Here is a 72,089-nt window from a genome sequence, read left to right as displayed (position 1 = left end):
AAGTTTTATTGCTCTGTAGAAACAAGTGGAAGAAACATTCATAGATCGGAAAATTTTCATTACGATGTAGAAACAAGTGGAAAAAACTTTTCATAAGCCGGACAATTTCGGATATTATATATAGTGATGTTAGGTGAAAATTTTTCCACTATATTTAACTGCACATTGAGCTACAAAATTGAATTTCTGTAGAGGAAAGTTAGTCAGCAACAAATTATAATTTTCCAATTAGCTTTTGGAAACCGCAAAATTTTCTAATATTTGAAGTTGGGAAGTAAAATGTACATAGTGTTTCTCTCTCTCTCTCTCTCTCTGTGTGTGTGTGTGTGTCTTTGCGAGCTCCTTCGTTGCTAAGCGGTTGGCATATGTGCCTTTGGCATGGGAGACCTGTTTCAATTCCCGGCGGTAGCTCATGTAGTTAGGATTCCACGTTAATCAGTTGGTTCCGTCTCATATAGCCTCGCTGCTGAAAGGGACTTTAAAATCAAAATCAACTCAATTCAACTCTGTGTGTATATGTGTGTGCGTTGGGGTGTGTAGGTGTGTGTGTGTGTTTCTCTCTCTCTCTCTCTCTGTGTGTGTGTGTGTGTGTATAACAAGGAATCGAGCGTATACCCAACTAAAAAAGTAGCATTACATCACTGCATTCAGTATACTATGGGGTTATACCGACACGTTCGCTCGTCCAATGGTAGTCAATGTTAATAACTTCGCTGTTTGCTTCTCATCTATCGTTTCCACCAATAAAGTGCAATTCCGTAATTTCTTGATATCTTTAATCTATCCTACGTTATAAGTAATTACTTCATTAATAAGGAAAGGGGACAAAGCCTTAATAGCTCGTAAAAACGATTTTCTTCAGCGTTAGCACTACTAGAATCTTTATTTTTATTTACAAGATATCGGATTAGAGGCATCACAATACTTCTCATTTTCACACTACTGAAAACTTGAGATTTAGTCTGTTTCTCGTTTGATTTGGGGTTTTTAAGAGAGGGTGAGCCCGGACCCTTTTTAAATAGTTTTAGCACATATAAAAAGTTAATGTTAAATATACATTGTTAAATAAAAATTGTATGTGAACGCTGCAACTTAACACCGGAATGCATGTGAGGAGAATTTACGCTATCCCATAAGTACGCCCTCAGTGTAGGATCAGGGTTTGCCAGCGAGGTCAAGGGGAATAGAAAAGAGAACTAAACTGCCAAACCAAATTGGTAGATACCCACAGGATCAAGAAAACAAAGGGTGAGTTTTGTATATTTTCGTGCTTTTATTATTATTTTTATTTTTTGTGTTTTAATACTTTTTTGTGTTTTTTTTATAATTTCAAACACTTGAACTCCGTACAAGACAAACACTGAATGCACACAACAATAGGCCGGGATCAGTGTATGTCCACTTCAGATGAAGGAAGACGTTCAGGAACCTTCCATATCTCAAGATTCCCATTAACAACTTGCAAGTTCAGTAGCGGTATTCGCTGCTTGAAGAGCATGCAAGAACATGCGGATGAGAGGTGATACATGAATGAGAAATACAACCGCTTACTCAGCTCCACCAATGCCCTGCGATGACGATCCCCATATTTGAAGGGTACTAATGTTAATAGTTCTTATATTTGCCATCGCTAAATCCATCAACTAATGGTCAGATATTTACCACGGGCATATACTCGGCAAGAAATAGGAGTACAATAACCAGGAACATCAATAACACTGTTCAACAAATTGTGCTCGAAACTATGTAAATTGTTTAAATTTATGATTTTTGTATTTACACTGGCCGGCAAAATTAAACATTTTTCGCTCCCACGAACGAAAATAGGTGATTCCTATAGGTTTCGAGCTCCTGAGTTCGAATCCGTAATCCGTTTTCTTCCAGGGCGTACCAGTTTTCAGGGAGGAGGGGGTGTTTCAATATTCGCCCAAAGATGCTATTCTTCACCCATAATAATTTACACCTTATAATTTAAATATCAATATAAATTATGCAGATAAAATTGCATAAAAAGTTAAACACTTACTTGTCACTTGGTTTTCCTACTCCCCTTGTAATTACTACAGGGTGTCTCGCGTGCCACATGCCAACAAAAGTCTGCCAACATATTCACAATCGATTTACCGCTGTAGCGCCTCTCCATGGTAGCTATTTGCTGGTGAAACCTTTCCCCGTGTTCGTCAGAGACCTCCCCCAAACTGTACATTTCAGGGAAGAAGTCCAGGTGGTAATGTAGGAAGTGTAACCTTAGAGACATATTACATTCCATGTGTCGAAATGAAGTAATTAACCTGCCCACAATGTCTTTGTAATCAGCTGACTTATGATTCCCTAGAAAGTTACTGCACACTTCTCGAAAGGCCTCTCAAGCCTCACTTTCCATTTCATTAAGCTTAGAAGAAAATGTTGTATCCTTTAAAACGTCTCTGATTTGAGGTTCCGTTAAAACACCTTCTTTCACCTTGGGTTCGCTGAGTCTTGGGAATAGTTTTCTGAGATGACTAAATACTTCACAATTCCGGTTCAGCGCCTGACGAAGACCTTCATGAGCCCTAATTCGACATGAAAGAGTGGTAAGAATATTTTCTCCGTATCCACAAGACGTTCATTAGCCACGTTCATCTCCCTGGGACCAGTTGCTTCCTTGGCGGCCATTTTGTGATGTGTACTGCTCTTTGCCTCGACTATCAAAATGACACAGGAAGCAGCAGTGATTTATGTAACCTCCGTGTAAACCGGTGAGGATGGGAAACTCTCAATAACCTTAAAGTCAGCGCATACAGACCACTGGAACAGTCTGTACTTTATTTTCTGCAATAGGTTTCGCTTGTTCTCGTAAGTTCCTTTCATATGTACAGCATGAGCAATAGGGATGGGTGGATTTTCATTGCTATTGTGTAGTAGCACTGCCTTGAGACTTACCCTAGAGGAATCTACGAATAGCCTCCAATCTTCAGTATTGTAGTTCAACTTCAGTTGTCCCATAAGCAATGGAATGTCACTGCAATACACCAAATCACCAACCTTTGTAAAATTAGGAACTAGCCTCACCTCTCTTTTCTTATACATCGATATATTCACATCTTGGTTAAGTAGATTCCATTGTTGAAGTCGTGATGCAAGCAACAGGGCCTTAGACTTGGGAAGGTTTAAGTCTCTGATCAGATCATTCAGCTATTCCTGACTTATCATATGTGGTTCATTAGTGTCAGGCATTGGAGCGTAATTGGGATATGACTGTGTACTCGAAGATTGTGCAACATCCTCACAAGCAGCAGGTTCTTCATCGGAAGAAGTACTGCACAGAGTTTATGAGTCTGATGATAAGGGCACAGGCAGTCAAACATCATGTTTCACAGGTCTCCTCTTTGCATCCAAGTTAGGATACTGTATTTTATGCATCATGTTTTTTGAGAAACCTTTTATATTAGTCAGGCAGAAGTAACAGTCTGAAACATGATCACGGTGCTCGCGCCAAACCATAGGTACGGCGAACGACATCGATTTATGTGTACCTTTCAACTATCCTGTAACAGCACGCACACACGAGTTACAACTTTGTTTAGGAGCCCAAACGCGATCCTGGTCGCCGATTTTAAACCCGAAGTACATATGGTAGGCTGTCTTCAGGAAGGGGACAATGGCCTACTTTGTCCCTTGAAAATCACTTCTCCACATATGTAGCAGAATGAATCTGTCGAATTGTTGCAAGTTCTCTGTATGTTCATTTAACACAAACATCAATATTTCGCGCAGAAATATTTTTCACCTACGGTATACACAGACACAAAGTAACACCATCTTCTAACACGAAGATCAACTCGAAACTGAAATATTTGTTTCACGCGACAACGTGGTGTATGTCTTGGGGCCTTTTTTCAACAATCTGTCTGTCGTCTAGACAAAAGGGAGCCGGCGAATGATCGCAAGTTGATTTCGAAACCTTTCTCCGTCAATAACTTCTAGGTTTTAGTGTATACAGTGTGGAACGACAATTAATCTTTGCAACCCAAGGGAAGGAGTACGTTTCCTGGGGGGAGGGTCTTGAACTAGAGAAAATAATGTTCCTGGGATGTGGCCTAGTAACAGTTCTTGAATTGAGATAAAAATTCAGAATTATGCATTCCAAACACGGAAAACACATATTCAATACGAAAAATACGATTTTTCTGTCAATCATGGAAACAGCATCCCGCCAAAGAAACCTTACGTACTGGAACTTTCTCGATGAGATATTCGTAATCAGCGTCTCGAAAACTATCCGGTACACCCTCGTGGGAGGCTTTTCATGCCGACCAGTGTTTATTTAAGCATAATATGAGAAAATGTAATAGTACTGCACTATCCTTAGCTCTGGTTATGAAAAAAAAATACCCTTGTACAACAGTATCTGTATATTTCAAATACATTAAAATTTATGAAAATATTTAACCGAAGTAGTTGTAAATGCCGAGATTAAGGTATTTTTACATTCATTTAACCATAATGTGATATTAACACATACACTAAACCATGTCTTTAATACCCTTGTACATCCATACTTTAAAATGCGCAAATCAATGTTATATAACGAGCTTTAAATTGTGGTAGAACAAATTTGTACAAATATGTTTTTGCTACTTCAAGTAAAATCAGCAGGAAGTTGCCCTAATTTCTTTATAGTTCAATAAGAATTCACAATTCGTATAGACAAAATCCTACAGTTCCAAAAAAAGAGCAATGTAAAATAAAATATAAATTTTCACCAACAACTATACCACAATATAGGCAAAAGTTTCGTGAGATCCCTTGTACAAAATAGATTCCTGTTGAATTAATTTTGAGCGTCTTCGCTTGGCCTGCCTTTTATACAGTACATCTGGAGCGTCCCTTGTAATAGTCCAATAGTAGTCTGTTAACATGTTAGAACTCTACTTTCCCTCACATTTTTCTCCATGGCTGGAATATCTTGGTTCGTCACTTACTGGTCCTCAATCCTCAGGAAAAAAGTCAAGAAAGTGAAGTTTCAGAGTCATATTGCAACCAAGTTTCTCGTAGCATAACAACAACTTTGCCACTATTTCTCTGTAATTTGTTACTCGGTGTCTTCCCAAGAACTGTAAACAAATATTTATCAAGTTTTTCCACGCAGCTTTTCTTTCCCCTTGTAGAATTTCATCCAACTGATGATCTCTGACTAATTGTCGAATCTGTGGACCTATAAAGACGCCTCTTTAACTTTGGCGTCACTTAAGGAAAGAATTTTCCTCTTAAGTACTTATAGGTCTCACCCTCTTCGTTCATGTTCTTACCAAAACTTTTCTTGAAGCCTAATTTAATGTGAAGCGTACGAAGTAAAATTCGGTTACGGCTACAAGTGATTCATGTTGCACATATTTCACCTCTGGCTGAAGAATTTCTCTTGTACACCAGTCACTTTTGCCGTAGTGAGATGCACGATCTCTACTGTCCCACTCACAAATAAACCAACAATATTTTGTATATCCTAACCGCATACCTAACAACAGCACTATCACTTTGAGATCACCACAAATGAGACACTGAAAATCATAGTATTTAATGGCTTGAAGTAAACGTTTCAAATTTTCAAAACATTCTTACAAATGAACTCATAACCAACTGGAGTTGAAGGAAGTTCATTTACAATATGTAAAAGCACTGCCTTTTAACTCACCTTGGATGAATCTATGGTCCAGTCCGCAGTATCGTAATTAATTTTGAGAGCCTTCATGAGACCACTTATATCTATACATGCTATAAGTGTGTCTTGCATAGTAGAAAAAATTAGATGAATTCCTTTTCCCTATTCCTATGCACTGAAACATTTACTTCCTTCTGCAATAAATTGCATTGTTTTAACCGTGACGCTAAAATTTCTGCTTTGCCTTTTGGTAGGTTTAAATTCCTGATTAGATCACTTAGATCTTCTTGAGTGACTCTATGTGGTTCACTTGGGGCAGTGCCGTGCTGGTGGAAAATCAGCGCCCGGCGCGAGGGTATACGACGGCGCCCCCGTACATATATTCCAAATAATTTTTCCTCTTTTTTCCTTTGTTTTCTTTCAAATTTTGCTTCCCCTTGCCTCGGCTCGCTCCCCTCACGGCACGGTATTGACTTGGTGGGTCGTTTACTACAAAGTCATGGTCGTTCGCAGTACTTGATTCAAGAGCTACAACTTCTTGATCATCAACAGAAGAAAGGTCGTATTCTTTGGGAGGGTCGGGAACAGATAGTCCTTTTCATGTGGAACTGGGTGCATTACAGAAAGAATATTAGAATATACGAAGGTCTGCTTCTTCTTCCTGGAAATTCCCTTCAGGACAGAAGGAACCATACAAAAGTAACAATCTTTGATGGTGGTCGCTTGGCTCCCTCTAAATCATAGGCACTGTAAAAGGCATTAGGCATTGAACGTCTCTTTCCATTAATCCAGTTACTCAGATTGCTTGCACAAGTGTCATCCTTATCCTGGTCTCAAGTTTTCAATCATAATAAAGTTCATAAAATTGTTTTATTAATGGTGTTATATGCTGCTTTTGTGAAGAAGATTTTACTTTTACACACACGTAGCACAAATTGTCCGCTCTATTCACACAATGTCGCAGCATTTTCGTCTATTCAAAAACTCAAAATGTCATTTCAAGCAACTCAGAGGAACTGTTCAAAAATATGCTTGTAAAACTCTTTTTATATACAGCACTCAAAGAAAATCACATTAACAACTCAGATACTGTGCAATACATTGTGACCACTCAGCAAAAATATTTCGTACTAACTTATGCAGAAAAAACGTACTAGATGTGATGAAAAAGTACTATAATTTTATCTGCTCCTGTTTCATCCTATTTATGACATTTTATGATATTAATATCTTATTAGAAGGTTTCCGGAGCTCCCTTCCTCTGTAAGTGAAGGAGTGACCTCACAAATTCTTGAAAGAGCGGCCAACTTTAAATTTTAACAGTCAAAATTCGACAGATGGTATCTGCCGTGCCGTTTCTTCCTGTTGTTGTTTCCTGGCGACATCTCGCCTATCAAGATTGTGAATAATGCTATATGGTTCATTATCTTCCCTCCATCCTAACACTTGCCCCAAAATCTTTTGCAGCGATTCGTAAAGAAGTACTAGGTCTATCATCCCTTTTCCATGAATTATCAAGAGACGAACAACTAACCACTGCCAGAATTCCTTCTCGTTGGAGGAGCTGATCGGAAGGCACCTATGTTCCACTTCCGATTTTGTAAATACCACCATTTAAAAAAACAGAAAGAGTTACCAGAAACAGGGAAATTTTCTTACATTGTCAAATTTTCATGAGATTCCTTTTTCTCTCGCAAATGTATTTATGAGAGAAGAAGAGGAGGAGAAAAGTACCGGTACTAGATTTGTTGGTAAACGTACTAGAACACTAAAATATTATAAAAGGTACTAGAACTAGTACGAAAGTACTAGCAGTGGTCTCACTGCTGCAATAGCGTTTTTGTTTCGAACAATAGCAGAACACAAGCGTTTGTATGGTTCCTCCAGTATTGCCAAATCAGGGACATTTCTACTCCAAATAAAGCGAATATATTCACTATTATAACATTATTCATAGACATGGATGTAAAACATAAACTAGAGTTAATATTCGGTTTTCGCTTTCACATTCGTGATCAACACCACAAAATCAATAAGAATTAGATGATTTTGCTCAATTTACATTTTTGTTGTTGTTGTTGTTGTTGAAGAGTGTAATTTATTGATTTGAAAAAGGCCTACGACTCGGCTAGGAAGTAAACATTATTGAACATTTTTACAGAATTTGAAATTCCAGAATGGTAGTCAATTAACTAAGATGTGTTTAAATGAGTAAAGTCCTAATAGAGAAATTCTTGTCGACGAGTTTCCATGTCGAGAATGACCTGAAACAAGGAGATGCTATAAGAAAAATCAACCACAGCAACCGGAGCATAGATATGAATAATATTCACCAAGTTTTAGCTTATGCTGATACTGTAAATCTGATAGGGGAAGATGGAACAACAAAATGAAATGCAGGTGTCTTATTTAACACTTGCAGGACATAGGTTTAGAAGTAAATACAGAGAAAACTAAGTAGAATACATGGAAGTTCGCTGGAAACGTAATACTGCAAATTATGGATACATCAAAATATCAAATAATATTTTCGACGAAGTAGATACTATCAAATAATTAAGATAGATATTAGAACATCAGAACTATATTCATGAAGAAATTAAATGTCGATTGAAAGCCGGAAATTGGTGTTGTTATTCCGTTCAAAATCTTTTGCCGTCACGAATTCTGTCGAGCAGTTTGAAGCTTCAAATATTAAAACGATAATCATGAATATTATGCTGCATGGTTGCGAAAGATGGTCGTTTACTCTAAAGGTAGAACACAGACTGAAAGTGTCTGAAAATAAAGTCATGAGACGAATTTTCGGACCCAAGAGTAATGTTAATGGGGAATAGCGGAAACTTAATAACGAGAAACTGCATAATTTATACCGTCTACCAAACATTGTTAGTCAATAGTGCAGGTAATGCAGCGAGAATAGAAGAAAGTAGAAAATCTTTCAAATTTTTAATAGGAAATCCAATCGAAAAATGACCATTAGAAAGACCTAGGCGCGTATGAGATGACAATGTTAGGGTGGATCTTGCAAAAGTAGAAATACAAAATAGAAAACGATCCAATTTGGTAGGGACAGAAGTGAACGTAAAGCCTTTTTTCGAACGGGCCTCCGAGTTCCATAGGTCATAGAGTTAGTTAACATTTTCCACATTGATTTTTGCTTTATTTTTCGAGTCCAGCAAATTACCAGGGAAAACAAGTTAAGATTGTCCACAAAGTCGGGGAGGAAAATATTATTTTATATTGATAAAATGTTCAAGCATAGCGAATAAAAAATGCCATAATTGAAGCATCCGGAAGTGGGCTCGCCCCCTTTAGTTTCAACAGTATAGTGTTAGTTATGATAGAATATCTGTACACAGTTACCTTGAAGCCTTAAGAATCATAAACATCGGTATGATCACCATCCATGTCGTAATACAGCTGAATTCTGCACCAAGTTTTCGCAGATGTTTTGTGGAGATACTCCGGAGTCACGAGGGTAAAGGCGTGTTCAACAGCCACTCATAATTCCTACGTTGTGTGATATCGAGTGTTTCTTACTTGTTGTTTTATGAAACTCCAGAAACCACTGGCTGGTGTCTTCACATCGGGACTTTTTGGAGGCCAGGCAAAGGTAGCTTGTGAAGTTGCACAACATCTTCCAATCCAGCGGCCATGAAACGTCTGATTCACGTAATTGCGCACGTGAATCGCGAAGTGCGCTGGTGTTCCATCCTACTGTATCTTAACAGTGTCTTTGATACCATTTTCTTCCAGATAATGCCAAGCAAGGTTACCAAACAAATGTGAGTAAAAACTAAAACCGCCAGAAAACACCAATTAGGGGTACGCCCACTTTCGGACCACCGTGTAATTGTTGTCGTTGTTTAGACCTAACTGTGGTAGCACCGCCATGCAATGGAATTATGAATTTCTGAACTTCCCACACAAAGTATTTAAAGTGTTATGTTATTGGCAACAAACTACATACTTTTAGCTTATTAAAGGTTAGTATTTTAAAATTATTTTCTTGATAAGTATGCATTAGAATTTACTCTCATTGCTTTTCCACTCACATTTATAATTTGGTTATTTGTATGTGTCAACTTTGAAAAAAAAACTTTTCTGTTAAACATGTCAAATAAACAATGCGAATGGAATCCAAGTATTTTTAAACTATAGGAATATTGTTTAAAGATTTAAAATAATAGTTACCGTTTCCTTAGTAATTCTAAATCCGCAGCCATTGATGAATGAATTACAGTTTATATCCAATCTTCTGCTAAAAGTGAAAATATAATAAGGTATTTTAATCTTATAAGTTTTTTTTTGTACAGTAGTAGTAGTTCTTTTTCTTAACGATCTTAACTTTCTAATAATTATAGTTACTGCTAGCTTATTTATTATTAGATATCTAAAGTCACCAGAATTGTAATGTAGGGTAGAATTATTAATTCTGAAGAAAACTATCCTATATCATCCTACTTTATATTCTCACAATTATTAAAGAGAAAATTCAGTGTTTTGCGTGAATACGTATGTAAAACATTTTTTTTTTAAATTTCTAAATTAAAAATGAAATGAAATGAAATCTTGGTAAGTTTTACGTTTATGGCTGTTAGGCTAAAGGAGACGGTGATGATGAGAAATGAATGAAATGGTGAAATGAAGAAAGTGGGAGGAAGGAGGGAGAACCCCGAGAAAACCCACAAGCACGGAATATATAAATTAAATTTCTTTTATGTATTAAAGTGCAGGAATTGTAACCATGAATTTTTTTAACAACTTTTCATATTTTGTTTCGAAATAATGTTTATGCATTTTACTATGGTTGTATTATGGTATAATGGAAAAGCTCTCTTATTCTATAATTGTTGCTGTTTGCTTTTCTCTACAGTTATAAGATAATATCAATATAATATGTGACTTGAACACTGATGAACATTTTTGTTAACACATTAATTTATTACTATTAATACTCTACTCTTAATTGATGTGATTGTGATGGACTTTTTACAAAGTCAAAATTATTTAGCTACAATATTATGTATGCGAATTTAGCTACCCTATTCGTCTTCAAGTACGATTTTTCTGCTTTGATGTAGTTTCCGCCCCTCCCTCTCTTTCCTCACACCATACCCTCTAGCACGTCCAGGGCTGTCAACTTTTCTCAAGAAAAAATCGGGACGGAACAATCGGTGTTGAACCCCCCCCCCCCCCCGAGACGACTGAAAAGAATGTAAATATTCTGCTGAATAACATGAACCTGAATGAATTCAGCACCTTATTTTTTTTATTCTGCCACCCACTGCATTTTATTTAATATAAACAAAGTTTGGAGAGAACAATATATAGATTTTTTTTATCACAAATAAGTGCATAACATTGTTAAGGAATTACTGGCAAAAAAATATTACTTAAATCAAGTCTTATTCTTTGGCTATTATCCAACAAATTCAAATTAAAACAATTGTAGTTTATTGAACATGAACAACGTTTAAAAACAAAACTATATAGAATGTTTGTTTTGTATCACAAACAAATGAGTTCCTTTAAAGAATGACTGAAACAGACTATCAACTAAACAAGCCTTTTCTTTGGCTATATCCTTTGGTAAACTTATTTAAAAATGCAAAGGAGAAACTTCATGTTCTTCCTGCAGAATTATGCATTTCTTAAAAATGTACTTTCGGGGTCCTAGTAGCCTTGATTAATTTCTCTTTGCTCTTATAAGTTGAGATAAAGTCAGTACAAAAACATGTTCAAGTTTAAAGTCGAGGCCGTACTGCAACCCAGGGGCCCACCGGAAAGGTACTTCCTAGAGGCCACAGGCCCGTATCCAAGGGGGGTCTAGGGGCGGCCCCCTAAAATTTTTATGGTAGGCTTGAAAATGAACTATAATATGGTTTAATCGGGCCCTCCCTAACTTCTACTGCCCCCCTACATTTTTGGGCTGGCTACCGGCCTAAGGCCCACTCACATGTACGTATTGCCCCTTCCACCGAGAATCAAACGGAGTCTGGGAGTATTACTCGGATAAAGTATGCTGAAAAGTCTTAAAATGTAGATTTAAAACTTTTTCTTAGGCAGTAATTTCTCCCCTGACAGTGGTTGGTCTGACGCAATGTCTAACATCCCATTCTTCTTTTACAGCTGTACAATCATCTGCATAAGTTGCATTATTCCACATCTCCCCGTCAAAAAAAAAAAAAAAAAAAAAAAACAATGGCGCACCTGTGCCATAAACTCTCATAGGCGTCCCCTGGTGCATATGCAAACACATATATGAAACATCAGAAGTAGTTTCAAATTTATACAAATTCTACACTTTTACATTGTCTTGTATTAATAGTGGATTTTCAACTTTGTAAAGATGGTAGAACGAATGATATTCTGATGTTCTATCATCCCCAGAAGCAACACAACCCGAAAGTGTGCACACAGTATGAAACCTCGCAGATGACATTTCTTTCCCCCACTTTCACATAACTTTCACATAAGCGAAGTGGAATCGCTGCAACCACAAACCTTGCAAAACAAACCTCCATTAATCTGCTATGTACAAAGTATCAAAATATGAAAATAGCTAATTATTGAAAAAATTCTATATCATCAGTGACTTCAAAATGTATATTTGTCAGTTTTTCTAAAATATGTTCTTCTGTATAATTTACTTTACAGCAGCTGTTTGTACACATCTAGCACTTCTTTCAATGTACTATACTAATATTTGACTTATACATTCACATAATAACGTTAATGAAATACACTTAGGAGCAGTCGTTCTTTCAGAAGAAATGTTCCGGGGGGCACTGCTGGTACTATTTTATTTATTATTATATTATTATTTTAGTCTCGTCCGGGGGGCACTCTCAGAGCTACGGGGGGGACAGTGCCACCCCAAAAACATGTCTGAAGAAACACTGCCTAGGAGAGGCCCATTTAACACAGGCATAAAGAGGACCCACAAAATTCCCATACTGGCAGTACGCACAATTCAAAGCAAATGTTTAGTATATTGTACTTACTTCGCACAAGCCAAGACCATGGACCATAAAGGACTTATTTCACACTGAATCACAATCCTTAGGAAATGTCATACGTAGGTAGATCATTTTAAAGTAAGGTTTGAACGAATGAATTTCGTTTATTTTCTTTAAACGTTTTTGGAGAAACAAGAAAAACAAGCAGGCTTAAATTTGCATCTGCAAAGACCCTTTATGATGCGCTTAACATGCTTTTTTAAAATACAGTGTGTCCGTAAAGGGATGGTGCACTTTTGACCAGTCACAGAAGATTAATTAAACAAGATGAAAATGTGAAATGTTCACCAAATAAAAGGAAAACTCTCCAAGTTTCATACCCATTCTATGCAGTTCGTTGTTCCTTCCATTTGTTGCCCTATACACATGTAAATCATATTCAAGTTCTTTCCTGGGGGCGCGGTGGCTCAGTGGTAGAGCGTTCACCTCTGGTGCTTGGGGTCCCTGGTTCGATCCCAGCTCGCGCCGTGTGGACTTTGTGGTGGACAAACACCGAGCTCATGAGTATCCGTCGGGACACGGGACAAAGAAGTCAGAAATCGGTACAGTCCCGACAGAATCGGGACGGTTGGTAACCCTAAGCACGTCCCTCATAATGCAGTTTTTCTTCTTAGCCAATGTCCAAAACAGTTTCTCTTCCTCTTCTTAATAGTATCTAAAATTATTTTTTCTTCCACCATTTCTCACACCCTCTTATTCGTTTCCCGTTCGACCCAGCTCCATTCGACCCATCTCTATTGTTTTTCACATCCATATTTCGAAAGTTTCCAGTCGTTTTTCATCATTTTCTGTAATGTCCATGTTTCTGACCTATAGAGTATCAAACTCCACACGAAGCATTTTATGAGTCTTTTTCTTAGCTCTTTATTCAAAGTCGCACAAAACACTATCTTCTTTCTCCTAAAGGCTTCTTTCGCAATTTCTGTCCTTAATAATACTACCCATGTACCGAGGTCTAGTCACCTGTTCTATTTTCTCCCCTCCTATATTTGAGACCGACCCCTTTGTTCCAATCAGCATGGTCTTTGTCTTGCTTACATTTATTTTCGTTCCACGGCCCTTCTTCCAGTTTTCTATCTTATTGATTTTCTCTTCAGATTCTGCAACAAGCGCCATACCATCTCAAACCATATACATATAATCATTCTGCCCCCTGTTGAAATTCCGTCTTCATTCTGTAGGTTATTTTTCATTACCTATTCTAGATAGATATTAAATAATGTAGGCGAGATACATCACTCTTGTCGAACTTCCCTTCCAATTGCGCTCTTCTCTGTCCTTTCCACCCATATTCTAAGATTTACTTGTTCGTTCAATTTTAAGTTTATTATGAGTCGTCGCTCTTTTTATTCCAATCCGACCCTCTTTACATCTTCCAACACTTCCAATAATGATTCCCAATTCACGCGGTCGGATTTATAATTAAAGGAATTTAACAATGAAGAAAACAAAACATTTTCTAACTTTACTGTATTTACTTACAACATAATCTAATAATTTTCCTTGTATACTTATTTCAAACAGTTTCACCATTTATACTTAAAATATGTATAGTATATTTTGGTCCCTTATTGACAAAAAGTAGTATAATTCTTTGAGTTATTTTCTTAGTTTTAAATTCTTGCAGTAACTGTGATTATTAGTTATTATGATGGGATTATTGATCGAATACAACATTCAAAGTACACAGTTTCAACCTCAAGTACACTCTACGAAGGATACACAAATTTACTCCGCGTTAAAATATAGAAAAGCAGAAGTTTCTGAAACCCCTATTTTCGGTACAGTCGTGTAGCGTGTGAGGATGGAGTAGTAGGCAGTAGGTATACCACTATGATGTGTAGGTACTGCCACTATGATGTGGCAGTAGGTACTATCGCAAGTAGAAAAATTAGAAAATAGCAAACTGGACTTCGTTTAAATTCATACTTCTCTAAACGTTTTTTTTTATTGTAAAAGAAGATTCAACTACTGCTTAAAAGAGATGGCTATAAATTTGCTTTTAAAATTCCGAATTTGTCAAATTTATAGCTAATAGCTAAACCACGTATTTACTAGCTAATCAACATGTCAAAAGGGTTAGATGTAGCCATACAATGGCTAACTTGGCAATTCTGTCTGTGAAATCAATAAGGTGAAAACATTGGAGTAATGCTTGTCACATGAGTTAACAGTGGCCAAAATATTCGCCGTCTGATGGTGTGCAGTTCTCTGAGTGTACGAAATAACTGAAACCGTTCATAGGATTGTCACTTAAGATGAAAAATTTATCTTGTATGATGATCGAAAACGGTCAAATTGTTGGATCGTGATCAACGTTCAATAAGGTTTCATAAACATGTCAGCGCACAGAATATATTGATAATGGTATGGTGTCTCTAGTGGTAGTGGTTCTGCATGTTTTTCTCAGGGTTAGTACAACTACCAATGTAGACCGTTACAGTTCTGAACTCCATGAAGTGCCCCTCAACCTTGTCTATAGTAATCTAGCAATTGTCAACGGATGTTGTACCGGTGTTGGGCTACAATTCTAGCCATTTGTTGGGCGAATGATGTTCTTGGCTTTCCATGAAATACAGAATGAAACCCTTCCTCACGCACTGTATTTCTCCTGTATTTCCCCAATTGACTACCTTTTCCGTCATTTCTTTCACTTCCAAAACATAATCCTTCTTGGAACATTCTTCAAGGAGTCGTCATGGTTGTATTGACTATGTGCAATATGACTCAATCTTCTGACGAGGACCTTCTGAGTTGTAGCATTAGAAAATTTTCCAGCATGAATACATACCTAGCGGACGTCATATGCATAGTATTTTCATCTTCATCTTGATTGGATTAATTTGGTCCAATAATTCCATTCTAGCAGATACAACAGTACACCGTTACTTTTGGGCTAGGAAGAGGCACCTATGAATCAATCGTGGATCTTCGGGTGCCCGGTAACGACAATTGTGCTTATTGACTCACCCAGTGTTGTAGAAGTGTGCCTCTTCAGAAAGTTAATACAGATTAATTTATACATAAAGTTTGGGTCCTCTTCCATTAGTTCCATTAAATCTGCAGCAAAATTGAATGCGTGTAGGGCAATGTTGAGGATGTAACTGATAAACCAATTAAGTTTTGTATGAATGGAAGTGTAAGTCCTGGTGTAATATCCTCTGCACACTTCTATCAGACATGTCTATAGAACGTCTCACTCTTAGATTGCAGTACAGGAGTAAATGGTAATGCTTTTTCTTATGCCCATTGTTGACAAACTTAATCTGAATTTTAGAAATAGATTTTTGCTAGATATGGATAGATTATTGTAGAACATTGTATTCTCTATCAAGTAATCTGTTTTTTCATATCAAGAAGAATTTTCAAGTATTGAAATAAATTAAAATACTGCTCCACAAAACTTAAGCAACCCGAGAGATCATGGTAAAAGTGACGTGTGGGGCCCATTCAACACTGGTTAGTGGCATATACATACACAGAGACACACAAGCAAGGCGAGCACCCACTCTATCGCATAAGCAGCATCGTTGCAAGCACGGTGAACAACTTATGCCATGAGGCGTATACCACAGCCCAGTAGTGTCCGAGGCTCCAAGCATTGAGTTAGTGGTTCTTGTGTGGGGTACACACCTTGCAATGGCTGGTAGACGACATTCGAGTGACTTTGACCGTGGGCGAATAATTGGGCGGTTGGAATTGGGCCGGTCGCAAGTGGAAGTGGCGCAGGACTTCAACGTAAACAAAAGTGTTATGTCGAGGCTGTGGAATCGCTTCCAAAATGGAGGTGAAGTCAGTAGACGTCATGGAGGAGGCCGTCCGAAGAAGACGTCGGCCGTCGAGGACCGATTTCTCACAATTTCTGTCAAATGTAACCGTCAAGCTTCATGCCCTCAACTGGCCAATGTGTTGTTTCAGGCTACAGGACAATGCGTGAGTCGTGAAACTGTTCGTCGGCGGCTCAATAGAGCAGGACTGTATGCAAGAAGGCCTGCGCTGTGTGTGCCATTGAAACTGGAGCACAAACGTGCGCGTTACACATAGTGTCAGGAACATGTTGCATGAGGAGAATACCAGTGGGCGCGTGTCATGTTCTCCAATGAGTCGAGATTCAGCCTGTCGTCAGATTCTGGTCGGACTTTAGTGTGGAGAGAGCCAGGAGGACGCTATCATCCAAACTTCATTGCTAAACGGCCGTCCTATGGCGGTGGTTCCATTATGGTGTGGGGTGTAATTATGCTGAATGGGAAAACGGCCCTCCATATTGTGCAACATGGCACTTTGACAGCACAACGGTACCGGGATGAAATTCTCAATACACATATGTGCAGTTTCCGCGGAGCATTTGGCCCAGACTTCTTGTTCATGGATGACAATACCCACCCACACCGTGCACATCTTGTGTCCAAGTATCTGGCGAGCGAAGACATTACGCGTATTGCATCGCCTGCATATTCGCCGGACTTGAATCCCATCGAGCATGTGTGGGATGTTCTTGTGCGGCGAATAGAGCAGCACAATCCACCAGCACGCACTCTCCCTGACCTGCAAAGAGCTCTCCTCGAGGAGTGGCGCCATCTGCCGCAAGACTTGATAAACACTCTGATTTGCAGCATGGAGGCCAGATGTCGTGCCTGTATAGCTATTCGTGGTGGTCACACGCCATATTGACTGCCTATGCCTCGCACAATCCAGCTTCACCTGTTGAGGTATAGTTGTGCTGAACGTTTTGGTCACCCTGTACATCCTAACTGTATTGTTCGTCTTCACTTGTTTTGCATTGTGCATCTGGACCGCCTGTTTGTTCATTATACTTGGTCCAGTGATCGTGTCGTTTTATTTTCTGCCACTTTCTTCGAGTTGCTTAAGTTTTGTGGAGCAGTGTAGTGAAACCTTACCCTTCACAAATATTCCACCAACACTGAATGACTTTTAAAGAAATGTAAATGAAGACAAAACCTTGCCTAATTTTCAAGAAGCACCTCGCACAGGTTTCTGCTTGACATCGGATTCCAATATATAATTCAAAGTAATAAATGTGCTTTTATAGAACACAATGATATTATACGCTGGCGTCATCGATACCTGAGGCAAGTCAGTTTCGAGCAATAGGTTTACCTTATTTTTGGTTATTTTTTGTTTTTTCTATATAGATGAATCTTAGTAAAGTTTGGGCTTACAGTGGATAAAGACAGGAAGGACACCAACATTAAAAGTGCTTGACAGGATGCCTTAGAAAGTGTGAACTCTAGCTTGAAGCCTCCACGAGCAAGGGGACCGTGATTCGCGCTAGTTCACACGGGAAATGAAAGGGGAATTGTAAAAAAAATGCCGAATTAACATTTCTTTGTAAGAAAAATACCGCTGACGTCCACGATGAGATGACAGCAGATACCTATGAAAAGTAGTTTGCGGAACAATTGATACCAAATACACCGAAAAAGGCTGTTATTATACTTGATAATGCATCGTAACATAGTAGATTGTGCGAATCAATTCCAACACAAAAATAGCGCATAGGTGAAATCAAAGAATGGTTAAGCGTAAAAAAACTATTGCATTCTAAGATAATATGATAAAACCAGAGTTTTTACACGTAGTGGAAGCAGTAAGAGTAAACTATGAAAAGTATAGACTCGATGAAATTGCAAGCAGTGAGAGGGGGAACAGTGATTTGGCTGCCTCCATACCATTGTGAGTTGAATCCTATAGAATTGATTTGGGCGCAATTAAAATCATTTACTAATTTACACACAACCACATTCAAAATCAGTGATGTGGAGAAATTAAAATCTAAATGTTACTCCCAGATTTATCCAGAAAAATGCAGCGATTTCCATGTAAAAACACTGGAACAAGGATTATAGAAGACCGATGAATTGCAGGACGATGAAGAACCATGCTTTTCAGGTTTTCAGCCACAGACTGAATATATGGAAGGGATTTCACCTTTAAGTGGAAGAAGTGAAAGTGATTAAAACTTATTTAGCAAGCGTTCTTTTGTTTTTCTTTTATTTTAAATTTACAAATTTTTCGCTAATATTCACAAATGCATTTATAATTTCTATTATAGTGCGATGTTTCATTCAGACCTCCTGGTATTGGTTAAAATATTATACTCTAGAAAATCGGATCTAAACCATCGGAAGTGCCTTCACAATATACTTTACGATCTAACTTTTGTTTGATAAACGGAATTGGATTTGCGGATATTTTGCGTACACACACGAATGAGCGTTTTCTTACGTCATATTTTCTCGTCACGTACCACTATCACCCTACTCCAGTTTTCACTCTTATCCACCCTACTCCAGTAGGAGTACCTTACCTATTATTATTCCTTAGTCTGCCGCAAAATCAATACAGGATAGTTCTGTGTAAAACTGTTTAGCCTGTCAATTATTTCAATCATATATTTTGTATTCGTTTCTTATGTTCATTAGATTTCGTATTGTTCTCATCAAAATTTTATTGCAAGGTTTTATAAAACATTATAAAAGGAAACTTCTAACACACAATCATTAGACTGTTGTTTCGTACCCTCCAATTCGCTGTCCCAAATGAATGACAAAGGGGATGAGAATAAATGAATTTAAGGAAGGCTTTATTTACAGACTTAGTCATTCTTTCTGTCTTGTTCATGAATTTAAGGAAGGCTTTATTTACAGACTTAGTCATTCTTTCTGTCTTGCTCTTTCCTCAAAAGAAAACATACAGCGGAAGAAATGTGGCAACAGCGCGTTCCATTTACTCTGTACTGCAATCTAAGGGTGAGACGTTCTATACTGACATTGGATGGCGAAGCACGGAACGACCGAGACTTCTTGCCATTGCCTCTCTCAACCATTTCTATGGAAGACTGTGTACGCACAGAACGTGAGTGACCTGATGATTTCTTTGCTTTGATTGAAACAGTGGCTCGGAAATCCTTCACATATTCACCCTAATAATTTGTCACGGCATTTTTCCATTTGTTCCAATAATAAAGTAACGCCTGAATGAAGGACTGTGTCGTTGTTGCAGAGTATTTGTTCTTGAAAAACACTCAACAGCAAACACATAGTGTTCATTAGACAAAAAGGCCATGGCTACTGATGACATGTGTAAGAATCTTCACGTGACTAAGTGTACACGTTGTTCCAACGACTCTTACTGCATGCCTACTATAAAGGTGACCAAGAAAGTTCTGTCGCTTTCTCATACACCACCTTTGAACATCGACATGTCACCAAAGATGTGCCTGGAAGACTAAAAATAGTCTCCATCACCATCGACGACCTAGAAACCCAAGGATTTCATCGCGGTAGAACTTATTGGGAAGTGAAGCAAAGAAGGTATCACGTGTATTTTGCACCTCTACTAGGCATTTGAACTGGCATCCTGTAAGGTGATTGTCCAAGAAATGGAACAGGTACAATGTCCGGGCAGTATGAAGGATGAAATAGTCTTCAAACGTAGAATGGTGTCCCGGATCATCCTAGTCATGTGAGTCTTAAAGTTGTCCTGTAACAGGAGAAGCCTTTGCGATTCACAACTTCTGGCTCCAGAGTTTTGAGTTTTTCCTGAACACGGGTCAACTGCTGACAGTACACAGTTGCATTGATGCTCTAACGAACTGGTAGCAGTTCCCGATGCACGATGCCGCGAGCAGTCCACGAAACACGCAGAAGGACGTTCTTTTGGTGCAGTACTGGTTTCGGCTGTTTTGTAACAGTCTCATGGTATGCTAACCAATGATGATGCGCCATGGAGCTTCGTACAGGACCCACTTCCCATTACATGTCGACTTCCTGTTCAGAAATGGCTCCTTCGTTAGACAAGATAGCGAAAAAACACATGTGTCTGCTCGCTTTGCCTACTGGCCCGGAGTCAAATCATGTGGGACCCTAGGGTGCAGCGTTTTACCACTTTTTTTTCAGAACGAAATGTAATACCTGCCAAAAGTGGCCCACCCACATGTACATTACAGGTATAGATTTTTTTTTCAAATCAGATAATATCTTCTGTGAGAACTATTGCCTCAAAGTTTCGAAATTTAACTGAAAATTACAAAAAAATACCAAAATTGTTCAGGAATTTTAGTTATGTTAAAGTAAACATTTTTTGGTTAAATACATGTCAGTTACTTAGAAAACTGACATTCAAGTATAAAAATGCCAGTTATGTGCCCTTGGGGGGGATAGGGATGCCTCCTTTGGGGCCAGAAAAGGGGGCAAATTCAGTACATTTAAGTGGTTGTGCAGGTCCTTGCTCACCTGGTCATATAGCCTGTTTAAGGGTCCCAGAGTCTACCCCGTGGAGGTGGCTGCACCTAGGGCTCCTGCGCCAGCCCTACCCAACCAACCAACCATATGTAGGGCCGGATAAACTAATCCAATTCGTCACTGTCAGGAAAAATTGTCACAAATTGGGACTTTGGTTGCAATTTAGATACAGCTTGCCTAGAAAGTAAAGTTGACCTGATCATCCCGTCCCTATCATCACTGCCACATACTCGAGAGGCTGCTTCAGTGACTAATTTCACTGCCTTCGTGTGGCATGGATAGACGGTGGAAGACTATTCTGGCACCGTGTTGTCAGAAAGTGAAAGTTTGTCCATGAGCTATTTGTTTGATACCGTCCTTAGAACTGGTGGTACAGTTATTGAAACATCAGTGCTTTCCCAAAAGATCATTTCAGTGTAATCTTTTGCCTCAAAATTCAGTCTGGGAATGATGTTATATCTAATAGTGTTATGAAGATTCTCTGCTTTGTGTTTTCGAGCACTAAGAATCTTATGTAATGCATTTTGTCGGACAGCAAGTAGACCATCAGTCATCATGGCGAAAAGAACATTCTCTGGGAGTGCGAGAAATGCATTCGTCTGAATGGATGAACGGATTACAGCCTGGTATTCATTTGGTAAGTATCTAGAACTGTGAATGTTCTCAAAGACGTGACAAGGACCATTAGCAATGGAAGACTTGAGATAAGTATCTCAGGTCTTTACTGAGTTTTCTGAGCTCTTCTGACTATGATGAGGTAAGTCACATTTTATTGGTTTGAATGACACCATTGGAAGCTTTTCACAGTCAGATAGTTTTGAACCTATGGGACCTGTGTAAGAATAGGGGCTTGAATTAGCGCCAATATTCGTGAAGAGAGCTCGGAAAGGCAGTCCTGTTAGTTCCTTTAATTTTTTACGAATACCTCCCTTCCAACCAGTGTTAGTGTTTGTTCCATCACATCCAAGAACCTCAACTTCATCAAAGCCACCTTCGATTTGGTTCATGATGTACTCGAAAATAGCCGTGGTCTCGTCATGGCCAGAGTCAGAGGATGGTGTCACGTCACCAACGTATTGAGAGTTAGGTTCAGCCACAAGTGATAAGTGCTCTTCTCTAACGATGCTTGCATGTGTTTTAGTGTCTTCCCTTTGACCATCAAAGTATAGGCTTTTAATGGGATCATCATTTCTAGAACTTTCTTTTAAATTCCGAGCAACTTTAAGTTTCTCATACCTTACTTTGTTCCTGTCCACAATAAAAGCAGAGTTATGTTGCTAGATTGTTGAGAAGTTATAATTCCAGCCTTTAAAGCTGCCTGAAGCACAGTTGATATTATATGTGCCGCAGCCTTTTCGCTTACATTGTATCTCTGAGCAATCATAGCAGTTTCAGTCAAATCTAGCTTCGGTTTAGATGTTCTGTCTATGGGTTTGGTCTCTTCCTCAGAAGAGCTTTCCTCTGCTTTCTCTTCACGGTCTGCTTCATTGTCACTGAAGTTATTTTTGTGATATAATAAATGATATTGACTTTAAAAAAAAAAAAAAGAAATACAGAATTTTCTGTGAAAATAGTGTTTAGCAAACTATTATCTGTAACGGCCAATTCATATAAGCTGAAGGCAACAGTAACCAAATATAGCGCTTGAGAAATAGGGCCCAATTTGAAGCGTATCCGGCTCGTTGCTGATAGTGACGCTGAGTTACGCAGATCGGGACAGAAGGGTGTTGCAGTATTGTGAGGTGGAGGGGTGGGAGTGTCATGGTGAAAAATAACAATGCTCTGTTACCACTATGAACCACCAGTAGAAGGAAAAGGCAAGGACGAAAATAGCTGTAGAAACGCTTAATTGTACTGAATTTTCCCCCTTTGCGGGCCCCAGAGGAGGCACCCCTATTCCACCTCAGGGACATATAACTGGCATTTTGAGACTTGAATGTCAGTTTTCATAGCATCTGGCATATATAAATCCAAAAATATGTTTACTTTAACATAACTAAAAATAATGAACAATTTTGGTATTTTTTTTTGTAATTTTCAGTGAAATTTTGAAACTTTGAGGCAATAGTTTTCACAGAAGATATTATCTGATTTGAAAAAAAATCTATACCTGTAATGTCCATGTGGGTGGGCCACTTTTGGCAGGTATTACATTTCGTTCCGAAAAAAAAGTGGCAAAACGACCCACCCTAGTGGGACCCATCAACCCAACTTGCAGCGCTTCTTAAGTTGATGGAAGTGCTACCAAATAGTTTCTACACTCACACTGAATTGTAGTCCCAGTTCATCACATGTGTGGCTACTGTTCGCCTCAATTGCTGCCTGAAAATCTTCATTATGTACGTGTGTTGGCTTCCGGCACGTTGTGCGTCTTCGAGTGTTTCGTCACTATCTTTAAACTTGTTAAACTACCGCTGCACTGTCCTCGTAGCCACCACACTCTCACCAAAGGACTGGCATATATTCTGCCCCGTTGCAAGGGCGTTTGACCCCAGTTTGAACTCCTAAAGCATACACGCCCTTGCGACGCTCTGTGGAGGTTCCACGTTTACTCTGTCTTTACGCATGTTCTTGGTGTAACTGAATTGCCATAACCAGTAGTATGTTGAATATACCCACACCAACAACCTACCTTCGCCTTATCTCAATTCGCATTCAACTCACGGTTTGAAGGCCAATTGAACACAGACCTTTACAAAAAGCGACAGATCTGTCTTGGTTACCTTTATAAATTGTCTCACTTTCTGCCGCACCCTCTCGCTTTTATTAGTTATCGATACCCAACTGATAGGCGTAATGATCAACCCTCTGTCATTCACTTTCGGTGCTGATCGATTATGTAGTTAATTTCAGCTAAATTAAAAATACGCAGTTAACAATACTTTTCATAAGTTGACCAGCTCATTAATACACACTTCTTTTTAATTTATTTTTCTAATTGTTTCTATCTTTTTCCTGTACAATACTTTATTTCTGTTCCCAAGCGAAACATTTTATCCGTAACCATCTACTAACGAAATCACAAAATTCACACATTAACCATGAAATACAAAGAACGAACCATGAGATTGACCCAACAATTTGCACAATGTGTAGACGATGGAAATGTGATTATCAATGACTGCTTGATGCTGCATTGCAGTTGAGAGCTACACGTCCATCCTATGTATCCTCGTCGCCATAAGTGCCTTTACATCGCAGTGACGGGTATGTGACCGCGCAGTACTCCAAGGAAGGGATGGTTGTATAAGAATTTGTGATTAATTTTGAAGAGTTTTTATTTTGACTAGGGAATTAACATAGGTGAAGGGAGTAAAGACACAGATTTGAAGCATCAGTTCACTGTTATTGAAGCATCAGTGCACGAAAAGATTCGTATTCTCAGTTTTTCTATTTATTGTTTTATATGTTAAGTTAAACACCACAATATGTATCACTGATATCGCAGATCGTATTATTTTTTAAAATCGTGTTTGTAACCTATTGTCAAAACATTCATCTCCAGACATGATGTAGAGAGAAGAGAAAGAGATACGTCATCTGTAATATATGCATATGTGATTCACTAAGTAACTGTAGAAATTAGTTAAAGGTCACTTAAGAGAGCGAAAAGGAGGTCTAGAAGTCTGAACTTTTTAGAGACGTCCTAGATAGGTGAAAATATAGTTAAAAATTGCAAAGGGTATCATGTAATTTACCTTTCTTTTCTTATATTCTAGTATACTTTTTCTTTCACATCCAAACATCTCTATTCAGAATTATGAGATAAAGGTGAAGAGAGAAACATTTCCATTTCAAGAATTATATCAGGAAAAAAATCGTTTGACTTAGACTAGACTCGAACTCGCAAACCTTGAATCCATGGCTCAGCGCTCTACCGATTGAGCTAACAACTTCTGTTGGAAAAGCCTGATTTCTACAACTACCGGTTGCTGAATGGTGTGTATTAACCAAGTTTGCCGAGATAATTGCTTCATATAGCTATTGCAATAATCATAATAATAATAATAATAATAATAATAATAATAATAATAATAATAATAATAATAAAGCAGAAGAAGAAGAAGAAGAACATAATTTAAAAAGTCGCATATGTTAAAAGTTTGACGTGCAGAGTAAGTCCTAATGTGAGATTTTATTATTTATATATAATAAATGTAAGCGTGGTTTGTTCGTGCGTGCTACTCAAACTGCGCAACTCACTACCTAGTCCCATAAGGGTAGGTACAGTAGCCTTGCGTCCTTCAACCGTGAAGAATATTTGGGTTTGAACCTATGCGTGTCCTAAGAGGAAGGAAGAGATTGAAAGAAAGAAAAGTGGTTTAGAAATTATGCAAACGTAGAATATCTCAAAAGGTGAGGTGATATAGAGTTCAGCGTGTCTTTCAGCTACTACTCTATACAAGACGTGCATCTACGACTTAACGTGGAACCAGAACCACACGATTCCTGACGGGAATCGAAACCCGTATCACCTCTAGTTCTATTATGGGAGACACAGGAACATGTAAAAATAATCGAAAATGAACGATATTAATGTTAAATCCATAGCTTTTGAGTACATGAATTATGTATGATACCCTCTATATCGTTCACATCAAAGTTTAGCATTATCGGCATGGAGGTTTAATGGAAGGGGTGAAAATTAAAAATTCCTAATTGAAAGATATGAGTGTCTATTCAATAGCTTTTGGGGTCGCTGAAATGAATAATTACACTCCCGATACTATTAAAGCCCAAAGCTTTACTCTTTCGTTAGCAGGAAGTTTATTCATTTACTTAACTCAGGACACCTTAAAGTTAAGGATATGAAACTCGATGCATATATTTCTAATTCAAAATTATTAGATACGTATTGTAGCTTAGACTTCTAAGGAGGGGAAGGGACAATTTACGCAATGATTTCCTTCACATTCGAATAAAATACTGCCCCATGATATTGCGAAAACTCATTTCAAGTGGTGTCATTGCTAATAGTTTTCCGTATTTGTTTATATCCCTACTCATTTATAACAGTACGGTATCTCATTTTTCCTGTGACGGGAGCAACACCTAAGCGAGCATTCAGTAAAGTAAATGCCATTAAAATCTATATTCATAGCACAGTGGTGCAAATAAAGTTGAGCTCTTTGGCAATCTTTAGCATGGGAAGCGAATAAAGCCACCACTTTGGAAAAGTAGCTAATGAATTTCTCTCCGAAAAATCTCACCCGCACATTTATTTTACAGGTGGTGGTTTATAGCTATGCTTAAGTTTGTTGAAATTGCTCCAGTGAGGCGAGACACTGAAGTCATTCGTAATAAGGGGGGAAGGGACATGTAAAAGTAGTCAAATATGAACAATATTAGTATCGAAATCATAGTTTTCGTGGTCGCAGATGAATAGTGACGCTGTCGATGTTGCTTAGGTACACCTTGTCTCAAAAAGGTTGAGCGCATTCTTTATTGCTGTTTCGAGGCAAAAATTTTCTAAGTCCAACTTCGGGTATCTTCGGGAAAAAGTAAACCAGGTTCGAACCTCGAAGCCAACCTTTGCAATCGGGAAAAATCTTGCAGATGTGTTTTTCTTCTTTTAAATATAATAAGACTTGTTACCAATTATATATAAAAAAGCAACATTGATTGAAATACTTAATGATACAATATTTCGAAACTGTATTAATGCCAGCACATGCTTGTTTGTCATTTTGCTCTCCATACTTAATGGAATATTTAGATACGTAAACGAATCTTTCCATATGTAAAAGAATGGTGAAAGTTAACACATAGAACATTATTCTCTCCTGAGTACTAAAATAAGAGTCAAAGTAGAACAAAAACAGCGTTTGCAGTGGATATGAATGTAATTATTATCTTAAATACCGTTATATATCGCTAGAAGTACTATTCGTGGAGCGTTTGTGTTAGCTCAGTGGTACGCCGTTGGATTTCAAATCGTAAGGTCGAGGGTTCGCTTCCGATCTGAGTCAATGTTTTTTTATGAAATTCTATTTTCCGCAATGCATGAAAAATTATATAAAATAATTACATTAAAATACGTCAGTTGTATATATATAACATATAATCATTGCAGAACATAGTGATTATTATGTTTAAAATATAACAGGTGTTCACAGTACGTTGGTATTCTATGATATATGTGAATGTTAAATACAAATTAAGAAAATAATATCATCTCAATAAATAAATTATGTAGTGTATTTATTTGCAGCTATTTATCATATAGGGGTTACTTCTGAACATTCGTATTACAGCATGTCATTGATATTCTTGAAAAATTATCCGAGGCATAAAAAGAGGGTATAAACAGAGAATCCAAAGTCGGAACGCTCGCAAGAAATTCATGAGCCCCAAAGGTCACGTGAGCAGACTGGAATTGTCCTTATGAAGCATGCCACAGCAGAAGGTCTTTACATAGATTATCAATTCAATACCTGATATATGCTTTTGCAATGTGGAAGTGGTGATGCCTTTGGTCGCTCTCTCTCACTTTCTCGCTCGCTCACTCTGTATTTATATATATGAAAGTGGATGTATGTGTGTGTTTCGACATAATTCTGATATGTCTAGAGCAATTTTAACCATATTTCTTACAATCTGGAAAAGAGTACTGTCGGGATATATACAAAAATGCTAGAAAAGGATCGATATTAGTATCGAATCCATAGTTTCGTGGTCGCTTAGGTAAACAGTTCTACTTTCAATTCAAGTCCAATTAAGCTCCCATTAGCACCCAGGGTGGTTACATAGCGACAAAAAATATCGAAATCAACCAATATTAGAGTCGAAGCGTAAGTTTTCAGTGCCGCATTTCCCATTAGTCCAACTAGGCCCGTAACATATTTGAAGAGCGCAAAGTTTAAAATTTTAATTTTTTCGTATGAAGAAGTTAAAAAAAATCGAGAGCAAATATACTATTTCATGAGCAGTCCTCTTTTACTATTCTAATATATTTAATGATAGCGTAAGAAATCTGAAAATAATTCAGAACATGTTTTCCATTTATTTTTTGTTACGTAATTGTAGCTGTAGCATCTAGTGAGTGGTATTTAACTGCAATAAATTCACTAATTAAGCATATTCGAATTAAGTTTTATTTGTAAGTTAGGGATCAAGGGACGGAGAAATGTGTAGTTATTGGGGGCGCCGAGAGCAAAAGTGCGTAGGGACGCCGAGCTTCTAAATGCAGCACTGTTCGCTGAATTAATTGGTAGAAATTTTAATGCCATTTAAGACCAAATTTAGTCCTAGCAGTGGCAGTATCCGTTTGCTGTCCTACGAGGAATGAAAGGGAATGACATCAAAATTATAAAAAAAGACCTACATTAGTGTCGAATCTATAATTTTGGGGGTCTCTTAGGTAAAGATTGGAACTTCAGATGCCATGTAAGTTAAGCCCTCATTAACACAATGAAGGAGTTTGTGAAATTTGACATGTAGAAATAATTGAAAATAACCAATGTTAGTATACAACCCATATCTTTCGTGGTCGCCAAGTTCATTGGGAGCAGTTCTGATGACCTTTAAGTTTAAGTTCAACTTCCAGTAAGAGTAAGATCCCCCAGCACATCTAATAAGGAGAGCGTAGTTCTGGAATGTCTGGGACAACCTTTACCAAACTTGGGGGACATATTACTTTCAATCAAAGAAGAAAATATTGTAGTAGTATGAAGTTATGGAAATTGGGAGGTGTGACATGTAAAAATAATGTAAAACGACTGATCTTAGTGTTTTATCCATAATTTTCTCGGTCGTTGAGATGGATAGTGATGCTCCAAATGGAGGTTACATCCAAATTCATCCCCATCTTCACAGGATGATGGCCTGGGAGAGCTAAAAATAAAATCTCAAAAATTACTTAAATATTTGTCGAATTCATAGTTTTCGGGGTGAGAAAGCGTTTCTAATAACTTTGGAAGGTAATTTGTACCCAAGTCTAGATGGGCTTTTTAATCGTATCAATTTCTCACCTTAAGAACAAATTACCATTACAATTATGATATTAAACCAACCTTCGCAATCGATGAAAAAAATATGTGGATGTATGTTTCGTCTTTTAAATGAAACAAGACATGTTAAAATCAAAGATGGAGTGGGTCAGTGGGTCGGTTGGTAAGTGGGTGAAATGGGTCAAGATTTGTGAGTGGATCAGTGGATCGTGGGTCAAAAGGACGTGACCTACTGCGAAAAACCACTCACCGTGACTCACACTGGCCCACCCGGTGGCCACCCTTTTAGTCCAAAGATATTTCGTCCAAAGAACATTTCGTCCAGAGACATTTAATCCAAAGACATTTGGTCCAAAGGACAATTCGTCCAAAATTCAATTGGTCCAAAGGACATTTCGTCCAAAGGAGAATTGGTCCGGTAACGCTTGGGGGTCAAGGGTTTGTTTCTATTAGAAGAGTAAAAGTGATTCATATAACATTATGACTCAGTAGCTTCTTATTTCTAAAGGAAATTTGAAATAGAGATTTATTCCGCAATTTTCATTTTGATAGAACAAATAATGCTGAGATATTCAGAAAAACGTTAACGCCTGGAAACAACATGGCCGAACAACAGGAGTGAAGGAAAGGTTGTAGTGTGAAGTATGTTGCTGTAATAACTGCTAACATGACATCTAAAATTTTCATGTTGTGAATGAAAATTTTCATGTGTTTTCATTTTATTAATCATATCTCCAAGCCCCTCATCCTGTAAAGATGGGGATGAATTTGGATATAATGCCATTGAGTGCCTCACTACTCATTTCAACGACCGAGAAAACAATGCATAAGACTCTACAATCAGTCATTTTACACTATTTTTACATTTCACTCTTCCCAACTTCAATCCCTTGAGGTATCTGAATTCCACAATATTTTTTTTCCTTAGATTGAAAGTAATATGTCTCCCATGTTAGGTAAAAGTTGCTCCAGACATTCCAGAGTTTCGCTGGAATATACACGTATACATACATCAAAACATTTAGACCTGTGTGAGCAATGCTTTTGATGTTGCTCCTGTAAATTCAAAATCCAGGAGGCATAGTCGCTCATACCAAAACGTGGCATTAAATGATATTGTGTTTGTAACAGTGTCACGAACTCAAACTATGGATTTCACACTAATCTCAATCACTTGAGACATTTTATTTTTCATCCTTTATCGCCCGCCATAATAATGGGTTTTGAACCAATTGAATTGATTTTGAGTTTAACGTCCCGTCAGCAGTGAGGCTATATGAGACGTAGACCTACTAATTAACGCGAACTACATGAGCTCTCGCTGGGGGCCGAATCTGGGTCCCCCACACCGAAAGCGTGTACGCTATACGCTTAACCACAAAGGAGCTTTACGATGAGAGTTAAATTTGGACTTTAACGCTTTCGGAGTTGTAATTATTAATTTCTGCAACGACGAGAACTATGGATTCGACACTAATATCGATCGCTTTTACTTTATATATATTGGCGGAGAGAAAGGGACCACATCCATATACAAAAGCCTTGCAGATTATTGAACTGAAATCCTTTGGAAAGAAATCCTATTCTGCTTTCTTTCTCGAGTATAAATAAGTCTCTTAGACATGACTTCGTGTTCGTAAATTTCCTGTTTACAAAGTTTTGGGGATCGGGAGTTTTGTGTCTGTAACGAAGATTGGAGTTTGTATAATAATTTATGTTTATACCTGAATGGTCTCTTTACCCTTCAGAAAGCGTAAATCACTTGCTGTAATGAGAAAATTCAGAAGTAACTCCCGATGACAAATAGCTGCAAATAAATACACTACATAATTTATTCATTGCAATGATATTATTTTCTTAATTTGTATTTAACATTCACATATATCATAGAATACCAACGTACTGTGATCACCTGTTATATTTTAAACATAATAATCACTTTGTTCTGCAATGATTGTATGTTATATATATATATACAACTGACGTATTTTAATGTAATTATTTTATATAATTTTTCATGCATTGCGGAAAATAGAATTTCATAAAAAAAAACATTGACTCAGATGGGAAGCGAACCCTCGACCTTATGATTTGAAATCCAACGGCGTACCACTGAGCTAACACAAGTGCTCCACGAACAATACTTCTAGCGATATATAACGGTATTTAAGATAATAATTACATTCATATCCACTGCAAACGCTGTTTTTGTTCTACTTTGACTCTTATTTTAGTACTCAGGAGAGAATAATGTTTTATGTCTTAACTTTCACCATTCTTTTACAAATGGAAAGATTCGTTTACGTATCTAAATATTCCATTAAGTATGGAGAGCAAAATGACAAACAAGCATGTGCTGGCATTAATACAGTTTCGAAATATTGTATCATTAAGTATTTCAATCAATGTTGCTTTTTTATATATAATTGGTAACAAGTCTTATTATATTTGAAAGAAGAAAAACACATCTGCAAGATTTTTCCCGATTGCAAAGGTTGGCTTCGAGGTTCGAACCTGGTTTACTTTTTCCCGAAGATACCCGAAGTTGGACTTAGAAAATTTTTGCCTCGAAACAGCAATAAAGAATGCGCTCAACCTTTTTGAGACAAGGTGTACAAGTTAAGCCTTGGTTGGCATGGAGGTCAGAGTGGGAGGGTGACAGGCAAAAAATAAATAAATAAATAAAATAAAATCGAAAACATCCTATATTTGTGTCGAATATATATTTTTCGGTATTTCTGACATAAATAGTAATAATCTAGAAGTGGTATATGACCAAGGTCGGCCACATTTGCATGCGGTTTCAGAGGAGAGAACCGGTGAAGATTTCAGAACAGTTTCTTTGACTTAAGTTTCAGTACACTGAGAGTGAAGAGTGGTAACACACAAATACTGGTGTCACATCCGGACCTATCAGAGGTATGATTTCTGGGGAACTGTCGTTGCTCCAAGGAGGCATTACCCCCTGATCAGTCCCTAAAATTCTTACTGCTTTACAGGGGCGTAGATAGAAATTTATTTCAGTGATCGAAAGCATTTTTAGGGGTAAATTGTTCAGATGGTAATGTATACGTATACTAAATTCATTTGAAATCCGTCCAGGAGCCCATGTAGAATCTAACGTTCAACTGTACTTTTTCTGAGTCAAAACTCTCTCTCTCTCTCTCTCTCTCTCTCTATATATATATATATATATATATATATATATATATATATATATATATATATATATATATATATATATATAACAGTAACAGGGTCGGTTGTAGACATTTCGTAACTGTAACAAAATTTCTTCAGATAATTGTTACAATTACAAATTTCTTCAATATATAATAATTCAGCCTTCCTGTGAGTATTAAAGGAAAATGGCAAAATTAAACCTAATTAACTGTGGATGAATCATGACCAAAGTTCCAGTTTTAATAATTTATATATTTTTTTATTAAATAAGCACAGGAAACAACTAAAATGTATACCTAAGATGTATTTTGACAAATACAGTTGAAACATAAAAGTCGAAATAGAATAAAACTAATGAGCTTCAAGTCTAACATTATCACAGGTTTGATTTTGACAAAGAGATATGCTCTTACACTTCATTAAAAGCATATTTAAATATTGTTTTCTAGTGATACAAATATGGTAATTAGCTTAATTTCTCGTTTTCTTCGTTACTGTAAAGTTCATGTTATAAAGACACTTTTCTGGCTTTCAATTTGGCAAAATCTCTTATTATTGCATCCATATCAATTTCATTCAGAATGTCATTTTCAATGGCCATCAAAGCTAGTCCATTTAATCGTTCTTGAGATCTACTTGATTTCAAATAATTCTTTATTAATTTTAGTTAAACTAGTTCAATACACAAAAAATGACAAAAGTGTGTGTCTTAATTTATATGTAATTTGTCCCCGATCAGTGGCAGAACTTTAAAATCAGGTTTTCAATTCAAAAATTCTTTTCAGGGCCACTTATGCCTAGAGAACAATTCAATTCTTTCATGTTTCTTTCCAACATAGACGTTCGAAATCAGGCAGTAACAAAATGTAAACACAAGCAATGATGCACCCAAGATTTTTCTTTGGGGTCCGAAGATTTTTTCGAACTAGCCTACAAAATGCAAATAATTTTGTGTATTTGCCCCCTGAAATTGTGCTAATTGGGGGGTCCAGACTCTCAGACTACCGGTTCAGTGTTTCGTCCACACATATTTTAGGGGGCCACTCCCCCCCGGGAGGAGATCAAAATAATACGTCTATAATATAATAATAAATAAAAGAGTACCAGCAGTGGCTCTCTGAATACTAAGTGTGCCCCCCTGAAAGATTTTTCTGAATGGAAAACTGCACCTATTAGGGATGCCCACGATACAAGATTTGTGGCTGTCTCGTCTCGAAAATGTGCTGTAAAAGTGATGGCTCGACTCGAAAAATGTATATTTCTCTATTGAAAGAGCCATGTCTCGACTCGAAGTTTGTCTGGAAAATCCTGTATCGACTCGTCTCGTGCGCATCCGTAGCACCTATGTCGGTACCAAATTTCACAAAATTAAATCCCCACGTTAAGCGGGTTTGCGTATCCAGGCTCCTAACTATGGAAACATTTACGCTCAGTCCAACCTCAATCATTTCACGAATTCAACCGGGTTTACGTATGTTATTAGGACATAATATCGATTGTGATTTATTCTAAAAACACTTTTATACATTGCAAGAGTTGTAACGTCCAAATATTTACTGAGAACTCATAGTCGTATCGGAATAAACAAAAGCGAGTATGGAACAGTAAACTGATATAACAAAAGGCAAAAGAACATGTGCACAGGCATACGAAACGGTCGAGTGGTTTGGGTCGATACACTATCAATCACATGTTTGTGAGTTCAAACCCGGTAGCAAGTTGTTTCTTTTTTAAGTGTCTTCCTATTTTCATCCGGAGGCTGAAAATAGTTCTTTGAGTAACTCATTGAAAACTTCTTTTGTTTCAAATTCGATTAGAACGGAACATTATATGAATTGCGAATATTAAATCCATAGCTAAAAAAAATGAAATATACTCACTACTCTATTATCCTCTGATTTGTAACGAAAAACTATTTATAAACAGTGGTGACTTCAGAAAATTATCCTCGGGGGGAATTTCAATATGCGGGTGGAGGGCAAACATTGGTAGTCCACATTGAGCACGATCGAATATATGGTCCTGAAGGCGGAAATTTCTTAGCTCGAGAGGGGTCTCAAATTCTCCCTCAGATCACGTCCTGAAACCATCTTTGCTTAAAAGCTTTTCGTAACAAATATAATATTACACTTGTTTCTCGTTCTACATTTAGAATTGGTAAAATCATAACTTATAGAGGATTATAATAAAAGCATAAAAATTACAATACCAATCATATATAAATTATCCTGTTAGTTACCAACTTCGGGTCAGATTAAAACTCAAATATTTGTTTTCGGATTGCACTTAGAAGTAAGTCCTCTCTATATAATCCTGATTGGAAAGCCATGTATAACTCTAATTAATTAATCAATACTTATACAAATATTTTTTTATTTTACTATTTTTACTATTCAATATTAAATACACTTCATTTCCAAAATCAAAATTTCGAAAATGTATATTGCACGAGTGCAGACTCGCAAATAAGTGATTATTTATCATATATATTGGTCTCTATTCGAAATTCTATTTAATCGAATCCGACAAGAACACAGACAGAAATATCGAGAACAGGTGAAAAAAGAGAGAGAAAAAGGCGTTGTACCCGGCGGGGACTCGAAGTAAGTTCAAATGGTGCTTTACAAGCCGAACGCCTTAGACCACTCGGCTATGGTAACAACTAGTGATTGTAGCAAAGGCTTCGAGTAGTAGTTCTTATTACAGAATAACATTTTCTATTGCCTAAAATTTAAACCTAATTTACTTTGATATAATATATCTATTAATTTGTTTCATGAACGTTTTCGTTACTTTGATGAATGATGTATGTTGTTGATATAGATTCTATTACACGTTCTTTCGTAAATATTATAGAAAGTATCAGGGTTATTTATGATCTTTCATGGAAATTGACTGGCGCATGCGCAGTACACAGACAGTTCAATTGGAAGGCGAGGAAGGAAACGCTAACACACTGTTAGAATGTTTCATCTCTGTGAAGTATAAAGAACAGTTAAATTTACGCTTGTCATTGCGTAAAGAATCACCAGGTTAATGTTTGTCCAAGTTCTCACTAATCAACTGGACTCATGAAAAATAATTAATATTGTCATTACTGCACAATATGAAGAATAATGAACGTATATTACACCACATTGTTCTCGAATTCGAACTTAGCAAAGGAAGGGACAATAAACAAAATGTGATTTATTCATTCGAATGAGACAATTCAATGAAACTAGAAATTACACAATCAAAAGGAAAAATATCGTTAAAAAGACAATAATATTTTTATCCGAGATGTGAAATAAAGTTTTTAATTAACTGAAATGAAAGTAATATTGGGTATGATATAGAGTAAGAAAAAAAGTAAATATATTCTTAGAAACGTTCAAAGTAAATTCACAAATACTTTTTGAATATATACTACTCTTCCTTTATGTTTTAACGAACTAATAAGTAAACAAGCAAAGGAAAAGAATGAAGAACGAAAGTATTGCTCTTGAAAAAATATAATAAATAAATGAAACTTAAATAAATTTTTACACAAAAAATAACACACTAGTACTTCGTGTAGTCACCTCCAGAGTCAGTAAGTTCTTGAAGTCTGGAGGGGATACTAGATACAAGTCTCGAGCAATACGACGGTGTGTCACGGAAATGTTGCCACAGTTCCATAACATGATTTTGAAGAAATGTTTGGTCTCTGTCTTCACGTCTCTCTTCCCATTCTTGCACCAGGTAGGCCTACAGATGTTCAATTGGGTTCAAATTTGGGGATAGAGGGGGCCACTCAATACAAATTAACTCTGGATGTTCACTTAGCCACTCTCGTGTTTGTCGGGAAGTGTGAACAGCACTGTTGTCATGCATAAATATATATTCTTCCTGTTCGGGGAAGTTTCTTTCTAAGGACGGTAACAACGTATTTTCGAGGATATTAATGTAAACACTGCTGTTCATTCTCTCAGGCACCGCAACCAAATCTCCAGGACCAGCAGCCGTCATGTATCCCCAAAAGTGTGCTGATATTCGTCCTGAACAAAAAGTTCTGATAATATTTTGTTCAGCATACCTGGTTCCGCGCGGTCTATACAATATAACTCTGCCTTGTTGATTAGACTTAAAAACCTTCTCGTCGGTCCAGATGACTAAGTCCCAATATGACTGAGGTTGGGTTATGTTATTCTGTGCCCATTCCATTCGTCTGGCCTTGTGAGTTTCAGTCAGGAGAGTCTTCCTAGCGGGTCTTGAACAGTGTAGACCAGCCCCCAATAATCTCCTTCTTATTGTTTCGCGAGAACAATTATATTCTCTGGCTTTGTCCAAGAGGATTGACGTGTGGCGTAGAGGTCTGTTGATTACTTCTGTAACTAAAGCTTGATCTTGAGCTGCAGTTGTCACTTTTGGTCTTCCACTTCTTGACCGAGACCTGAACCTTTCACCACCTTCTTCGTGTTGCTGAACCCATTTCTTGACCGTTTTCTTGTCACATCCCAGATCTCTAGCAATCTGAGGCACAACTTGTCCCATTTTTGCTCGGCCTATGATTTCTCCTCTCAGAGCAACAGACAGTTCTCCACAACCTTTAGAACGAGGCATTGTGAGAACCTGTTAGAAATTTGCGTTCTGGCGTGTATGACAAATGTTGGTAAAGTTCATATTTCAGTTTCTACTGCGCATGCACCAGTCAATTTTCATGAAAAATCATAAATAATCCTGACAATTGCTGTAATACTTATGAACGAATACGTAATAGAACCTATATTAACAACATCATTCGTCAAAGTAAAGAATACCGTAAACAAAGAACAATTTCAGCAGACTATTACACCAGGCCAAAATAGGCTTAAACTTCAGAGAATACAAAATATATTTCATACTGTAACAAAAGATTGAACATGAAACACGCTTACTATATTTTCAACTTGTCACATTAGCCTAGTGGACTAAGGCGTTCGGCTAGAGATTCTGAGGCACCATTCAAGAGTAGTTCGAATTCCACCACAGTACAATTTGTTTTTACCTCTTCTTGACGTTTCTGTTTGTGATCCTGCCGGATTCTATTAAACATAATTCCGTAATACGCTAAATATACGTAACATTTGAAGTTCTTAACCTCCCATTTTTACATTTTTCAAGCTCAATTGAGAAGAAAGAGGGAAAATAAAAGTACAAAGATTTACAATAATTACTTAGCATTTACTGTCATTGTAATTGTGGATATTTTATTTATGAAAATGTATAATGAACTAAAAATATATTTAGTACGTCACATGTCTCCATTTTTCGATTCTAACTTGAAAGTTACAGTTTAGGCGGTGACATATCGAAGACCCAGGGGGTTGAGGGGGTTGTATACCCTCCCATTGAAACTTTTATATTCTATTGAAATAAAAAGTGTTTCAGTTTATAATCTTGGAAAAGAAACAATCACTGTGTGTGGAGGACGGTTTATTTATACTACGATTTATCACTTCCAAATGTGTAGAAGATGTGACTGGATATTGTGTATAATGATTCAAGAAATATAAGACAATGATGGGACTTCGTAAACCCTTCACGCCACCCCAGGAGGACGAAGTGCGTCCCGCCGTCCCTCGGTTGGGAACTACTGCTTGCGAGGGAAACATTCTAACAGTGTGTTAGCGTTTTCTTCCTCGCCTTCCAATTGAACTGTCTGTGTACTGCGCATGCGCCAGTCAATTTCCATGAAAGATCATAAATAACCCTGATACTTTCTATAATATTTACGAAAGAACGTGTAATAGAATCTATATCAACAACATACATCATTCATCAAAGTAACGAAAACGTTCATGAAACAAATTAATAGATATGTTATATCAAAGTAAATTAGGTTTAAATTTTAGGCAATAGAAAATGTTATTCTGTAATAAGAACTACTACTCGAAGCCTTTGCTACAATCACTAGTTGTTACCATAGCCGAGTGGTCTAAGGCGTTCGGCTTGTAAAGCACCATTCGAACTTACTTCGACTCCCCGCCGGGTACAACGCCTTTTTCTCTCTCTTTTTTCACCTGTTCTCGATATTTCTGTCTGTGTTCTTGTCGGATTCGATTAAATAGAATTTCGAATAGAGACCAATATATATGATAAATAATCACTTATTTGCGAGTCTGCACTCGTGCAATATACATTTTCGAAATTTTGATTTTGGAAATGAAGTGTATTTAATATTGAATAATAAAAATAGTAAAATAAAAAAATATTTGTATAAATATTGATTAATTAATTAGAGTTTTACATGGCTTTCCAATCAGGATTATATAGAGAGGACTTACTTCTAAGTGCAATCCGAAAACAAGTATTTGAGTTTTAATCTGACCCAAAGTTGGTAACTAACAGGATAATTTATCCATGATTGGTATTGTAATTTTTATGCTTTTATTATAATCCTCTATAAGTTATGATTTTATCAATTCTAAATGTAGAACGAGAAACAAGTGTAATATTATATTTGTTACGAAAAGCTTTTAAGCAATGATGCTTTCAGGACGTGATCTGAGGGAGAATTTGAGACCCCTCTCGAGCTAAGAAATTTCCGCCTTCAGGACCATATATTCGATCGTGCTCAATGTGGACTACCAATGTTTGCCCTCCACCCGCATATTGAAATTCCCCCCGAGGATAATTTTCTGAAGTCACCACTGTTTATAAACAGTTTTTCGTTACAAATCAGAGGATAATAGAGTAGTGAGTATATTTCATTTTTTTTAGCTATGGATTTAATATTCGCAATTCATATAATGTTCCGTTCTAATCGAATTTGAAACAAAAGAAGTTTTCAATGAGTTACTCAAAGAACTATTTTCAGCCTCCGGATGAAAATAGGAAGACACTTAAAAAAGAAACAACTTGCTACCGGGTTTGAACTCACAAACATGTGATTGATAGTGTATCGACCCAAACCACTCGACCGTTTCGTATGCCTGTGCACATGTTCTTTTGCCTTTTGTTATATCAGTTTACTGTTCCACACTCGGTTTTGTTTATTCCGATACGACTATGAGTTCTCAGTAAATATTTGGACGTTACAGCTCTTGCAATGTATAAAAGTGTTTTTAGAATAAATCACAATCGATATTATGTCCTAATAACATACGTAAAACAGGTTGAATTCGTGAAATGATTGAGGTTGAACTGAGCGTAAATGTTTTCATAGTTAGGAGCCTGGATATGCAAACCCGCTTAACGTGGGGATTTAATTTTGTGAAATTTGGTACATCCCTGAACACAAGTATCTGATAATCAAAACTCTACTTTGCATTAGAATTATTAGTAATTTAAAATATCGCTCCATCTAAATTTATTAGCAGAGAATGGATTAATAATTATTTTATCTGTCATAATAAAACGAGCATCTGTATACGCTGCTGTGATTGAAACTGAGAGTACAGAAAAAAATATTTGTCATCCAAATGAGCTTTCGTCGCTTTCGACTATATCCTTTCAAGTTATATACTTATATGCCGCGTGAAAACTAATTGTATTGAAACAAATTTTGAAATACATGAAATTTAATTCAGACCCGTAACCGAAATGACCGCATCGTTCCATTTTAATTCAACAATTAAATTACTGCAATCAGGTAAAATAAATTTACAGCTTCAAAAGAATGTCGACCGGCAAATGCTTCGTTAACCGTGACTGATATTGACAACTCCCCACCTCAACATTTGTATGATTTTGTCCAGCACTCGAAAGAACCTTTTTAGAGCCTTCGGTTGCCTCTTATCTTCTTTCACGTTTTGTAGATTTCTTTTCCGATAAAATGCTTACTTGGTTTTATATCGTTGGTCATTATTATTACATGAAAAACAAAGTACTATTAAAAAGTGAAAGCCCACATCATTATAAATTAAAAATATAAACAAAAACGAAACGAGTTAGGATAGAAATGAAAATGTTGACGAATGACAAATGGACTAATATATATTAACAAAGTGAGCATTAAGCACTGGACAGCGATTGTGAGTCATTAGGAACTTAAATTGAAATTTCCCTCAGAAATTATTTTTAAAAAATCAATTTGTACCGTCTGTCTTTTCTTAGTATTCGCTCTACTCCCTGGACGAATGGACAAGAAAGCCTACTTGCTTGCATGGGGGTCCGAAAAATGTTTTTAGGGTGGTCATCTCCCTCGTTACTATATTACTTTTGGTATTTTTATTTGTATTAAGAAAATCTTAAGAAATTATACATATACATTATACTTGTCGTAAGCCAGGTGGGGCCTGGCCCTTTCGTGCCCTTTTGGGTGCCCATGCTTGCTTCAACTTTGATAATGTGAATTTCATTTACGGTGATCTTTCTCAACCCTTAACTGTTGAGAAAGGAATGAGGAGTCTGTTATATTTGTATTTTGTGCATATGGTGGGATTGTGGAAAGAATACCACTGTCTTTAGCTCTACGGTCATAGTGCTTAATACAACATCTATTGGAAAGCTAAATTTACATTCATTTTATCTCATATTCGTAAAATATCCCTTTCCCTCTTTAAAAGATCTATCCTGTGCCATGGAAATTTTCCTCAAACTAGCATCTCTTGTGAGTGTTGCATTGGCATCATTTGTAAAGGGGTGTTTTGCAGCCAACCAAACGAAGATTCGACTTTATTGTCCTTTTGATGTATTTTATCTGTATCTCAGTCTGTACAATATTTATTTGAAGCTATATGAGGAAAATTTTTCATCATAACATTTTTTAAATAAATATTTACATTTAAAACAAAATTCATTTTTCTAATTTGGCGCCATGTTCCCCTGGCGCCTCCTGCGAACGCGTAGTTCGCAGGATTCAAGATCCGGCCCTGCAGTAACAATGGAATAATATATTACCGCCCGACTATCGTTATTGTGAAAATATTCATCATGATATGACGTAGGAAAATGAGTTACATTAAGGTCTAAGATCTAATATCAAAGTTGAAACATCGCAAGTTAAACAAAAACATAATAGCAAAAAGTTTTGAAAATAATTTCAGTTTAAACTAGCTGCGACTACATTTAATTCAAAATTGAACTTCTGGAGCGCAACATATGAGCGTAGCTAAAAGAAAAAATCAATAAGAACAGTCGGGATATGAACCTAAGTCATACAAATAGAAGTCCCTTATATTAACCATTCATCTACTATATTTTGTTTACTAAAAATATTTTCCATGCAGCAAAATGCCATTTCACAGCGAAACATTAACAACATAAGAACAAAGTTTTCAAGAAAATTTGCCAAAGCTTATGTATTAAAAGTATCCCGGTTTTCGCGCAGTGGTACTGCAAAATCACTAGTCAGGATGCCTCGTATCGAAATTTCAACCTGGAGACTCCCAATTACAAAGCGTCAACGCTAACCAGTAACCTACGTTCGCTCAGTAAATGTCATGAAATTACTTTTCTGTAATTATTTTTGGAAAATGTTTATTATTTTCATGAAGCAAAGAGTGAGAACTCTACTTGGGTTCTTCTACTTGGGTTGAGAACTATATACTATACTTCTAAGAATAAACTAATAGTTGATGTTCATTATTTCCGTCGATTTTCTACGCCTACTAAGTTATTTCAAATTTTTTTAAGTTTTCCCTTCCGGTTATGACAATGATTAGAAATGAAGGCTCCTCTTCTTATACAATTCTTGATCATTGTAACATTTTTTAGTCTAAATTCTGAATTATAGAAAATATTTAAATTAGTTAGAGTGAAGAGGATAATACTAAGAAACATGATTAGAAAAAAAAGAAACATTGTTGTTTAACGAATTGATAGAATCAAGCTTTTTCAAAACATAAAAAAATACTGTATGGTATGGGATGATCATGGAAAAAGTAAAAATAGCCATCGAGGACACACTAACCAACCACTGTACGCAGATAAGTCAAGGTTCGTGAACTTGAGAATGAAATGAAATGAAATCTTTGAGTTTTACGTCCCGCGTTTATGCCGGTTAGGCTAAAGGAGACGGTGATGATGAGTAATGAATGAAATGGTGGAATGAAGAAAGTGGGAGGAAACGGGAGAACCCCGAGAAAACCCACGCACACGGTGTTTGTGGACCACAAAGTTCACTTGATGGGGGCTGGGATCGAACCCGGGACCCCAAGCAGCAGAGGTGAACGCTCTACCACTGAGCCACCGCGGCCCTTAAGGAAAAGGAAAGAAAAGCGCAGCACAGACAATACCTCTAGAGTTGTGGGGAAACTTGTCCAAATAGACTTTTCTTTTTATTTACATTTAAAAAGAAATAAAATATATTTCCATGACGGAATAAAATTCCACTAATATAATAGACATCTAAATTAGAAATAGCAAAGCCAGCTGAAAGTAAGGAGAAAACAGTAATTTCACATCAGGTTCCAAAGAGAATACACAGCAGCAAGCGACTAAGCAGACAACAGCGTTACTTCTCCTGTGGTTCTGTCCCGGGCGTGTGTCAAAGGTGACGTCATTGCACGAGTAGGACAGAAACGCGTTCAGTGATGAAATTACCAAGCCAGTAACTACTGTATTTACGCCACGGAGTTCGACACTCTATAAAGTGCCTTTTATCTATACAGGATTATGCGCGATCAACATTATAACTGTTACATTTTTCATTCTCTGTTGCAAGAAAATAATTGACATAAGGATAGGACCTGTACTTAAACGCAAAATTACATAAACGGTCTGGTAGTTTTAGATAGAACGATCCGTCAACTGGAGGTGGGGTAAGTTCTCAAACATTTAAATATACGACGTCTTATGTAGGTGCACTACGCAACCAGTTACTAGAGAACAAGCCCCGAAGTAGGACTGGTATCAAAACGAGACAATACGAGACTACTTACAGTATTAGTCTCCTTTCAATCGACAAATAGCGGTCTCAGTCTCGTCTCGATAGTTCCGAAATAAATTGTGTGAAATTATTCCACACTAAATTCGACAGTAGATTAATAAAATATACCTCCAATAGTTCTCCCTATTACTCCAGAATATATCCTGGATGCACCATTTTCTACTAGATAAAGTATGAATTAGCAATTCATATACAACATTCAAAAATGCATATGTCTATTTACATTAAATATACTCATTGATTCTTAAATTATTTATTTATTAATTGAAATACCCGGTGTTGCGCGGAAAGAATAGGTTTATATTTCAAAGATATATTTGAGATTAGTTTTCCCAGTAGAATACGTATTTGAATCGGAATGAAATAGTACGAATCCATTTCCAGCAGGAGCAACTGAATAAACTTGCCGCTAACGAAGAATAAAGCCTTGGGCTTTTATGGTATCGGAAGTGTCATTATTCACTTCAGCGACCCCGAAAACTATTGAATAGACACTCATATCATTCAATTAGGAATTTTTAGGACGTCGACAGCTTTGGATTTAACATTAATATAGTTCATTTTCGATTATTTTTACATGTTCCTGTGTCTCCCGTGATAGAACTAGAGGTGATACGGGTTTCGATTCCCGTCAGCAGTCGTGTGGTTCTGGTTCCACGTTAAGTCGTAGATGCACGTCTTGTATAGAGTAGTAGCTGAAAGACACGCTGAACTCTTTATCACCTCACCTTTTGAGATATTCTACGTTTGCATAATTTCTAAACCACTTTTCTTTCTTTCAATCTCTTCCTTCCTCTTAGGACACGCATAGGTTCAAACCGAAACATTCTTCACGGTTGGAGGACGCAAGGCTACTGTACCTCTTCTTATGGGACTAGGTAGTGAGTTGCGCAGTTTGAGTAGCACGCACGAATAAACCACGCTTACATTTATTATATATAAATAATAAAATCTCACATTAGGACTTACTCTGCACGTCAAACTTTTAACATATGCGACTTTTTAAATTCTGTTCTTCTTCTTCTTCTTCATCTGCTTTATTATTATTATTATTATTATTATTATTATTATTATTATTATTATTATTATTATTATTATTATTATTATTATTATTATTATTATGATTATTGCAATAGCTATATGAAGCAATTATCTCGGCAAACTTGGTTAATACACACCATTCAGCAACCGGTAGTTGTAGAAATCAGGCTTTTCCAACAGAAGTTGTTAGCTCAATCGGTAGAGCGCTGAGCCATGGATTCAAGGTTTGCGAGTTCGAGTCTAGTCTAAGTCAAACGATTTTTTTCCTGATATAATTCTTGAAATGGAAATGTTTCTCTCTTCACCTTTATCTCATAATTCTGAATAGAGATGTTTGGATGTGAAAGAAAAAGTATACTAGAATATAAGAAAAGAAAGGTAAATTACATGATACCCTTTGCAATTTTTAACTATATTTTCACCTATCTAGGACGTCTCTAAAAAGTTCAGACTTCTAGACCTCCTTTTCGCTCTCTTATGTGTCCTTTAACTAATTTCTACAGTTACTTAGTGAATCACATATACATATATTACAGATGACGTATCTCTTTCTCTTCTCTCTACATCATGTCTGGAGATGAATGTTTTGACAATAGGTTACAAACACGATTTCAAAAATTAATACGATCTGCGATATCAGTGATACATATTGTGGTGTTTAACTTAACATATAAAACAATAAATAGAAAAACTGAGAATACGAATCTTTTCGTGCACTGTTGCTTCAATAACAGTGAACTGATGCTTCAAATCTGTGTCTTTACTCCCTTCACCTATGTTAATTCCCTAGTCAAAATAAAAACTCTTCAAAATTAATCACAAATTCTTATACAACCATCCCTTCCTTGGAGTACTGCGCGGTCACATACCCGTCACTGCGATGTAAAGGCACTTATGGCGACGAGGATACAACGCCAAATTAACACACCTTCCATCTACTTTCGGAACCGATTCCTATCTGAAAAGAGTAACGTAAAATGAATTCAAAGATATTTCTACTTATCGCATTTAAAGCCGCAGTTTTTATTGTTCTCTACTTTCCTGTAGCAAATGAAGAAATGTTTATATTTTGATGGAGAGTTTAATCTTCATTTGTTAGTTTCATTATATTAGAAATTAAAACATTAAATGGATCGAAATCTTATAGTAATTATAGAAACGAACATATGAAAAAGAAATGAAAAATGATAAGAGCCAGAAGAGGGATAGAAGACTTTTGTCGCGGACTTGAAACATATTTTTAAACATTTAGCGTAAAATTTTACACTTCAAGTAAATAACGTTAAATTACCCAAAGCTCTTTTAAAAAAGAAATAAGATAGTTTTATATCTTTTTGTATGTAAACATTTTCCTAATCATTTACACGTTCGAATGTTTTATAAGATTATAACGCAGGTGAAAGTTGAGCAAAACGTTTCCAAAATCCTTTTCTGTAGAAAGAACTGTCAAACTTTCCTACGGTTAAGCATTTATCAGGTAGGAATCTCAGATATTATTATGTGTGTATTTTTTTTTTTTACCAGGTTCCAGGTGTACTCTTGTCACCACTCCAGCTACTGTGTAAGTGAATCCAATGAGATGTCAAAGCCGGCGGTTATGGTACCTGTCTACTACTTGGATAGGATACAATTCGGAAAAAGTAAATGATACCGGCCGGTAGGCTAAAGTCCTTCGGGGCTTCATGAGCGGAAATTTAATTTTATGCTATATATTCCTGAGTGCCTTGTTGATTTACTTTCTGATAGGTTTAAGCAAAACCCTGAGTGCATTTTTCTATTTTTAAGCAAAATGTTAGCACGCGAGTGTGCTACATTATATGAAGGGTTGAGTAGGCTGTATGGAATGACCATCTCAACTCGCAACGGACGCTAAGATAATTTTGCTTTGCTGGTGTATCCTGACATGTTTACTGTTTCCAAATATGTTACACTGTAGTGAAAATCTTTTGTTGATACAGTATTAAACGCTATTACATATGTAGTAAGTTTAGTCGTCGCTTACTTCCTTACCATAAAAGAAGTGTCAACTTTGGCTCTCAACCCTTCATGTTGGAAGGCACGAAGGAATGATTATTACCTGCCTGTGTAGAATGGAAGAATTTATTTGCGAGTACTATTTTCATTTTCTAAAATGAAACTAAGGAACCGTTGTGGCATAATTGGCATAGGCCTGGATTCAATATTTGGGGCATTTTTATTTATCGTTTTACCATCGTTCCACTTAGGGGTTCACCTGCTGCCTGTTAATTAGGTATATAGGGAATCTTAGAGCAGATGCATTAGAGTTTGGTGCTGACTACATCCCTCCAATTTGTACCAAAGTGAAGAAAATTTGTAAGCCTTAGCTACAAACCGTTGTAGAAACTGAAGGTCACCATCGGATCATTCCTGTGAAGAGCTAATAGAGCTAAGCATCACTTTAAGTGGCGAAGATCCACCTTTCACAATCCTTTTTATCTCTTTCTTAGGTTACCCAAGGATCTTTTCCAGAATAATTTTTAGACTAGGCCTACGACTTTAAATCCTTGGACACACCTTTCAGTTAATTGCCACACTCCAGTCATAGATGTTTATACACATGTGTATATTATGTTGGGTGACCTGTAGGAGTTGTACAATTTGATGTTATTAACTTTGTCCATTCGTACGTTTCTGTGATTTGCTTTTCTGGGTTTCCCAAACTTTTGATATCTAGATTACTTCGACATCAGTGGCATAATAAGCAAGAAGCTTAGACAATCCTTGAATAAGGTATTACAGAATAATAAAGATTTATTATATTAAGTTGTAGGTCTGTATACAAAAATCACTCCTTAAGCCAGAATACATAATGAAATTCTCGGTACCCTTTAAGGATTTATGGTAACGTTTGCCACCATAGCGTAATGTTGTCTTATTTATGTTCTATAATAGGTATTTAAGTCTGTTCTTTTATTGGTTGAGTCAAGCATGGACCACAAAACTCCCCAGATGTGTTTTGCAAACGAATGATCAACTTTGCGGCGCCAAATGGAGGTGCAGACTTTTTTCTTTTTTAAGACAAATTTTAAAAATGTTTCAAGCAATTAGTTTTCAAGATATCAGATTGAAACTTTGCATACAGATTGTGCGTAGCTTTGAGTATTTGTCATTTCTTTGAGATCCCTGCGTGAACCCGGGTCTAGGCTCGAGGGGCGCAAATATACCGAGGGGGTTATTTTTTTTTAGAAAAATATTTCTGTTTTTCCCGAATTTCCCGATTATGATTAACGATACGGACATGTGAGTGATACCGTTGGAAATTGCTCGTTATACGAAAAAAAATGGAGCTTGAACCATGACTCTACGCTAAATAGTAATGACGCAGTAGATTTTTAATATATTTTTAATATATATATATAAAGTATATATAAAAAGAAATGTGTCACCTTCAGACTTTCAAAAAATTTTCCCGCCCTTCGTTTTCCATATACAAGATTGCAATTTTGCATACGCATTGTATACATAAGCACATAGTTTTCGAAAAAAAATCAGATCCCTATGTGAACCCAGGCCCGGGCCAGAGGAGCGTAAATATTTAGAATTCTTTTCGAAAAAGTCCCGGATTTTCCTGATTTTCCCATTTCTAGTGTATAATACGGACAAGCGAGTGTGCCGAGGGAAAGGATGCTCTATTCTAAAAACGAGGTATAAATCATGATCCTATGATAAATAGTAAGGAAGCAGTAGCTGTTTGAATAAAAGTCTAAAATTTACTCAAAAAGTGGAAATGCTAAAACGGATAAGGTATTACGGAAAATAAACATTTAGTATATTAAGTTATATGTCTCTATACAAAAATCACCATTATCCTGAAAATTCATAAAATTGATTCTTTAAACTAGCAGAGTTAATGAAATTTTGGCTGTGCCACTGTTTGGCATTATCAACTGTGTTCAATCATATATTTCCATCTTCTACTCTCAGCTGCTTCAAACTTCTGAATTCTGGATCCCTTAGTATTTGTTTATTTCTGGGTGTTAACAGGCAGCTTTTGCATCCATTCAACATGCAGAGCTTAATGTTTTTATGAATTTTGCCATTCAGTTCCTCCAAGCTTTCACTGAGAATAGCATTATACATTTTCTTGTATTAGTTTATAGGGTATTTGTCAAATAACGCCAGACTTGAAAGCGCCGTTGAGTCTAAACGTAAAGTGACATTAGAATGATATAAGGAGTAAAAAAGTTTATTAAACTTCAAAGTTTGAGGACGATATATACCTGTCCAACACAAGTGTGCCAACTAGAAAGAAAATGCTAATTGAAAAATAGCAATTGTTTAAATAATTTCCGTTAACGTCTTTAGTTTGCAGCGCTTCCAACACCCCTCCCCAGACAGAAAGCTTGTAGGGATAGTCGCAGGATTTAAGGTACCCATGGTATTTACTTTCAAACGTGTAGTTAAATTAGTAATGAAGATTTGACTAATACAAAATATTGTGTGAAATTATTCATATAACAAACTTATAATATTTTAGTCATTGGCGATTTATCTGTTTTCACTAGAATACAGATTCTTCCCGAAAATAAGATTATCGATTTAAATATTCATATCTCTCTATTGTTTTTAACTGTGTACACTAAATTAATTTAAATACAGTACATAACCAGGGCAAATAAACTCCTGAAAGAAGATATCAAATTAAAAACAAATAGATAACATTCTTCTTTGTTCGATTCTTCAAACTATGACATGTTTATTTAAAATTGGAATGCCATTGTCACGAATTTATCTACACCAGGCTCTATTTCCGTTCCTACTTAGTGATACGCACGAGACAAGTCGAGACAGGATTTTCCTACCAAATTCGAGTCCAGACACGGCTCTTCCAATAGAGAAATATACATTTTTCGAGTCGAGACATCACTTTTACAGCATATTTTCGAGAGGAGACAGCCACAAATCTTGTCTCGTGCTCATCCCTATTCCTACTCTATTTCTTGCTTGGCTTTGCAAATAGTTGTTACAACACACTGTCTTTATTTCAGTGTTTCAAAAGAAAGGCTCATAATCACTGATTACCTTGATGAACCATTCTCTATATTCATAATGGAAATTCAAATCGTTCCCACAATACAACGAAAGTAACTCAGCGACACTATCGGCTACAGTTGTAACTAACTGCATCGTCTGCTACTGGAAGTAGCTAAGTGGATCACTGGCTAATTCTATCAGGATTAGCTCAGGAGAGTAATGCTCCCGGAAGTAGAAACGAGAAACACAGTTCTGATTGGTTGGCGTTATTCACTTCTTGCCACGTTGCATGAGCAGAAATCAAAATAGCAGAATCAAACGGTTGTTGCTGTCGGCCGAGTGGGCTAGCGCTATATGCTAGTAACAAAAGTCTGTTTTGGCGTGAGTTCAAACCGGGCCCGAGGAATTTTTTTCACATTTTTTTTACATTTTTATAACACTTATTAAATTAAAATAATATGAAAATAATACTCATAAAAGTGATTTATTTACTCTTGTGCAGATAAGTAGTAGTAGTAGTATTCCCCTTGTACTCCGTGATATAGGGCTCGTTTTGTTCTCCTTGTACTCCATGATATAAATTTTGTGACCAACTTAAAACAACTGGCTAGAATAGAGCGTAAAACAGCTGACTAGAGTAGCGCGCGGAAAGTACTTGCGGGAGTATTACTCTCCCGAGCGGGTCGTATTCTATCAGACTGACGCGCTCTGAATGATTTGATTCGTTCTTGCTTTTAGTAGTTCGTGGTACCCAACTCCCTTGAGTGGCGGCCTCACAGTCTCCACAGTTTCAGCGAAAAGAGCAGCTGAAACCTCTTATACTATATTATTTATTACTCTATGCTCATAATAGATTTGATAGAAAACGAACGGGCGTAACAAAGGGTATAGGCGAGAGGAATTATGTGGGGGTGGAGTTTACCTGTCAACTCTAAACTAAAAAGATATTTGTAGTATAATCACGTTTATATTTAATCATCCACGAGAAAAAGTTTTATGTTTTATTCTGCAGGCAGGGTATAGATCACCCTGAGTGCCTTCCAAAAAGAAATAAATGCACAGAGTATCAAAGTAAAGATTCTAAGTAAAGAGAAAAATTCTCATTTAATATATTAACATTCAACGACTTCATAAATACATTTTATATCAAATTTCTGGATTCTATGATAACATAACATCACATTTATATTTTATTGCCTTAATTTAAACCAATGTATTAGAAAAAGTATAATTGGATCAAAATTCTTTAATTGTAGACCAAAATTAGATAAAAAAGTATTATGAATGTGTCTGAAAACATTAGCTGACATCTACTAGCTCCAACTGAACATTGATTCAAAAATAGTTCATTACACATGATACTCGTATAATACTGGACATTATAAATGCAAAACCCAAAAGAAATCCTGGATTGATTCCACAACAGAAGAACATGTAGAGGATGATATATCAATAAAATACCTAAGAGTGTATAAAATAGTATATAATGCCCCACGAGGCATCACGTGAATCATCCATGCCCCCTCGGAACATCAATTCTAGGCAGCCAAAGAGTCACAGTTTGATATTGGGCGAGTGTTGGTGTAACATGAGTGTGTGTGGACGATCTAACAAGGCTTCATTATCAAATTCAACAGAAATTCTAGTGCATTTCCGAATTTGGTCGTAGACGAATTGTCTGATTATTATTTTCTCGCGCCAGTGGTGCCAATGTTGAAGATAATACAAACACAAAAATGAGAATATGGTATAAAATTGATCGTCGCAGGAAAGAAAAGGAGACCAACGTTCTGGGTCATACCACGGACCGAGAATTGTCTGCTATATTTGTGGTTGCTATCGGTATCTATTCTCATTCTTGATGTTTTACAGTTTTAGTGATGAATATTGTATTTAGCAATGATGATATTTTAGCATATTCGTCTTGTCAGCATGTCTATGCACCTGTAACAAGGTAATTAAAAAATTCATTATAGACTAATTCTGCTTTCAGATTGGAGTAGCCCGAGGCTTAGAGGTGAGAACCAGGTTACAAGGTTCTAAAATTATGGGTCTCTAGAGTCACTATCCATAAATAGTTTGTACACGGCGAGAATAATCTAATCCTTATGTAATAGGAGCTCTGACTCAGAAGATTGTGGAATAAATTTTTTGTACAGCGGTGTTAACATTTCCGATAAGAGTTACCTTTTATGGCTAGTAGTTTTTCAAAGCCTCAGTATGAATACATTTTCATTTGAGCTAAAAGACCATATCCACCGGCAGTCTTCTTAGAAGCATATGTAAAAGTAAATAAATAAACGACAGAAGCAAAAGCTCAATAAAATTAGCGTAGGAGCACCGAATTTTGCTTCGCCCCGGGCTCCCAAAATCTCTAGCTACAGTTTTGCTTACACAGAATTTCATGAAGAGGTTCATATATTTGTAGGTTGTACGTATAAACTAACTCTATGGCCTATGGAAGCCGGAGGTTCAACGCCGCGTTCACAAGAGCTCTCCTCTGACTTATATCCTTAACTAACTGCATCCAGTTTCTACTTTGTATTCCTATCTCTGCGAGATCCATCTTCATATTGACCTCCCATCTGCGCCTAGGTCTTCCTAATGGTTGTTTTCCGATTGGTCTTCCATTCAAAACTTTGAAAGCGTTTCTACTTTCTTCCATCATAGAAACATGACCTCCCACCTAAGCCTCCTAGACTTGACGACCCTAACTATGTTGGGTAAACCGTATAAATAATGTAGTTCCTCGTTATGAAGTTTCCGCCATTCCGCATTCCCGTTCCTCTTGAGTCCGTTCTGTACATATAAACACATAGCTTAATATTCAACCATTGTTTATGATACATGCTGTTAAGGGGAGGGTTAAACCGGAAACCCCTCTCTGCGTACATTATTGCATCCTCTCATATACTTGTAGGATATCAACAAGATTTAGAAACTGTACCAATTGCAACACTGTGCAACGTCTACGTATTCTGTAATCTAGCGTTACACAACACGATGCTTTGAGCCAAATACGACTCTACCAACAAATTTCTGCTTTCTACAAGGCTTCGAAATGTACTATTTTTTTGACTTTAAAACAAACGACATTCAGCTATACTCTTCAGCTGAACTGCTCATTTTAATTAAAATCACATCTAATGACGAATGGGATGAGAAATGATTTTCTTCAATAGGATAGTTGAATATATGAAAGCAAATGTTAAAATGTGTCTTAAAATAGACTAAGTACAGAATATAGCAGAAAGTTTTATATATTATAATTTGGTAGCAAAAGGTTGAGTAACTTTCTTCTGGTTAATAATAATTTCGTTTAAGAAAATGAAAATTGTAAAACATATAACTAAAAAGTATTAACGTCAGATTATAATTTAGACAATATAGTATCCGAAACTCTATTGTATATGTTCATCTTATAACTTCTGTAATACTATTAATAGACAGATATTTACTCTTATATGTTCAAGTAGTGATATTGTTTAAGGAAGTAATGGGTGTCCCATTCGAAGGTACGTACCACGATAATATTAAATTGCTTTTTTAAGTATTTAAAGGATTTTCTTTACATTTTCCGGAATTTGTGAAATAGTTGGATGGTGAGGAACTCATACTGGGTGATCGCCAACAAGTTGCGGCCAAGGGTTAATATCCGGCACAAGGTGCAGAAGGCAATACCAAATGTTCTGGTAGTCACCTTCGGAAGCATTCAACGTCGCTTTTGCTTGTGTTTAGATTCTCAGGGAGGACATTTCAAGCACCTCCATGACAATTTCATTTCTTATACTTACAGGTTTGACATGTAAATATTTTATTTTCTCATGTACTACCATGAGCAAAATAAATGACGCGTCTCTTTATTTTGAAGTTTTCTGAAAATATCTCCGTTTTCTTTATATGTTCGAAATTTCGGAAGGTTTCCCCAGCAGGACAAGTTAATAACAAACCCGTTTTTATTATTTGTGTTAGATATTAGCTTAAAATAAAGAAATTAGAAACAAAAAACATTAAATCGACAGAAATCTCGAGAATTACCAACTCTGCTAAAGTGGGAAATTTTCAAGAACGCGAGGGAATTCTGCAGTTCAACACGAAGCAGCGACATCTATGTCATTGAGAGAAGCGTGGATTAGATCTACAAACGAAAATTTTAACGAAATATTTCTAGTATGTCTTATTATATGCATTATCAGCGAACTCCAAATATATGAATCTATGCTAAGTATTAACGTATAGATAGTGCAAATAGTGGAAATTACCTATGGAAAAAGACGAATTGTTAGCCCAATCGTAATGAAAAATCGTCTTTACTGTAGAACAGGTTCAACTTACGTAAGAGAGCAAATAGCTCAGTTAGGTAAAGCAACGAGTTTGTATACCGAAGGTAGACGGTTCGAATCCCGTGGAAGTATTGTTGTAATTTTTATCACTAAGGTTATTTTATTTATTTTTTATTTGGGAAAGAATCAAATTGTAACATATGTGCAAAACTCATGACGATACCAAAAAAAAAAAAAGAGAAAATATCGTCGCATTTGCATTAGTGTCTCTAATTTTTGTTTGCAAACAGATTCGTAATTATTTCCCCTGTGCTCACTGATGCATAACGAATGTTTTCCAGTAAATGTTAATTCTAATTTGGAGAATTTTATAGTTTCACAATGTTTCTCACTACCTAGTCTTCTATCTACGTGTTTGGATATTTTGATAACAGATTTCCCTATTAAATGTTTAATTTTCTCTATAAATATTTGTCTTAAATTGAAATTGTTTTGAATTTACTACATAAGCAAAGTTGCCCGAAGGAGGGGAGCTCAAGTAATAGATATTCTACGTAAAAGCAACCTATTGTAGAATGATGATGCTTCTTACCTTCAGCACATAATCTTAACGTTAGAGAGTCAGAGAGAGAAAAATCCTGTTTTTTCCTCCTCTATGACCACCCATCTTAAACCTCTACATATCATTGTTCGTCTCACATAATTTCGGCTCTCCAAAGACATTCATATTTATTATTATTATTATTATTATTATTATTATTATTATTATTTAACACGCTTTATTCTACATGCCATCTCTCAATTTTTCGATACAGCCCCCTTAGTACTATGAAACTCTCTTCTTCCATAGTGAAATGGAAAAAGATCATATAATTGCCACTACTTTACAACAATATAAACCAAAAACGTCAGTAGAAAGCACATTATAAAATTTACTTTTTGAGGCTCGTTTTGGTGCCCCTCTTTCTCTGGCGCCCCGGGCAGTCGCCCGGCCCTTAGTCCGCCCTTGAAAGTACGGACGCCTAACTAAGGACTGCGGAGGAGAGGTTAACCTTCATGTTATGCCACTGGTTTGACGTGTTTGAAATGTTCAGTAAGTGATCAGTTGGTGAAATAATTTCGACGGTTACTGATGTTTAAAGTTTAGCTAAGACAAAGCTACCTAATCAAATACATTTGATATCGCGATGTCACAATTTGATTTTTCCTCACATAAAAAAGGTAAAAACAATAGTAATAAAAACCCTTACTCATACTGGGCTCCTAACTAACTAACAACCTAATTCTTACAGACTAGTTGCTCTGACCAACTGAGTTTCGATTTCTTACGCGAAAGAAGTCTGTTATATTAAGAGGCATGCTTTTCATTATCAAAACTGTTCGAAGTAATACGAACATGGCTTAAGAACAGAGACGGAACTGAATTACCACTCGATTGACCTTGAATGCAAATCACCAAAGCGTAGCTATAAACGTAAGTTCAGCATGCATTTCTCTGGAGTTGTGTTCAGTATTCCTATCTGCCAGTCATGCTTGTTCGTAGGAGTAATATGTTACAAACCTAACCTTTCGATAGAGCACAATGACAGAGAATCAAAATTAATGAATTCTTGCCCTTGTGAACTTGGGATACCACCATGTGCAATAAAACTGTCGCGTCTTCTGAAGTGATATTTTATCGAAAATAACTCGTTTTCCTTTATATATCCGAAGTTTTTGAGGGTTTCAAAATGAGGAAACGTTACTGACAAACAAGGACGCATTTAGGGGTGGGTCCAGGTGGTCCGGACTCCCCTCTGAAATCCCAACTTCTCTGTAAATTTAGCCTAAATTTAAGGATTATCTTTTAAATTTTATTATAATTTATCCTAATATTGAAGTCGGACTTCTCCCGAAATAAATTACTGCATACGTGCCTGCTGACAATTTTCAACATATTCCTTAAATAAGTAAAATAACTAAATTAGGAGCAAAAAGCTTCAACACGGGCTAACTTTTGTCCACTGCCAATATTGTTATAGTGCGTCCAGTAAGAGAACGTCTCTGACAGCTCGCAGTGACATTGCCACTACTCGCGTGTCAAGGTTTTTTTCGGTGCAACTGTAGTGGCAATTTAATTAATGGTATAAGACAGAGTGATCGTGGTTGGTAACACTGGTATCAAAGTAGGGGCTGCAATGTCCCACCGCATGTGGTAAGAAACGTCAGAGACCATCTCTTGTTGGCCGTGCTATAGAAGGGATATTAATAGCAAAAACTGCTAGGCAATGCTGAACCTTGGAACTTCACTCCGAACAGCAAGCTTATTATTGAGAACTACATATGAAACATTTTATCAAAACTTATCTAGCTTTTACCTGGCATGAAATTATTATATACACCAAAATTCACTCTCCTAAAATGTGTATCTAAACATTGCTCTACGTATCTACGAAGCAATGAAAATTATTTATCGAAATATGTGAGCAGGGAATTCTAACAGCCAGCCATTTTATTTAAATCGTAGTAAACCCTGTAACCGGGCGTTAACGTGAAGACAAAGCTTGGTCCATTGGTAAAGTGTTGGAAGAATATAAACTCAATGTTCGTAGGTTCGGATCTATCCACTCACCATAACATTTTGTTCTTATGTGTAACGATGAAATAAGAAAGAAAAAAATGTATAACCGTTAAGACAAAACTTCAACCAAGTCTGAAGAGAACAATACTGAAATAGTAATACAATGACGTCAACCAAAAATTATTTCATGTAGCGTTTGGACGAAATTACAGCTGTTAACAATTGCAGAAATAAAAACAGGCTGTAATGCAGTCTAGACTTCTGAATGCATATACTTCCTGAAAACTTCTGTCTCGTTATTGGTATGCCGTTAATCATTGTAAAACCTTTCAATTGGAAGTGAAATGACACAAACTAAAACAGTTTTAAATCAATAAATGTCTATGTGTAAAAGTAGGTGTCTTTTATCTGTAATTCTCAGTTCCTTTTACTTTGAAGTGACAAATGAGAGAAGAAAGTATGGTGTTCGAAAAAAAAATCAAATTTGAGATTTCAACGAATTTACACGTATTATAGCCCCTAACACCGAAAAAGTTATTTTTCAATACATGTCCATCAGTTCGTCCGTCCGTTCGCTACACTTTTCTGTGCACTCGCCTAGAAGCCATACCGTTCAACTTATCTGCACCAAATTTTAGTTTAAGATTTTCATAGTATTTCCTATAGTTTTTTTTATTTCCCTCCTACTCCCAAAACAAGGGTAGTTTCCTGTACGATGAAAATAAAAAAAAGATATTTTCTCATAACTGGCTCTAACGATCTTGTTTTCTTTCTTTTTTTATAAATCAATATTTAATTAGCAACCCTATTTTGTGGTATAAGGCATTTATCTGAGAAAAATCTACAAGGGGTAGTTTATACTAAGGGGGTGAGTATTTTCTCAGTGATTTTCTCAAACTGGACTCAAATGTTTTCGTTCATATTTCATAAATAAAGATTTCATTAATAACTTAACAATATGGCATAACTCGTTTGTCCTAAAAATATGCGAGGGGTAGTTTATTCTTGGTGGAGTGTTGTCTGGGCGATTTTCTCAAAAACGACTCAAAAGAGTTTATTCATATTTCAAAAATAAATATTTCGTTAATAACCGAACAATATGGCAAAACTCGTTTGTCCTGAAAAAATATGCGAGGGGTAGTTTACTCTTGTGGGTGTTTTTCCTCCACCGTTTTCTCAAAAATGAGTCAAGCAATTTTGTTCGTACTCAGAAATAAATATTTCATTAAAAACCTAGTAATATGGAATAACTCGCTTACCCTGAAAGAATCCTCAAGAGAGAGTTTATTCGGGGAGTTATTTTTCCCTCACGATTTTCTCAAAAATTACTCGGACAATTTTATTGATAATTCATAAATAAGTATTTCATTAATAACCCTATATTTTAGTATAAGTCATTTCTATGAAAAACAATTACAACGGATAGTTTATTTTTGGGGTCAAGGTTTTTTCCCCGACAATTTTCTCGAACGACAGGCGATTTTGTTCAAATTTCGCAAATAAATATTTCATTAATAACCAAAAGTATATCTTAACTCATTGTTCGAAACAATTCACAAGAGGTAGGTTACTCCTGACGTGTTCTTTTTGAACGACTTTCCCAAACTGACTCATTTGATTTTTTTCATATTTCATAAACAATGATTGCATTAATTGGTCTATTATATGTCTAATGAAAATGTGCTCAAAGTGTGAGTTAGTTTTGTAGTATGGATTTTCTTCAATCGAAGTTTTTTATTCGATAATCTGACATTCGATGTATTTGAATAATACGATAATTTTATTCGTATTATCCAAATACACACTTCAGTAACAACTGCGGCCTAACACAGTTAAGAAATTGAATTGAAAAAGTTTAGTGCGGTGGCCCTGTAATTGAATATTTTTTGAGAAACTCCCTAGCTTTTTGTGGTAAACTCAGGCTTTTCTTTTTCGAGCGACAAAAGAGAGAAGAAAATATAGTGATTGTGAAAATAATATCAAATTCAGATTTCAACGGATTTACATGTTTCATGGCGTCTACATACCGAAAATGTGACTTTTCGACACCCGTCCTTCCGGTCCGTCCGTTCGGCACACTTTTATATGCACTCGCCTAGAGGCCATACCGTTCAACTTATCTACACCAAATTTTAAACTTAGGGTTTACTTAGTATCCTTACAGGAGCTTTTCCATTTTCTCCTACCACCTAAAATAAGTGTGGTTTACAAACAGCCGAAAATCGAAAAACGCTATTTTCTCAAAAATGGTTTTAACAATTTTGTTTATTTTTCATTAATCAATATTTAATTAACAACCCTATATTGCAGTATCAGATATTTCTCTTAGAAAAATTTACGAGGGGTAGTTTATTCTTGGAGGTGACTTTTTCTCGACGATTTTCTCTGAAAAGACCCTGGCGAATTTTGTACACACTTCATAAATAAATATTTGACCTTACAACATGGTATAAGTCAATTGACTTGAAAAATATATGAGTAGTAGTTTATTCTTGGACTTGAATTTATTCCCAGTGAGTTTCTCAAACACGACCAGTTGGCAACCCTGTATCTCGACAACGAAGCTGAATTCGAAAACTGCAAGAGGACCATTTGTCTCCTTTTGATGTCACGAATCACCTCCCGAAGTTTGTGGACATCTTTCAGGTTCACCCTTAATGAAGCTTCTTTTCGAAAAGTTAACTATTAACTTTAGGCATTGTTTATCTTTTTTTTAAATCACAAATGTCGTTATTAATTTTAAGGCAGAGAACTACTTCTGAGAGAATAGATCTTGAAAAATAATTTTAAAACTTAGACTTTTGATTTCGAGACATTCCAGACAAGACGAGACATTTTACAAGCTATCTCGTGTCCAAAACATTTGCCTCGTATTATCTTGGATGTCACAAAGCGCGTCTTGTCTCTTTCTCGAGACATGTCTTATCTCGTGCGCATTCGTTAACACTTGGGAAGGATTATCTTTCTACTCAAAGCATTGTTTTTATAATGGTTGCATATTTATGATAATTGCTGTCCACATAAATTACAGTCCTTTCAGTTGAATTAATTATTATTATTATTATTATTGAAATTGCAATATCTAGTTTAACGTTGGACGATTATGCACCTACGCTAAGGGAGAATGATGATGAATGAAATGGTGAAATGAAGAAAGTGGGAGGAAAATGGAAAATCTCAAGAAAACACATACCCATGCACACGGTATTTGTCCACCTCAAATTTCACTTGGCACGAAGTGGAATCGAGCCACGGACCCCCTGCACCAAAGGTCCCTGCAATGCTTTATTATTATTATTATTATTATTATTATTATTATTATTATTATTATTATTATTAATAGACCTAATAATAATAATAATAATAATAATAATAATAATAATAATAATAATAATAATTGAAGCGAGCTTAACGAGTTTCAACCGTACGACTCAACCAACGTTTGGGTGCCTGTTCGTTCGTCTGCTCCTCTCATAAAAGACATTTCATTTTAATGAAACTAGTAAGTGCCTTCTTTTAGCTCTGCGAAGTAACTATTGCTTGGAATATGAATCTACAAAACATAAGAGGTAAAATTAACCAAATGGTGCAAGTTTCCACTTATATATACAAAACAATTTTGCAATATCAACTACGTGAATCTTGTCCCATAAAGAAGCCGAAACCCCTACACCGAAGAGCCCTCCGAGATTTGATCATTGTCCACACGGACTGAAATTGTCATTTGAAGCCAAGACTTGAATATGAAGCCAATAATTTCTTTAAAATAGACGGAAAATTCGGAAGTTATAAGCATTTTCATATTTTTCCCTTTTCCCATAAGCGAGCCGTAGCCCCCTATACTGAAGACTCCCCCGGAGATTTGATCATTGTCCACTCGGACTGAATTTGTCATTTGGAACCAACACTTTAATACGAAGCAAAATATTTCTTTAAAATAGACGAAAAATTCGAAAGTTATAAATATGTTAATAATTTTGCCTTTTCTCATAAGGGGGCCGTATTAGCCTACACTGAAGAGCCCCACGAGATTTGATCATTGACCACTTGGACTGAAATTCTCATTTGAAACCAAAACTTTAATATGAAGCCAAAAATTAAACTTTTACATCAATTTAAACTGACTGGGTTCCGGTTCCCCCCACTATTGTTTAGTTTAGTTAAGTGGTAATTTGTGACAGCTTCACATCATCAAAAGAATGTTTCACTTCTCCTCCCCTCCCCCAGGAGTTCGTGCTGGATCCACCACTGGAATCAATAGACACTCTTCCTATTCTTTTTGTCACCCTTGATTGTGTAGGGGCTCCCTCGTACAAATAAATAAGCGGTAATATTACAATCAAGGGGCGCTATATATTAGGTATTTTTTTATTTACCTACCCCTAACCGCACAGGGCCATCTTTCGTAGAATAAAAAATATTACGTGATATTCCAATCATGAAAGGGGAGAGGATGCTGTAAATATATTTCTTATTCATTTTGTCTGTCCTGCTTATCAAAAATTACTTTCTGTTGGAAGGCTACTGAAATGAGAGGGGCAAAATAAAAAGTCGTACCCCCCCCCCTACATGGTTGCTCAAATAAGTACTAAAGAAAGCATTTTAAACTAAGATATTTAAGATTTAAACTAGGAAACTAAGATATCCTACATTATGTAAGGATGGCATATTCAGGATTATTATTATTATTATTATTATTATTATTATTATTATTATTATTATTATTATTATTATTATTATTATTATTATTATTATTTGAATGTTTTTGGAGCACCGAAATTTTGTGAGACGAACAATGATATGTAGAGGTTTAAGATGGGTGGTCATAGAGGAGGAAAAACCAGGATTTTTCTCTGTCTGACTCTCTAACGTAAAGATCATGTGCTGAAGGTAAGAAGCATCATCATTCTACAATAGGTTGCTTTTACGTAGAATATCAATTACTTGAGTTCTCCTCCTTCGGTCTACTTACCTTATGTAGTAAATTCAAAACAATTTCAATTCAATACAAATACATTGTAAAACTTTTCCTTAATTAAACATCTACGGAAAATTAAACATTTAATAGGGAAATCTGTTATCAAAATATCCAAACACGTAGATAGAAGACTATCTAGTGAGAAATATTGTGAAACTTTATAAAATTCTCCAAATTAGAATTAACATTTACTGGGAAACATTCGTTATGCGCCAGCGAGCATATGGTGAGCAGTGAGCACAGGGGAAATAATTACGAAACTGTTTGCAAACAAAATTAGGGACGCTAATGCAAGTGCGACAACAGCATTTTTTCTTTTTTTGGTATCGTCATGAGTTTTACACATACGTTACAATTTGATTCTTTCCCAAATAAAAAAATAAAAAAATAACCGTAGTGTAGTGATAAAAATAATAACGGCACTTCCACGGGATCGAACCCGCTATCTTCAGCATACAGACTCGTTGCTTTAACTAACTGAGCTATTTGTTTTTTTACGTGAATTGAGCCTGTTCCGGTAAAGACAATATTTCATTACGATCGTCCTACCAATTCGTCCTTTTCCATAGATAATTTCCACTATTTGCTCTATCTTTATGTTAATACTTAGCATATATTCATATATTTGGAGTTTGCAGATAATGCATATAATAAGACATACTAGAAATATTCGTTAAAAGTTTAGTTTGTAGATTTAATCCACATTTCTCTCAATGACATAGATGTCGCTGCTTCGTGTTGAAATGCAGAATTCCCTCGTGTTCTTGAAAATTTCCCACTTTAGCAGAGTTGGTAATTCTCGAGATTTCTGTCGATTTAATGTTTTTTGCTTCTAATTTCTTTATTTTAAGCTAATATCTAACACAAATATTAAAAACGGATTTGTTATTAACCTGTCCTGCTGGGGAAACCTTCCGAAATTTCGAACATATAAAGAAAACGGAGATATTTTCAAAAAACTTCAAAATAAAGAGACGCGTCATTTATTTTGCTCATGGTAGTACGTCTATTAAAAAATCCATCGAGTAGGACATCTGTATTATCGTTTTCCAAACGCCCGCAACAACGAGCGCCTTTGGCAAGCGTGAAACCCCTACCATTGAGTAGGTAATACATAACTAGACATGATAAACACAAGACCTTTTTTATCACTAAGTTGAGTGTATCTACAGATTAACTGCATTTTCGTTAACACATTTGTGTGGAAGAATTACAAATGTTTTATGTTTGTTAGCCAGACGTAAAGTTCTTTAGTTTAACATGTCTACTTATGGGGGACGGGTAGCCACATCTTTATTATTTCATATGTTCTAACATAGAAGCTGCACAATAATTAATATCTTTATCTTATGACTCTATTCTCTCGGAAGTAAAATTGACGCTTCTATGTTTGCTGTCTGTATTTTTATCTTCTTTCTCAGCATATGGCTCAGCATATGGCTTAGATACCAACAGCTTAAGATCCGAATCAAATCAATCAACTTACACAAGATAACTTTTTCGTGCCAAACAGGTTACGAGGTAGTTTTCTGTACGCGTGATCCCGGAAGGAATAACCCAAATCTGTATATTAATATGGTTTTAAATTTAATCACTAGATCTCATCTTACATAGTCTCCCTGTAGTTAACGGGTGTTGAATTGGAATGAACCAATCAAACCAGAAATATAACTCGTTCTTCTAGCATTAAAGCAAAACGTTACCATTAATCCTCTATGATTTTTTATTGTAATAAACTAAACATTTCAGTAACACTATGTAATAATTATCTAGTTACATGATAATTACCATATTTCTGGTAAAATGTCCGATAGAGGCTGCAGTATTGTGGAAAATTAACGGTTTTGATACCTTCTGGATTGAGTTACGATAGCTCTACACCGGTTACGACGCCAGGTTCAATATCTTTGTGGGAGCAAACGACGGTGCAAAGTAAATTTTAGGAGTAGAGCTATTTCTCAGTATACCGAAAAGTATAGGTATACATTACTTGAGCAACATTATACTACAATATATTTGGGGACAGTTGAGAACATGTTGCTACCAGAGTGGCCTCTCCTCTGGTGTTGTCTTGAGTCTAATTCGTGCTATCCATTTGTGCCGATATGGATTAAAACTAATTTGAAAGCATGGCTGTGGAATAACATGAGGACAAATGTGTATGTAACTCCGAGGAACTCGTTGCTAAGAAAAACTGGAATAAGTTTGGTAAATATTTTTCCTCATAGACATACTAATAGTCGATATAAGGAGAACGTGCTACAAGTGGTGATCATTTTTGATGGTATACTTCTGTATTATCGGTTATACCGCTTTGTAAGCTATTAAGAAAATGTTTTTATTTAATAATTTCTCATGCACAGTCTTCTTTATAAAACCTTAGTGACCCAGGTCAAATTGAAAGGTCATATCTTAGCAACAGTACATGGGAAATTCATTTTATGGCTATTTGGAGAAAACATTCAGGGAGAATAACATCTAGTACTACCCAACATCCCATCAAATGTGCAGCAGAGTCGATCTGACATACAAACAATAACACATTTTCCGGCTGAGGGACTGTCAACTTCTAGGGAGATCTAATAGGTAGGCAAGAGATTCCACCCCCACAAACCAACAGGCTTGTATGGAACCTCCCCATTGGCACTAAAGAATTTACCGCTGAAGGTTCTAGTATTACTTTTGTCAAACATTAGTGCAATCCTGCAAACCGACTACTTTCCTTCCACATGGAAGGAATCCGATTTATCCTGATTCTTAAACCTGGTGCACACGAGCACTAACGCTAAAAAACCGTTAGTTTGCAGTAATATGCCATTTTCCATAAGATCGTTAAAAAAATTATTTTTCGATGCCTTCGGCATCAAGAATACACAATAATTAATTTTTGTTCCATTCTGGCCAAAGTACATCAGTTCAACCGATGAGAGCAATCGATCGTATAAGCAACCAGTTAAATAAACGAGGTCAAACCTTGGAACTTTTCCTACGTGTAGGTAAAGCATTCAATAAAGTGTACTTAAAACGATAAAGTTCGTGTAACGTTCGTCTATCACCGTCTTTAGGAGGAAAATGTTTTCTAATGTCGCAAAGCCAGGAAAAAGACAAAGAAGATGGAGGAGGAAAAGAAATGTATCTAATATATTCTGATTAATATTGATTTATTCGCTTTTTATTCCAAGTATTTATGTTGATTGCTGTTATTTACTCGTTGTTATGACAACGAAATGTTATTGGTTCTGATCACTATGGAAATGATAATCTAACTAGGTACTTGTTTATACTAAATGCTAAAGATATAACTAATTTCATCAACATAAGATAAAGATATATTTAATCTGGCTGTTCTGTATATGAGAAATACTCATAGTATATTCCACCCTAAACCAGAAGTGCATTTATTTATATGTTTCGTAGTGCGTAACAGCTAAGTATTCGTAGCTACATAATATAACGGACTGGCATTATATAATCGAAAAATTGGTTATAGACTCCTAAACCAAATTCTTACCAAAGATTTTTCCAAAAATATAAAAAAAAGTAATCCTGTACTAACCACAAAACCACAATACATCTTGTTCGTTATATATGCAGGGTACTTAACAGCATCAAGACCGATCACTGGCAGAGTCCCACACGACTCATGTCTATTGCCGCTCTTGTACACTCGCGAAAGAAATAAGACAGCCGGGCAAGGGGGAAAAATATTCCCAACCCTATTCATGTGAGTTAACTTTCCCCGAGAGATTTGCTGCTTTAACGAGAGGTTTGTAAGCAACTCTTCCAAACAAATCCAGTGTCTGCTGAGAAGTACTTTTGTTTTCGATACTAACCTTAGTGCTTTTAGACACAGAAGAAAACGATCCATGAACTTGTTTTCGAGGAAAACAAATAATTCATGCATAGTAGTTTACAAGTGCCAGATTACCTATTAATTAATTTAGATATCTAAATACCCATTATCTACTCACAGGAAATTGAGGCGTGGGCAATGAAAAGTAATTTCGGAAAATATCTTTTTTTTTTTTTTAAATACCCTCAATGTTAGAACTTCTTGCCAGTTTTCCACGGCGATTGGTTATATAGCGAACTGGCCATATGGCGAATGATCTTGGATATTTTTCAGTTAATCACAGAACAGAATGGCTGTTTGCAGAATTGGTACAATTCAAATACATGCGTTCAGCTTACGTTTGCGATACTACTCTGCAACTTTGATTCTTTCCAAGTCACCTGGTTAAGCTTGGTTCATTACTGTTCGTAGAGGTGACGAGATGGATAGGGTTGATTAATATAGAAAATTTATTATAGTAGAATATCGTTATACCGGACCAGAGCGTACAAAGATCCCAATGTCCATGAATTTTCACTTCTTCTAATTCTAGTAGATATAGTGTTTTGAAATTAGTTGTCTCCTGAACGTTAGCGCCCTTGCGGACTGGTGGCGACAAGTAAAATTCGGCAGACAACTTTATACTATAAAATTTATGTAATTTATTTTTTTAAAGTTTTGGCAAATCACTGTTAGGATTTCCTCTATTTTACTGATTTTATTCTATTTTCCATACTTTACTCGTAACTGTTCTCAGTTTCTGAGGGTCGGATATTTTTTAATTTAGAAATTCTAAATAAAAGACCACACTAACTTTCCGGTAGGGCCAGAGTCACCAAGGTCTCGGCCGGACACGGCGCGAAGTGAGATTTCCATAAAGCCACCACTGTCTTTGTGGAAATCTCACTCAGGACAGAGACTAGCTCGTGAGCATGGAGATATTTATCTTAGGTTACGTATTTAGTAGACCACCTGTTTCGGCACATGTGAAAGTATATTGTTGCATGTCGAAATTGGACCATTTATCTTTGTAGTTTAAGTGTCCAAGCTTATTCTTTTTGCGCGGCACTTTTTCTTTTCTTTTCCTTATCTATCCCTTTATTCTCTTCTTCAAGAACTTTTTTAAATTTTTCAACCTTCCCCCAAGTTTTGATCTTGACATATATCAACCATTTAACAAATATCATTTGAACTAGAATTACCGACTGAGATGTCGCGAGACACGGTTCGTGGAGGTATTCGTTGATGTGGAATATTAAGGAAACGTTTTTCCATCATATTTCGACCCACTGCGATAGCGAGTTATGGTTCCGCACACGATTAAATTTTACTTTCGTTTCTTCATCATTATCCATTCAGCATTCTCCGTTTGATTATCAGTTATTTCTACTTTCGTTTCCATTGGTTACCATAAATATGAACGTTGTCATAGTAGTTTGGGAACAAAAGTAGTGTTAACAATTTTATAGTGATATATTTATATACGTATATATATTCTGTGTTGTACGTGCCTACCCTGCGAATTAAATGTCTACTACTTTCAATAAAACGCTTGAAAATGTGAATTTTATCATTATGTGCGGTCAGTTAGTTAAATTTGTGATATATTCGGATTCTCTTATGTGAAGTGTTGCAACCAAATATTTTAATTTATCGGGGTTATTAATTTGAAAGTTTAAATAATTATTGAGTATATGTATATCGAGATATAAATACGTGTGGAACATAAAGATAATATTAAAGTAAAATGTATAATGGTTAATTGAGTAAATAAATATATGTAAAGGGTCTTGATACCTTTCCCCGAATAGTCATTGGTTGCCATGGTTCCGAAATATCCAACGAATAAAAAATTTGAATTTTAGAAAATACCGCCGCATGTTAGATATTCTCTTCAACCTTTGTAATATTATTAGGAAACATATGTAATAGTTAACATCATCTGTATTACACTAACAGCATGTAGCATGTGATTAAGGCGGGTCATCGTAACCCTAATATATTACTAAATCTATCCTTCAGTTAGTGAACTATAATCCTTCTGTAAAATTACATTTTGATTCCGTCCCTCCTATACAAATCCCCAAACGACTGGTGTTTCCACCTCAGTTATCGTGCTCTCGATACAAAAGAAAAATCCTTCTGTACCTGGGAAATTATCATTTCTTTATACGTTGTGTGAATCTAACGACAAATGTGTGCACCTGTGATATCAGGTGATAGTGATTTACAAATAGTTAGTGAATGGAATAGTAAATAGCATGACTGAATAAGTAACATAGTCACTGTGATACTAGTGACCAAACTTCGTTCTCTTAATCCCGGAAATGGGAGAAATGTATCGATAAATACTTCTATAGACAGAATATGTGTCGGTTACAATAAGTAAGCATAAGCTCATGTGTGTATATGAAAACGAAATGAAGTTAAATGCATGGACACTAGAAAGGGTGCTTCGATAATATATGTGATATTATAGTTCCTCTAAAAATACGAGAAAGGACTCGTGAAATTAATTAATTTTTTTTTTATATATGAGATAAAGACTCATTTTAACCCTCTTCTCAAGTTTTTCCCACTCATAATGTTGTAGAATGTAACTATATTCACGGACTTATATCATATTTCCCAAAACTGAAATAAATATATATAGATTTTTCTTTTTTATCTGTCTGTTAATATATATATATATATATATATATATATATATATATATATATATATATATATATAATTACATTGCTGATATTCAATTTCGTATGTGGATTGATACATTTATATGTATTTATTGCATGTTTATAACTAATGTCCGGATTTGTATGTAATTACATATTTTTTCTTCATATATAGGTTCGTCAAATCCTTAAATGTTTGTGATTTGCACCTGTAGGGTGCTACAACTCAAGTTTTATATTACATATTTTTACATATTTCTATGGTTTCTACATATTTTTACATAAAACTGTCTTAGAATTTTGCGTTTACTGAAATTTTAATTTAAAATTTAAAAATAATAAACTCTCCAACTGCGCAAGGCTTGTATCTAGATTCAATTTTGTTTTGACTATCTTTTGGTTTCTTTACCGAAAGAGAAATCTCTCTTTCTTTTGGTGGGTAACTATCGATAATGCGTTTACTACGGAGGGTAAAGTGGTGTTGTGCCAACCGTGTGATAAAGAAAACTTGGATGCTCAATGAAATCTCAGAACAACATGTACGAAGTGTACTGCATGCAAGAAATAAAAATTTACGATCTGCAAAAAGCAAGTACTCTTGACACAAATGCATCAAAATACTTCAGTGAGTGAGTTTTTCAAAGACATGTGCCAAGCAATGATAGCAGCAAACATTCTTTGGAACAAAGTTCAAGTGCCAAAATACCGTGCTTTTCTGGAGAAGTACTGCGGGCCTCGAATTCCTGACGAATCCACTCTTTGAATGTGTTATCTCGAAGTTTGTTATAGGGAAACTATAGATACCATTAGGGCAGAAACAACAGACGTTTTCGGACGTCATGTAGCAAATTTTGTGATTGAAAAGTTAAGTGAAGATGCTCCATTGCGTTGCTGGGACGCACGAATCATTCCAGGATTGCTCTCTTTGTAAATGATGGTCTTAAAGTATTGTGGCCTGAAGGAGTTCAGTAAGAAAAAGTCCTTGTTCTCTATACAGACAGTGCAGCATACATGTTAAAAGCGGCTAGAGCACTTACAGTTTTTTACCCTCACTTAATTCATTTCACCTGTATGGTCCATGCTCTTCAGTGTGTTGCTGAAGAGGTGAGAGACAACTTTTGCGAAGTAAATCAACTAGTTTCTTCCATGAAAAAAAAAATGTTTCTTATGACGTCACAACGTCTTCAAGTTTACAGAGATCAACTTCCAGACGTGCCACTTCCTCCGTAGCCTGTGCTTACGCGATGGGACACTTGGATACATGCAGTACATTTCAACAATGAACATTTTCAAAAAATAAGCCTGTTGTTCATTCATTTCCATTGGAGTCGCTGTGTGAGTTGGCATTGCTCAGGAACTGTTTAATCATTCAAAAGTAGCGTGTGATATCGCATACATAGACAGCAATTTTGGTTGGCAATCTATAAGCATTAAAATGCTAGAGACTGTTGGGCGGCCTCTTCCGGAATCCATGCAAATCATAGAGGATGCAAAGAGACTGCTGCAAGGTGTGTGTGGAGATGTAGGAGAAAAAGTTCGAAAGAAACTAAATGCAGTGCTGGAAAGAAACCCGGGTTACGACAGACTATTGGCAGTGTGTGAGAGTCTCAGTGGTGAAACAAGACCCCCCTGAAGATATTTTCCCCAACTACATCCACCTGTTGAAATACGCTTCTGTTACCTCATGTGATGTGAAGTGATCATTCTCTGCATACAAGAATATTTTATCCGATTGCCGACAAAATTTTACTTCTGATCATTTGGAAGTGTACCTTGTAACCCATTGTGCAACACAGAGTTGAACTGCAGGCACATTTTTTGTAAATACTTTATTTCAAATTACAAATGTTCATTAGTGGAAATATTCTTCAATCTTAGTTCAGCTGGCATTGTTTAAAAGATGTAGGATTGCTTTTCCCTGCATGAAATAAATATATATATAAAACAATACATTTCGTCTTAAGTTTATTTATTTATTTCTTATTTAAAATGGCGGAGTTAAGGCATAACCTTTTCTTCTACTCATGCTTTTAGTATTTAAATTTTTATATTGCGTATAATTCATTTCAAGATTGGGCCATGGTGACGGATGCGCATTTAGTGTAAAAAATTCTAGATTTGAAACGGGATCACACAACATCACATGAGGTTTCTGACGTACAAATGCCGTATGCATTACTTTTCTCGGGGTTTTCCTGTTTCTCTCTAGCAAATTCACATCTTCCTTCATTCGAGTCTGATTTTTATTATCCTGCAATCAGTCACGTCAGTGACGTATGGCTGTCTCAGCTGTTCAAGCATTTCACTTCATCGGGGGCTTGCATTAATCAGGATAAAATATAGTAGATTTTCTTTTTTTTATTATTTTCATAATTCGTTTAAATATTGCATACTCATACACGTGTTAATATAACGTTTTCATAAATATGACATATGTAATATTACATATTCTTATATAATATTATATATTTCTTAAATTTTTAAGCGATTTTTGTTACATATTTATGTACATATTTAGGGGGTTGATATTACATAAAAATCCGGACTCTATATATAACATTCTGTATTTAATTTCACCATAGATGTAATCAATGTTCGCCAATCGTAGTTAGATGCTTTCTTTAAACTGTTTTCACCCATGTCGATACGCTGTCCTGTATGTATGTGCGTATGCGTGAATGAATGACAAATTTAGTTTTTAAGTCGTAGCATTTAGTATTGATTTACTATGATAGTGTTTATAATAATTGTGTAATAGCATGTTATATGTGTTAGTGTATGACGGAGGTCACGAAAGATAACTAATTCTAAAGTAGTCTAAGTCGGCTCTGGGAGAAAAGCCAAAATAAGAGGATGGGCCTGAATAACGACAGCCTTTTCAGAAATCTCAAAACTTTTATTTGTGGATTACTTTAAATCTTTTTTTCTTGGCTGATACAAGTGTGTGTTCGATATCCATTATAAAAATTCAAATACTGGATAAAGGTTATTCAACGTTTGGAAATAACAAGCAAACAATTAAATAAAACTTCTCGTCACCTGGGCTGGGTTAGGGAAACTCCCACTTGTGCAGTTGCCTGGATCTAGGTCGGGGTAGTATGAGGGAGCATGTCTCTCTTCAGGATCATTTCAGAAATGATCTTCAAGCAATAACATTCGAGTATAAATCACCTTTTAAATAGCTATTCAAGTTCCTTTACCATAGTTACATAATTATCCAGTAATCCTTTATCTCTAGTTCCTTTCTCCTTTTCCTCTTACTCTTTCCTCCTTTCCCGCATCTTCTCTTCTTTCTCACTTTTCTTTTCCTCTTTCTAATAAAACTGAAGAGGGATTGTGACTTGGAGTTGTTGCTATAGACACGGTCATTAAATTGTTTTGATGTTTCTCTTCGGAAGCCCGATATGAATTAGTTAATCCAAAAACATACATATGAAGCAAAAATTCCAAAATTCATTTATTTTTTTTATTTCATATTTGGCAAAATTATCAAAGTAAAGTTCAGTTAAAAATAAGTCAGCTAGAACATACCCCATTCAGGACGTTCAATCGTGTCTTCATAATCATACTTGTTGTTCTGTATGGCTGCAAACCATGGTCGCTTATTCGAAGGGAAGAATGTAGACTGAAATATTTAGGAACAAGTTCCTGAGACAAATATTCGGACCCAAGAGGAACGGGAATGGGGAATAGCAGAAACTTCATAATGAGGAACTTCATAATTTATACCGCTTACCAAACATTGTAAGAGGTAATCGAGTATAGGACGCCAGGTGGGCAGGTCATGTAGTCAGGATGGAAGTAAGTAAGAAAGGTTTCAAAGTCTTAACTGGAAATCCAGTCGGAAAACAACCATTAGGAAGATGTAGGCGCAAATGGGAACACAATATTAAGATGTATCTCCCGCAGAAATAGAAATTGAAAGTAGAAACTGAGTCCAGGTGGGTAAGGATAGAAGTCAATGGAGAGCTTTTGTCACCGCGAAATTGAAACTCCGTGATACATAGGCCATACAGTTAGTTTTGGTAAACATTTACGAAAAATCTATAATCAATCGTGGATACGCTTTCTATTTGAATTCTCACTAAGGTAGTCAAGGAATATTCAACTTAAATAATTTACACTAAGGTAATCTCACAAGGAACGGACATGAACCTGTCATCCGGACATTCGAATCACACATAGTCCATTCGATAAACATAACAAAGACATGTTCATGCACAAAAAATTAGTGCCCTGGACAAAGGAGTAAGTCTCTTCCGCCCACTAACCCTGTTAGTATAAAGAAAAAATGTAGACTCACAGTGCAATAGCTATTGCATCAACACTGTTCATTGGAAAGTCATGGTTTGTATTTCATTCTCTTCAGCATGAAATGAGCTTTGCAAAGGTGTTATGTATTGGCGCCCATAACATACTTGAACAGGGAAAATTGGGAGAATGTCGGGAAAATTCCCTGCAGAAATCCCACCCATCAACTTTGGACCCTCTGGAGTGGCCCCGGGTAATACCATACTATCCAAATGTATCTCAAAAAATACTAGGGAATAATAAATGTGTGTACTAAGTTTTATATTGATAGACAGAATAAGTATGAGGGGAAGTCATGTATTGTTATACAAGCTTTTCCCTCATATCTTTCTATTACGTGTACTCTTTTCATGATTGTTGTCCAAGTTTTACCCATTATAAGATCCGTGTTTTAAGAAACTCAGTTTTCCTACAATAAGATCTCTCCGCTAATGCCGGTTTAGTAATATGCGTAGTCTATATAATTTTTCAGTATTTTTTTTTCACTTCCAACAAATCATATTTTATCCTAGTTTCCA

Source organism: Thermobia domestica, unplaced genomic scaffold (assembly GCF_964235325.1).
Source record: "Thermobia domestica unplaced genomic scaffold, izTheDome1.hap1.1 HAP1_SCAFFOLD_230, whole genome shotgun sequence".
Lineage (NCBI taxonomy): Eukaryota > Metazoa > Arthropoda > Insecta > Zygentoma > Lepismatidae > Thermobia > Thermobia domestica.
Note: the sequence above shows the minus strand (reverse complement) of the source record.